Consider the following 65085-nt stretch of genomic DNA (forward strand, 5'->3'; position numbering starts at 1 on the left):
TCTATATTGGTTAGAATTAAGATTGTTTTTATTTTTCCAGTTCATGAGGACTGTTTTCTTGGCTATGCATAGGGCAGTGAAAACCATATGGGCTATATTCTTTTCTGAAGTGACAGTATCTAAGCTGCCCAACAAACACACTAAGGGGGAAGTTGGAATGTTACATTTCAGACACTTTGATAAGTCTTCACATATCTCGCGCCAAAACTTCTGCACTGGTGGACAGAACCAAAGAGCGTGAATGTAATTGTCTGGTGTATTGCCTTGACAGTGTGAGCAGTTGTTGGAAGATGTAAAGCCCATCTTGAACATCCGATGACCTGTATAGTGCACTCTATGTAGTATTTTGTATTGTATTAATTGCAGACTGGGATTTTTAATCAATTTAAAGGTTCTTAAGCATACCTGAGACCAGAAGTTTTGGTCTAAGCTGACTGATAAATCTGCTTCCCACTTTGCAATAGGAAGGGATATTGATTCATCTAATTTAGAAAATGTTCTGTATATTTTAGATAATAATTTGGGGGATTTAAGAGTAAGGAAATGTACCGCACTTGGTGGTGTTTGTAATTCAACTTGACTGAGGTTAAATTTCTTTTTTACTATGGATTTAATTTGTTGATATTCTAAAAATCTTTTCTTGTTGATCCCATATTGTGCAACTAGTCTGTCAAATGGAATAAATTCTGTTCCCTCTAATATATGTTCTAAGTGTTTAATTCCTTTACAACTCCATTCTGGGAAATTAATCATATTATTGTTTTGTAATATGTCAGGGTTATTCCAGATAGGTGTACGTTTGCATGGGATTAATGAAGACTCCATTATTTTTAGAAACTCGCACCATGCTGTCAGAGAAGAGCTGATGTTGATACTTTTAAAGCATTCATGTCTTTTGATGTTTGAGCTGATAAATGGTAGGTCTGAAATTTCTAGATCCTTGCATAGTGCCTGTTCACATCTAGCCAGGGCTCATCTAAGAAGGTATGTTTTGACCATTCTGAGATGAACTGAAGCCTGTTGGCTAAGAAGTATTGGTGAAAATTAGGCAGATCTAATCCTCCTCTATCCTTGGTTCTTTGTAGCGTTTTTAAGCTGATACGCGGGGGTTTATCTTTCCAAAGGAATTTGGAAATATATGAATCCAGAGATCTGAACCAATCTTGTGATGGTTTGTTAGGGATCATCAAAAATAAGTAATTAAGTATAAACGTTATCTAACTGATCCTGAAGAGGAAATTCCTTCAAGAACCAAACGGAGATGGGCACAAAAAGAAAGGTGTGTTGGTAATGTAATATCCCTCACTCTTTAACATTAACGAATGCCATAGGGCCGCACAATCAATTAATCTAGTGGCAATCACTAACGATGCCACAATTATGTAATCGTTCAAAGTGGCAAATAATCGTCCACTGCATGCTTAAGATGTTTGTTTGTTTTTATCAAGAATAAACAAAGCCAATGTGTAATAGACATTTGGGGCTTAATACTCCAGAATAGCATTGAAGGATTTTCAATTAGTGTTTTCAGCTTATGTTCTTGTAAAAATAGGACATGCAGTTGCTTAAAACAATGGTATAAACATCATTCTAAGTAAATTTTATAAAATGTAATTAATAACCACAATGAAAATTGTAAGGAAAAAATGATCTTTATAAATTACCATACCATAAGGTACGATAAATGTACTCTGGCTCCCAAATGAATGATCTGGAGTTGGCTCTTTTAAACAGGGAATGTAGCGAGGCTATGTCTAATCTGCTTATTACTGATCAATAAACATCTTTATAAGTGATCACATCTTTATTGTGTTAATAGCAGTTCACTTAGAGTTCAAATATAGCAATAAGCAATTTCTATTTTCTTTATTGTATATTTTCTTTTTCAGAATTAAGGTTGCAGAAGAAGAACTTCAGAATGTTATCAAGGAATGTCAAAAGGTATGCCTTATGATATAATTGGTGGTTCAATTTGCATTTTTGTAAATTCATAAATGAACAGTTCAACCAAAAATGTAAATTCTCTAATCAATTGCTCACTCTTAAGTTGTTATAAACCTGTATGAATTTCTTTTGAACGAAATAATGTTGATAACCAAACAGTTGCTGGTCCCCATTGACATAGTATGGACATAGTGGGGCGATCGTGGCTCAAGAGTTGGGAGTTTGCCTTGTAATCGGAAGGTTGCCGGTTTGAGCCCGGCTTGGACAGTCTCGGTCGTTGTGTCCTTGGGCAAGACACTTCACCCGTTGCCTACTGGTGGTGGTCAGAGGGCCCGGTGGCGCCAGTGTCCGGCAGCCTCGCCTCTGTCAGTGCGCCCCAGGGTGGCTGTGGCTACAATGTAGCTTGACATCACCAGTGTGTGAATGTGTGTGTGAATGGGTGGATGACTGGATATGTAAAGCGCTTTGGGGTCCTTAGGGACTAGTAAAGTGCTATATAAATACAGGCCATTTACCATAGTATGAAATAACAACACTATGGAAGTCAGTAGGGACAAGAAACTGGTTATCAACATTCTTGAAAATATCTTCTTTTGTGTTTAACAGAACAAAGAAATAGGTTTAGAACAACTTGAGGGTGATGATTACCAAAATAACGTTTTATGGGGACATCTCAGGCCCTCCAAGGTTTGGAGGCCTATCTCCCCCCACCACTACTTCCCCTGCCAGTGGCGGACTCCCTCAGACATCGGTGCGTTGGTGGTTCTTTGTGTCTGGGGATGGGCATCCAGGTACACACCGGCTCACTCCTTAGCGGCCGCTTATCGGGGCCTGGAGCCTGGGGCTCGCTCGGGCCACTTCGGAGGTGGGGTGCCCCCGGCCTCTCGGCCTGGGGCTCGGTCACTCAGGCACAGCTGGCTGCCGGCGGAGCTCATGGGCGCGTCACTGCAACCCCCCATGGCTTCTGCTCCGCGGCTGCTGAGTGAGCCCTCATCTGGGACTCTCCTCAGCTCTTTCTGGGACAGTGGCGCGGCTGCCCCTCTGTTGGTCTTCCTTGGTCTCTTGTGTTCTGGGGGCCTCTGGATGTCTGGAGTTTTGATCTCCTCCATACCTGCTTCATGCCCTGGAGGACGGGGCTGGGGCCCCCCCACACCCTCTAGCAGATCATTACATGGAGGAACCTTTTAAAAAAAAAACAAGCGCGTCCATGCGCACAGGTGTACACACGGGTGATCACACCCACAAACTACACCCTTTTTGGCTCCTACCTCAAAGCACACTGTGTTCTGTTGATCTTATGTGCTGCACAATAATATTTAATATTTAGTATTTACTGTCATATTCCCATATATCATTGTGATGTTGTTTATTCTATTACTCTTGTTCTCTTCTGCTTGTTTTCTTTTTTCTTTCTCAACAGGTGATCCAGGTGATCGATAGATGCATTTTTTTTTCTGCCCATTCTGTTGGTTTTTGTTTTTTGCCCTTCTCCCCCGTCCCTCTTCTCAGCTGTTTCTCTTTCCCTCTTTCTTTCTCCCCTTCTTTCCCCCAGTCAAGTCTGTCCCGTATTCAGCAAGTGAAAATAAAATAAACAATAAAAGGTGAATCAAATGGACCATTATGGCAAGGCTGGGATGGTCAATTTGGTAAAGTAAATCCATTGGGCATCTTTCTTTGCCTTTAGACAATAATTCTGATGGCAAAAGAGCCAAACGGGACAGGCAAAAAAACAACAACAAAAAAAACCCAAAAAAAACAAAATAACGTTTTATTCCTTTTATCTTATCATCCATTTTATCTTATCCCTTAGCATTTAATTACCTCAGTTATACCAAATAATAAATGCTTGATTCATATTAATATTAATAAATGATCTTATTGGTCTCTTTTTAAGGTTAGTGTTGGAATACAAACATTTTGGGTTAACTGTAATGAAAACACTTTTAATGCATAAACCTAAATTGAATTTATTCTTAATATTGGAATATAGATTTGTCGAAATAAGTACACAATAGTTAGTTGAATTTTCAAGTCAAGAAATGAAATCAAAAAGATCATTACATTTCTAGACATTATTTTTTAAAGAATATTCATGAATTAGTACATTGAACAAGAAAAAATAAAACAAGTAATCATTGTTCTAATTATGATTTTTACGGTAATTTCTACTTTCTACTGCAATCATATATTCTTACAGAATTTATCATGAAAGAAAGCACTAAGCATTCATTTTGACAGCCAAAGCACACTTAAATTTTGGCAAGACTGAATGGACATGTCAAATAGTGCACAATTAGTGAATGAGACCAATTTCAAATGTCTGCTGTAATGTTAAAAAAAAGAGATGCATAAATACAGTAGAGAGAAGACGGTTACAGGGCAGATCTCACCGATATAGACATAAATGCATCTATGAGTCCACTAGGTTAATGCTCTTACACTGAAGATTTGTTTACAGGACCCATAATTCTCTCTCTCGCTTCTCTTTTCAAGGAAATCCCAGACACCCTTCCAGAAAACAGAACTCTGCTGATGACTAATGATGAAGAGTGCACTGCAGGTCCTGTTCAGATAGAGGTCCCAGTGGATTCTGGTCAAACTAAAGAGCAAAATCAACTACTACTTCTGGCACTTAAGCTCAAACACAGTTTGACCAATGACTGTCTTGAAGATATCATGAAAATCCTTAATGTTGTTGGTGGCAGTGATTCAGCATGCAGGACAAAATATTCATTTTACAAAGCTTTTGATGATACAAAAGACATGATGAAAATCTGTTATGTGTGTGAACAGTGCAGTAATATAATGTCAGCTGAACTGGACCAAGTTCATTGTGTTCAATGCAACAGCACCTATGACAAAGCAAGTAGGTTTACCAATAACTTTTTCATATACCTCTCCTTGGAAGATCAACTCAAAAATCTCTTGAGAATGCCAGGAATTACAGATGAATTAATAGGAAGGCAAACAGAAACATCTACTTCTCTCAGTGACATTTGTGATGGTTTTTTGTATCAGAAAGCTTTAAGTGGTTCAGAAACGGCCCTTCAAACCCTCAGCTTAACATTTAGCTGTGATGGTGTGCCAGTTTTTAAAAAATCCCCTTGTAGTATTTGGCCCCTTTTTTGCACCATTAATGAATTGCCATTGAAAACAAGACAGGATAATGTGTTCCTTTGTGGACTATGGTTCGGGGACGAGAAGCCTCACATGAGAAGTTTTTTAAAACCTTTCATTGATGAGTGTGTGGACCTGCAGGACAGTGGTTTCACATGGGAAGATGACAAAGGCATTTCTGTCAATACAAAAGTAATCCCTCTAATTCTAATGAGTGACTCAGTTGCCAGACCTCTGATCCAAAATTTTAAACAGTTTAATGGTGAATATGGATGCTCCTACTGCCTTCATGAAGGAAAGGTAGTTGAAAAAGGCAGAGGATTCACTCGTGTATATCCTTTTCAGAAGGACATTCAGCTCCGCAATCAGGAACAAACTAATGAATTTGTAGAAGCTGCGCTACAGTCTGGTAAAGCTGTTATGGGTGTTAAAGGGCCACGTATGTTGTGTAGACTTCCCAGTTTTGATATTATCGAAGGGTCTGTCCCAGACTATATGCATTCAGTACTTCTGGGTGTTGCAAGAACTGTAACAGGGCTGTGGTTAAACAGTGAAAACCATGAAAAGCACTGGTATATAGGTAGGTCTACAAAACTGTTAGATGAAATGCTTTTAAAGATTAAACCGCCATGTACCTCGTGTGCCAAAGTCTGTCACATTGAGGAAATTTTGGAAAGCCCATGAGTGGTATATGTGGCTCTTTTATTATAGCTTACCTGTACTAAAAGGTGTATTGCCAGAACCACTACTGAATCACTGGTCTAAACTAGTCAAGGGAGTATCCCTTCTGTTGGGCGAAAATATAACTAGAGGGCAGATTACTGAGTCTGAGGCACTTCTAACAGATTTTGTGAAAGACATGGAGGTATTCTATGAGGAAGCTAATCTGTCTTATAATGTCCATCGTTGCCTCCATTTACCAAGAAGTGTAGTTAACTGGGGGCCTTTGTGGGCTCATTCCGCCTTTGTGTTTGAGTCTTACAATGCTAAACTACTAGACATGATCAAAAGCACTCAAGGGGTTGCGCTACAGATTGTAAAAATGTTCTGGCTACAGAAGGCCTTACCATTTTATGGCCAGACTTTACTGAAAGATGCCTCAAATGAATGCAAGGAGATATTTGAATCTCTAACAAGACCTAAACAGTTAAAAGATGTAACTCGCACACATGGTATCACTGCACTTAATCATCCTAAAGTGCGATTAATTAGGAGGGATGACTATATGGCACTGAGACGTTATGGGGTACAAAGGAGCAGAGTAAAGTACTTTCAACGAATCATTACAAATGGCGAGGTGTTTCACTCAGAAGATTACAGTCGTGTACTCAAACGTAATTCATTCACTGTTATGTTGAATGATGATGATCAAAATTTCTTTAACATTAAACGATTTGTAATATGTCAAAATGAAAGTGGAGAGACGTGTTATGCCATTGGAAGATTCTATGAACGAGCAAAGCATAGTCTCTGTGCCTCAAATCCAAGTTATTTTGAACCAGTATCAAAACGTCTTGGGCATCTGACAGGTATTCTTGCTGCAGAGATCAAATGCAAATGTCTGATCATTCACACTGAAAAACTAAAAGTCAATTACATTTTTAGAAGCATTAATCAGTGTGAATTCCTTAAATAAGGTTAAACACGAGAAAACATGATTTTCTTCAGTGCCATGTGGTATTTTTCTGAAGTGATTTTAAACCAGTTCATAAAAAAAAAACATACATAATTAAACATTAAATGGCAAAACGTCAGATATACATTACATTAAGTCATTAAGTGCTGTATTATATTGCATCATTACAGAAACACTCCCTCAGAGTTAATACGTTGAGTCTGACCATTTTGGAATCCATACAGTTGATTTGTATGGTGATAACACTTTTACCATAGCTTAGCATACATCATTGAATCCAAAGGGACCGTGAGCATCGCGTTGAAAAATGACCAAAGACTTAATGGTCAAACTCAACTTTTTAACTCTGAGGGAGATGGAGAATGAGCCTATTTCTAAAAAAAAGTGGACTGTTTCTTTAAATACTATATTGTATATGTTTTCAAAAACTAAAGTGTACATAGCAGTTGTTGTATTTTGTGTACTGTATCAATGACAAATAATTTCAAAGTCAAGTGAATGCTAATATTGTGTAATGTGAAATACTGTAAGCAAATGAATAAATAACCTAATTCTTGCTAGACCTTTGACTCTGTTTTGTTTGAATCCAACTGTTTTTGCAGATGTGATTAGATGCAGATGTTGTTACTTTTATTATTATTATTGCACTAAATACATTTTAACCTCCTAAGACCCGAACTCTTCCACGACATGCATTTTTAATTTCTCTTTGATATTTAGGCATATTGGGACCCGATGAATGTAAAAACAAAGAATTACCAGATTTTTTTTTTTACCTTATTTTTGTTTTTAAGAAAAATAAGAGCCACATATGAGGATATTTGTTTAAAATTTTGATAGAACAGTAGCAGTATAATGTCCTCGGAAGTGGATATTAGGCCCTTGTAGAGCAAAATTGAGTATTTTGGTCTAAATAACCCAAAATGTGATGTCCACATATGTGGACACCAGGTCCTAGGAGGTTAAATAAGGGATACTTTGAAATATATTCTACTGAAAGGTTGGAAATGTATTTTCTTGAACGCAAATATCTTTTGAAATGTATTTTTATTTGAAAGAAATATATTTTCAATTTCAAAAATATATTTTTTTGGAGCATCACAAATACAAAATATATTTACCATATATTTGAAATATATTTTGGCCAGGAAAAATGTATTTTTTTACCGTATGGGAGGTCTTGAATAATCAGGCCCCATCTTATCTTAATGACCTTATAGTACCATATCACCCCATTAGAGCACTTCGCTCTCACACTGTAGTTTTACTTTTTGTTACTAGTATTAGTAACAAAAAGAATTTAAAAGTAGAATGTGAGGCAGAGCCTTCAGTTTTCAGGCCCCTCTTCTGTGGAAGCAGCTTCCTGTTTGGATTCAGGAGACAGACACTATCTCTACTTTCAAGATTAGGCTTCAAACTTTCCTTTTTTCTAAAGCATATAGTTAGGGGTGGATTAGGTGACCTGAATCCTTCCTTAGTTATGCTGCAGTAGGTGTAGGCTGCTGGGGGATTCCAATGATGCACTGGGTGTTTCTTCTTCACTCACTATGTGTCAACAGAACTCTCTGCACTGAATCATATTTGTTATTAATCTCAGGTTCACTTCCATAGCTTCCTGTTTGGATTCAGGAGACAGACACTATCTCTACTTTCAAGATTAGGCTTCAAACTTTCCTTTTTTCTAAAGCATATAGTTAGGGGTGGATTAGGTGACCTGAATCCTTCCTTAGTTATGCTGCAGTAGGTGTAGGCTGCTGGGGGATTCCAATGATGCACTGGGTGTTTCTTCTTCACTCACTATGTGTCAACAGAACTCTCTGCACTGAATCATATTTGTTATTAATCTCAGGTTCACTTCCATAGCATGTCTTGCTCCTGTCTTCCTCCCCCTGGCCCTCCCCTGAGACTGGCTCTGCTGTAGGCTTCTTCCTGTTAAAAGGGAGTTTTCCTTCTCGCTGTTGCCAAAGTGCTTGCTCATAGTGGGTCATATGATTGTTGGGTTATCTCTGTATGTATTATTGTACGGTCTACCTCACCACCTTGAGGCGACTGTTGTGATTTGGTGCTGTATGAACAAAATTAAACTGAATAATAATTTTCTAATTTTTGGGAAACAAACCAAAACAGTTGGAGAGTGTCTGACCTCACTGAATGTAAGCTGATATGGGATCTGTGCACTGGAGCAATAGCTGTGAGTGAACCTGGACCAGCACACTCAGAATTAGGCTGGAAGAGAAGAGACCTCTAAAGACCTGCTGAGGACAGACCAGGATGAGAGGAACCTGCATCCCAGTGCTTTAACCTGTGACCATAGCTAAGGGGAACATACACAGTCTTCATGGTTCTGACATGCTATCATGTGATCATACATGTGACCCCAGGTTTAAATGCTGCACAGAAACACAAGTGATGATGGTGGCAGTCATCATACCATCAGTTGTGAGGACAGCTGATGACGTGACAGTTTATCAGACTTGGCTCGCTATGTGCTCAGAGGTTTTCTGCTGCAGCTCACTTCCTATTCTCTGCTTGCACACAGGAAGCTAAAGTCGCCTTAAAAAGCTGTTGCTGTTGTTGTGAGCTGATGATCGTCAGGCAGCTGATGATGACAAGCATGAGACTGTGAAGTTGGGCTGGGATCAGATTATCAGTTATTCGGTTTGGACTGAGGAGCTGTCACATTCTTACCTGTGCAGGTGATCGGTGTGTCAGCGCATTCCGGTGATACTAAACATTATTAAAACAGGAGCGCTGTGTGTGCATGTGTCCCTGTGAGTGTGTGTGTGTTTCTTTTGAACTTTATCTGATAGAAACAAGCTCAGATCGGAAAACGAAGCGCGCGTCTATGCGCGCGCATAGGTGACCCGCAGCGTGAGTGCGGAAGTGAGCGCAGTCAGTACCAGCTGTGCGTCGCGCTGTGTGCGGCGGTTCTGGTGTACTGTCGGTGATTTTCTAGATGGGTTGCTCCCTCTCAGCGGAGGCTCCGGACCGGCGGCCGGAGCAGGAGGAGGAAGAGGATGCGTTGCCGGTGAGTCTGAGCGCGGAGAGCCGGGAGGCGATCAGGAGCAGTTGGAGGGAGATCCAGGAGGACATCAGCAGGGTGGGCGTCATCATGTTCGTCAGGTGAGTTCACGCGCGCTCCGCCGTCCTCTGTACCGTCACGCAGGTAGACGTTATGAAGGAGTGTTACGTCAGAGCAGGTATCCTTAACTACCGGTCATAAAGCCGTGTTGAGTTTGTTTAAGGACGAGGGTCTCTCAGCTCGCAGATCTGATCTCCCACAAGCCCACAGGCACGGCTGTGACGTCAATTCTGCGTAAATCGACGTTCAGTCAGAAAACAGTGGCGATTATCGTTTAGATGATCAGATTATTGTAAAAACTGCGGGTTTTTTAATGCCACAAGGTTTGATTGACAGCTCATCACCAAACAGCGGGCATGCACAGGTCTGAAAGACTTTCTGGTTCTGATGCAGGTGAGTGCCTCAGAGTCAGAGGTCATGTGTCAAAAGTCACGGGAGATCATGTTCTGCTTTCTGGAGTCTGAGAAAACTGTGCATCGGTTAGACGAACCCTGACAGGAAGTGGGCTGGAGCTGGTTTGGTTGCTGTGCCTGAGTTCGCAGTGGGTGGAGGTCCTCCTCTCCTCTGCAAGATGGAGCAGGGCCAGGCAGAGCCACAGTGTTTGGGCTCAGGTGTGCTGTTTACCTGCAGACTGATGTTACTGATGTTCATGCAAAGCAGGTGCAGCGAGCCGCTCTGCAGTCTCAGCCGCTCTCTGTGGTTTGTGCACAGCTGTCTGTTTTCGCCTTGTGTTTGTGTGTGAAAGTTCACCCCAGCCCTCAGCACAGCACAGAGGACTGTGGGTAATGAGGACGTGACCTTTCTGCAGCTGCAGGTTCACTGACTGCCCTTTGTTAGCTTATCAGACATCAGAGCAGCGCTCACACCAACCATTTAACTCCACCCCCACCCTCTTCCAGGCTGTTTGAGACTCACCCGGAGTGCAAAGACGCCTTCTTCACCTTCAGAGACCTGAATGATGTGAACACCCTGAGGGCGAGCAAAGAGCTGAAAGCCCACGGCCTCAGGTTATACACACACACACACACTTTAAGTGAGAGCTGAGCAGTATAACTGTGAGTGGGGGGAAAGTTTGTGACCAATCAGAAACAGGGACAGATGTGCTAACAGCTGATCAGCTGATTTCACAAATGACATAAAACACTAATATTAGTCAAATGAGGCGTCAAACATAAATACCACCTCTGTTGGACTTATAAATAAAGTTATTTTGAAGCCAGGAAGGATGTGAGGGTGGTGCTAATCTAATGTCATACACAATAACAAGAAGCAGATGTTGTTATCAGTCATAATGACTTGCGTCCATTTTTATCTCTGAAACTGAAACACTTTGTTAAACTGTGTGGGAGAGGAAATGTAAAACTGTACTCTCACCTCTTGCTGTAACATTTTGTATGAGGGCTGCAATGAGGGCTCAAGATATATTTATTATTGCCTCTGATCAGAATTATTGCAATCATACCGAAGCATGAAATTAACTTTTCATTTCATTAAAACACAGCCCAGAGGGCCGGTTAGCTGACAGCTAGCAGCAAAAGCTGCCTGTGACTCCTGCAGGGTCTCTGGTTTTAGCAGAGCCTCCTGCTGACTGGTTTTCTCCTCTGCTCTCTCTGCAGGATCATGTACATCATCGAGAAGACGGTCGCCAGGATCGACCAGGACGACCGTCTGGACCAGCTGATCCTGGATCTGGGCAGGAAGCATTACCAGTACAAAGCCCTGCCAAAATACTATGATGTCAGTGTGAAGCTGAACACAGTGGTGGGGATTTGTTTCCACTCAGCTGTGACATTAGTTCAGTCCACACTGGTCACCCTCAGCCGAGCCTGCTCACACACATCTGGCAATTCTTCTCAATTTTCTGAGCTTTAGGCAGATTGAAAGCTATAGGAGGGTTGTAGAAGAGCTGGAGGAGTATTGTAGGACAGCTGTAGGAGGAATGTAGGAGGGTTGTAGAAGAGCTGGAGGAGGATTGTAGGAGGGTTTTAGAAGAGCTGGAGGAGGGTTGTAGGACGGCTGTACTAGGACGGGATGGGTATCGTTTAGGTTTTATCCGATACCGGTGCCAAACCGGTACTTTTGAAATGGTGCCGGTGCTTAAACGGTGCTTGAACCGGTGCTTAAAGAATGGAGAACACAAACTTTGTCCAAAAACCTCTTATGTTTTTATTTTTAGCAGTCTCTTTTTTTTCTGCAAAATGATAACCAAGTTAGCCTTTTCTGTTGATACAACATACCTCCTTTGGTTGGAACCGGTGCTTAAACAATGGAAAACACAAACTTTTTCCTAAAACCTCTCATGTTTAGCTGTTCTTTTTTGTAAAAAGATAACAATGTTAGCCTTTTCTGCAGCTATAGGGCATACAGTGGCTTGCAAAAGTATTCGGCCCCTTTGAACTTTTCCACATTTTGTCACATTACAGCTACAAACATGAATCGATTTTATTGGAATTCCACGTGAAAGACCAATACAAAGTGGTGTACACGTGAGAAGTGGAATGAAAAATCATACATGATTCCAAACATTTTTTACAAATAAATAACTGAAAAGTGGGGTGTGCATAATTATTCAGCCCCCTGAGTCAATAATTTGTAGAACCACCTTTTGCTGCAATTACAGCTGCCAGTCTTTTAGGGTATGTCTCTACCAGCTTTGCACATCTAGAGACTGAAATCCTTGCCCATTCTTCTTTGCAAAACAGCTCCAGCTCAGTCAGATTAGATGGACAGCGTTTGTGAACAGCAGTTTTCAGATCTTGCCACAGATTCTCAATTGGATTTAGATCAGGACTTTGAGTGGGCCATTCTAACACATGGATATGTTTTGTTTTAAACCATTCCATTGTTGCCCTGGCTTTATCTTTAGGGTTGTTGTCCTGCTGGAAGGTGAACCTCCGCCCCAGTCTCAAGTCTTTTGCAGACTCCAAGAGGTTTTCTTCCAAAATTGCCTTGTATTTCGCTCCATCCATCTTCCCATCAACTCTGACCAGCTTCCCTGTCCCTGCTGAAGAGAAGCACCCCCAGAGCACGATGCTGCCACCACCATATTTGACAGTGTGGATGGTGTGTTCAGAGTGATGTGCAGTGTTTTTTTTCCGCCACACATAGCGTTTTGCATTTTGGCCAAAAAGTTCCATTTTGGTCTCATCTGACCAGGGCACCTTCTTCCACATGTTTGCTGTGTCCCCCACATGGCTTGTGGCAAACTGCAAACGGGACTTCTTATGGTTTTCTGTTAACAATGGCTTTCTTCTTGCCACTCTTCCATAAAGGCCAACTTTGTGCAGTGCAATAATAGTTTTCCTATGGACAGATTCCCCCACCTGAGCTGTAGATCTCTGCAGCTCGTCCAGAGTCACCATGGGCCTTGGCTGCATTTCTGATCAGCGCTCTCCTTGTTTGGCCTGTGAGTTTAGGTTGATCTCCTTGTCTTGATAGGCTTACAGTTGTGCCATACTCCTTCCATTTCTGAATGATCGCTTGAACAGTGCTCCATGGGATGTTCAAGGCTTGAGAAATCTTTTTGTAGCATAAGCCTGCTTTAAATTTCTCAATAACTTTATCCTTGACCTGTCTGGTGTGTTCTTTGGACTTCATGGTGTTGTTGCTCCCAGTATTCTCTTAGACAACCTCTGAGGCCGTCACAGAGCAGCTGTATTTGTACTGACATTAGATTACACACAGGTGCACTCTGTTTAGTCATTAGCACTCATCAGGCAATGTCTATGGGCAACTGACTGCACTCAGACCAAAGGGGGCTGAATAATTATGCACACCCCACTTTTCAGTTATTTATTTGTAAAAAAAAATTTGGAATCATGTATGATTTTCGTTCCACTTCTCACGTGTACACCACTTTGTATTAGTCTTTCACGTGGAATTCCAATAAAATTGATTCATGTTTGTGGCTGTAATGTGACAAAATGTGGAAAAGTTCAAAGTTGCCGAATACTTTTGCAAGCCATATGGTATCACTCTATCAAACAAGAAGACAGCCGCATGTAACTACGACGGTGTTTGCTAGTTCACCTTACATGCATTAATTTAATAACGTGGTTAGTCTACTCAACGTAAATTACACGCAAACAACATTAAGCCACTCACCCAGAGAAGAACGGCTGCTGTGCCATCATCATCTGTCATCATTTCTGCTACATTGGCAGAGCTAGGGGCCAGGATTCTCCTCTTGGGGTTCTTGGGGGATGTTGCTAACTCCGGGTCCGATAACAGGCATCAAACCCGCAGTAGATGTGCTCGGTGTGAGGTCTTGCAGCAAGCTATCAAATACGGTGCATTTCTCGGCTTTTAAAAAAATGCTATGCGTCGCCAGGTGTTTCATCAGATTTGAGGCATTACCTCCTTTGCACAGTATCACCTTCAAGCACTTGTTGCAGGCTGCTGAGTTTGCATCTTTTGCTGTGAAGTACAGCAAGACTTTTGACTGCTTCGCCTTGGACATTATTAATCTGTAGCTCTGCTCTAAAAGAACGTACGTACCTGGGCCCGCCTACTATCCTTGGAAAGGTAAAATGATTGGCTAGAATCCAAAGTGTATGACATCTCAAGAAAAAAAAAGCACTGAAATGCGCTGCTTTTCGGTCTGGTTACTACTGTTTATGTCAGAACCGGTGCCATAATGGCACCAGATACCGGTAGCCATCCCTAACTAGGACTGTAGGAGGGTTGTAGAAGAGCTGTATGAGGGTTGTAGGACGGTTGTATTGGAGATTATGTATCGGAATTTCAGGAGCAGGACCACGCCTCCAAACACGCTCCTTCCGTATAGGTTTCCCCAGTTCTGCAAGCTGATCATTCTCGTTTACGTGCAAACAGGGTCCATTCTTGGCAGTTTCCTTTAAACACAGCTTTCTCACAGGAGTAACATAATTTTACTCACCCTTCCATTTGCTACAATTGTCCTCTTGTCTGTCAGCGCATCAGATGAACAACTACTCAACCTCTTCGTCCATCGCTTTTCCTCCGGCAATCCAAGAAACACACCGAACGCCACGGCTCGAGACCGAATGCTGACGATCCTCTAGCAGTTTTCTCGCCACCCGACATATGGTCTGCCACGTCGATCCATCCAGTCTTCATATCTCGGCTAAATTCAGTTAGGAGGTAACGCCAGTTCTATATTCCTCCGTAGCAAATTCAGTACAGAGTTGCCAGGTTCCCAGCCTCTTCCCTCCTTCACAAAATTCTGCACGTAACCTCAGCACCGAGTTGCCAGGTTCCTTTATCCTCATTCGCAAAAGCAGCAGCAAGCAGCAGAGTTGCCAGTACTCCACCCCTCCGTAGTGAATGCAGCATGCTTTGGCACCGAGTTGCCAGGTTCCCAGCCCCTCATCCCTGCTTCGCAAAATTCTGCAGCAAGCCTTGGCACCGGGTTGCTAGGCTCTTAGTCACTCATCCCTCCTTCGCAAATTCTGCTGTTAACCTCAGCACCGAGTTGCCAGGTTTCCAGCCTCTCATCCCTCCTTGGCTAAACTCTGCAGCATACGTTCACTCATCCTTCCTCTGCTAAACTCTGCAGCAAGCGTCGGCACCGAGTTGTCAGGTTTCCAGCCACTCATCTCTCCTTCGCAAAATTCTGTAGCAAACCTTGGCACTGGGTTCCCAGGCTCCTTTATCCCTCATTCGCAAAAGAAACAGCAAGCTTTTCTGCCATCGGGTTGCCAGTTCTCAGCGTAGACAAAATTAATTAATTAATTAATTTAATTAAACGGCCCGGGGTTGCCAGGTTTTCCTTCATCACCATTTGCAATGCAGCATCTAGCTTTCCTACTAATGAACTGCCAGTTTCTCTGCATCCATCATGGCAAAAAGCAGCATTAATCCTTCTAGCCCCGATACCAAGTTCTCAATTCTCATTTGCAAAATGGCCAGTTTCTTTGCATGGGGGAAAAAAAGGCACTGAGTTGCTAGGTTTGTCCTTTAACCCTTATTTACAAAAGCAGCCGCAAGCCTTCTACCAACGCCTTGCTGGTTTCCTTTGCCGGTCCTTCCCTCATATCCAATCGCACCAGCAAACTTTTCTATGAATGAGTCACTAGTTTCCCTTTCCTGTATCCCATATTGGCAAAATGCAGCAGCATGCTTTTGGCAACGGGATGCCAGGTTCTCTTCCTCTATCACTCCTATGCTAATACAGTAGCAAGCTTCGGGACCGGGATGCCTGCTTCTCTTCCTCTATCCCTCCTATGCAAATACAGAAGCAAGCTTTGGCACCGAGATGCCAGCCTCTCTCTCTCTATCCCTCCTATCCTAATACAGTAGCAAGCTTTGGCACCGGGATGACAGCTTCTTATCCTCTATCCCTCCTATGCAAATACAGTAGCAAGATAAAGAAGAACCAGGCACCGAGTTGCCTGGTTCTTCTTTATCCCTCACTCGAATACTCAGGAGCAAGCTTTCTAATACAGAGTTGCCAGTTTCTCTGCATTTATCACAGCAAAAGCAGCAGTGAATCCTTCTACCACTGGGACGCCAGCTTCTCCGCATCTAGCCCTTATATGCTAAGCAGCAGATGTTCCTTTCAGCACCAAAACACCAGGTTCGCTGTCTCTATTCCTCATTTGCAAATGCAGAAAACGTTCTTTGCACCGAGATGCTAGGTTCTGTTCCCTAAGTAGCTTTCCGTTACTGGATTGGCAGCTTCCGCCATCAATCACTCACAAAAAACCCAAAACATTCCTTTCACCAGGATGCCAGTTTCTCCCTTTACATCCAGTCTTCCACAAGACGTAGCAGCAAACTGTTCCGGCACAGAGAACCATCTGTCATTTTTCCTGCCTTTGCAAAGCACTGACGAACCTTCGTGGCACTGGGATGCCAGATTCTTTCCTCTATCGCTCCTTTTATGACATCCAAACTGTGCCATGCGCATAATTCTTCATGACATCCCTTCACTTCTCACGTGCTTTCGCAAGCATTATCTAGCATCCACCCTCGACACAATCATTCGAGACTATGTCTAAACAGCTCATCATCTCCCATGAAGTTCAGTGGACTCGCCCTCTGCTCTCTGACGATTTTGGGGGTTATTATTATAGAAGACGACTTTCCTCTAATCTGTCATTCAATTCATCAACCCTTCCCAAGCTGCCGCTTTCACTTCTGTTCATTTCTGAAATAAGCACAGTAGTTATCACTACCTTATCTGAAGTAATTAACCAGCTAAGCACCCCCTCTCCATCTTCTGCTTGTCCGAGCTGATCCACTCCACTCCATGGAATCTTTGACTACCTTATCGAGAGCTGTTCAGCTTTGCTAGCCTGCTACCAGTTATTTTCCTCTTCTTTGGGTGGCGAGGCCACTCGGCGTTCGCTCTCCCTACACTTGCCTCTGTCCTGTTCTCCTTCTCTCACCCCAACCGGTCACGGCAGTTGGCTGCCCCTCCCTGAGCCTGGTTCTGCCAGAGGTTTCTTCCTGTTAAAAGGAAGCTTTTCCTTCCCACCATCGCCAAAGCGCTTGCTCATAGGGGGTCATACAATTGTTGGGTTTTTCCTTCAGACATCATTGTAGGGTCTCGAGGCATCTGTCACCATGGTTCGGTGGCATATAAATAAGTTGAATTGAAAATCTAATTATTCTCGCTGAGGTCGTCGACCCTCGTAACGCACAGTTGTTACCATTTTCAGGGGATGCCTTCTTTGGGGATCTGCCAGGCCCAGGAGCCATCGCCAGTTCCCTTCGAGACCTTCCACAAACCGCAGCTCAATTCATGTCAAAGCATTCACTTTTACCTACTAAAACGCTGTCAAACCTAAAATGAGGACGTAGACCCAACTAGTGAATTGGAGATTATGTATCGGAATTTCAGGAGCAGGACCACGCCTCCAAACATGCTCCTTCCGGCTGTCATCTATATAGGTTCCCCCAGTTCTGCAAGCTGATCATTCTCGTTTACGTGCCCCACCCTCCCTCCCTCCTTGTTCTCCATTCTTTAACTTCTTCACTTCTATTTAGTACATGGGGATCTGCCAGGCCCGGGAACCATCGCCAGTCCCCTTTGAGGCCTTCCCCAAACTGCAGCTCAATTCATGTCAAAGCATTCACTTTTACCTACTAAAATGCTGTCAAACCTAAAATGAGGACATGGGCTGAGCTAGTGAATGATGGTAGTAGAATAGCTGTATTACAGCTGTAGGAGGGTTGTAGGACGGCTGTAGGAGGGTTACAAGATGGCTGTATAACAGCTATAGGACGGTTGTAGAATGGGTGTAGGATGGGTGTATAGCAGCTGTAGGACTGGTGTAGGAGGACTGTACGAGGGTTGTAGGAGGACTCTAGGACAGCTGTTGGATGGCTGTAGGATAACTGTAGTAGGGTTGTAGGACGTCTTGATGCATGCTCAATCATCCAGGTAAGTAAATCTCCAAAAGCAGATTCTGTTCATCTGGACGTAGCGTTTTGTGGGAGAAACGTTTCGTCACTCATCCAACTGACTTCTTCAGTCTCAGCTGACTCCAGGTTTCCCCAATCTTATAAACAGTACATTGCATGATGATTGAAACCAGCCCACTGAAGGAACAATGGGCTGGGAGGTCAGTTCCTTAATCTTAATTATGCAAATTCTCATGAGAATTGATCAACAACCACTGACCAAAACCCACTGATCAAAGCCCACTGATCAATGGCCATGAGTACCATTCACAGAGAGTTGGGGAATGGCTGCAATCACTGCATTGTAAGATGGTGAAAGATGTACCCTTAGGCCCCCTCCTCGATTCAGAGATGGTTTTTCCCTTTTCACATAAATGGCCTCCTTGACACCGCACTCAACCAGCGTTCCTCCTTGTCCAAGATGTGTACCTCCTCATCATTGAAATAGTGTCCACTGGCCTGTAGGTGTAAATAGACTGCAGAGTCCTGGCCTGACGAGGTAGCTCTTCTGTGTTGTGCCATCCGCTTCACCAGAGGTTGTTTGGTTTTCCCGATGTATAAATCCTGGCAATCCTCCTGGCACTTAACAGCGTACACCATGTTACTCTGTTTGTGTTGGGGGACCCAATCCTTGGGGTGGACCAATTTTTGGCACAGTGTGTTTTGGGTTTTAAAAGCCACAGAGACCCGGTGTTTAGAAAAAATGCATCTCAACTGCTCCGATACTCCTGACACATACGGGATTACTGCGGGTTTTCGCTTAGGCAGCGGTTGTCCTTCTCTCCTGGATCGGCTGGAGCTTTCTTTTGGCGCCTTCCCAGCTTTGACAAAAGTCCACATTTACTCAGGGCCTTCTTGATGTGCTTTTCTTCAGCTTCCCTGGCTGCTGTGTCTGTGGTGATGGTGTTCGCTCTGTGTTGTTCGCTCAGTGTTGTAAAGATTAAGGAACTGACCTCCCAGGCCATTGTTCCTTCAGTGGGCTGGTTTCATTTATTATGCAATGTACTGTTTATAAGATTGGGGAAACCTGCAATCAGTTGAGACACTTGGATGAGTGACGAAATGTTTCTTCCACAAAACGCTACATCCAGATGAATAGAATCAACTTTTGGAGGGTTGTAGGACAGTTGTAGGAGGACTGTAGGACTTCTCTAAGATGGCTCTAGGAGAGTTGTAAGAAGGTTGTAGGAGGGCTCGGGTGGAGAAAGGCCTTTTTTTTCTGGTTTATCTTGTCACGCTCTGTGGAAGCACCAAACTGCTCTACTCTTAACTCCACCCACCCAGAGCTGCATGTGTGTGCTCATCAAAAAAAGCCTTTCTCTGTCTGTCCAGCTCATGGGGGAAGAGTTCATCCACGCAATCCATCCGGTCCTGCAGGAGCGCTGGACTTCAGACCTGGAGCAGGCCTGGAAGGTAAACAGAGGTGACGTTTACGGATTCTTCAGAGCAAGCAGAGAAAAGTTAACCTCATCATACAGATGATGATTAAACATGCGATTTATTGCTTCAAGAACCTGAACATATAAACAACCAGAGGAGAAACAGATGTGATCTCTGCTGAAGCCTGAAGCTGACGGTGGCCTAAAAAAAAAAAACTGCAAATCAGAATGAAGAGCCTGTTTTCTTTTCATTGGCCAACTTCTGAAAGCCTGTAGAGGGGCTGTGTGTATCTGTCATGAAAGAAGAGAAAGACATTTTAAATAGGGCAGGCTTTACATTCAGTCCACAGTGTTCTCAGTCAGGCTCTGGACTTGTTCTGTCCTGTTCCTTTTCAGTCGATTCACTTGGTACAACACATAAGTATGGGATATCATGCCCTCGCGTGTCCTGGCTGAAGAAACCTTTATTCACGCCTTTAAGGCAGATGACGTGTGATGACACGTGCACGGCCCCGGCTGCACATGTAGCCGCTGTCATCACAGTCATCCCTCAGTTCTTACGACTTTCACCTCTGAGAACACCTCTGCTGAGTTGGGCTAGCTAGCTGCTGCTAGTTAGCTCCGTTGTCTGCCGACTTGAACTTAGCTTAACTGCCCCTGTTGGTGTTAGCCTCCACCGTGCAGTTGGTGTGTAGGCTGCCCGCGGAGCGCTAATTTCAAGTTTTTCCTATGCAGCGTTTCGCTTTGCGTTTTGGAATGGACTCCAAACCGAAGCGAGCAGAGCAGAAATCTTCTGTTCGCCCCTGTCCTCAGGGATGTGGTTTCTCTTTGCACGACAGCGACCAGCACGATGCCTGCCCTGTCTGCCTGGGGATCGTCCATGCTAGGAGAGCATTGACGGAGCCCGAAGCCTGTGCGTTTTGCCGCCAGCTCCGGCGCTCAACCCTGGAAAGACGGGTGACGTTTGTGGAAAAAGTGCTGGGACGCTCGGCTGTCACACGGCATGACCATCTCCTTTCCGAGTCTGGAGCCCCGGCTTCGTCCGAGTCCGAAGACGAGGATTTTCCGGTCGATGTCCCCGCAATTAGCTGGGCTGACCACGTGGAATATGTTGACGGGTTAGCCGATGACGAGCCGGAACCATGCAGGAGCGCTGACGGGCTTCAGCCTGGGTTTAAGCCCGCCAGCGCTCCCCAGGAAGACGATGACGTGCTGGACATCGGCCTGGACATCCATGGATTGTCGGAGGATGAGCAGGAGAGCTTATTGTCGGCCCAATGTGCCGCCGCTGCTGCGCCGGTCGGCCACAATGACACCTCTCTTTTCTCCCTGTTTCGCCGTGCTGCTGAGAAGCTGCAGGTGGACTGGCCCTCTCCTCCGCCAGCTCAGAAGCCGTCACGGTTCGCGGGGTTTTTCCTCCCAACGGAGCCCACAACGGCCAAAAACTGCCTTCCCATGTTCCCAGACTTTCTCTGCGAGCTAACAGCATCATGGGACAAACCTCTGTCTACCCGCGTCACTGTGCCCGGCTATGGACAGTACATGGAATTGGACGGCGCCGAGGGGGCTGGCTTAGCTAACCCACCCCCTATGGAGCCGTCTCTGGCTGCTTATCTGGCCCCATCCCATAACGATGGTGTCAGCGGCCCTGCAACTCTGCCGTACAAGCACTGCAGATTCTCTGCTTCGCAGCTGGAGAAGATTTATCGGGCTCAGGCTGGCACTGCTCGCGCCATGAGCTCCGTCACCATGCTCCAGACGTATCAGGCAATGTGCCTGGCAGAGCTCGGATCGCTGGTTCCTGATGACAGCCCGCTGGCACCTCTTCTTAACGAGGTCAGAGTCGCCACAGATTACATCCTCCGTGCGTCTTGCTGTGCAGCGCTCTCCCTGGGCAGAGGGATGGCTTCGACAGTAGTGGCGCAGAGGCACCTGTGGCTGACCCTCTCTGACGTTCCGGATAGGGACAGAGCTGTATATCTGGACGCACCAGTGTCTGCGGCTGGGTTATTTGGACATTCACTTGAAGCCATTCAGGCTAGATTCGATCTGAGGAAGAAGCAGACGGAAGCTCTGCGGGACATCATCCCCAGACGTCAGCCCAAGCCCAAGCCCGCAGCTAGCTCTCACAGGCCCGCTGCTCCTCTGCTGACTGGCAAGAGTCCGGCGCCCACTGCTGAAGTGGGTGTGCTGCCAGCGAGAGCACATCCTCCAGCCCGAGCTCCACGCCAGTCGGCCTGGAGCAAAGGCCCACCCTCGGGCCCCCGATGGGACCCGAAGCCCAGGAGGAAGAAGCCTCAGCCCTCCTAGCTGTGGTTTCGAGTGGAGAAGGGGTCCAGCAGCAGGGAGACGCTGCTTTTACCCCTCTGTTGCCGCCCAAGAGGTGCCGCTTAAGTTTTGTTCAGGTTGTTGGCCAGAGGGGCCGATGGCGCGATATGGCAGCATCGCTTCTGTCAGTCTGCCCCAGGGCAGCTGTGGCTACAACCATAGCTTGCCTCCACCAGTGTGTGAATGTGAGAGTGAATGAATAGTGGCATTGTAAAGCGCTTTGGGTGCCTTGAAAAGCGCTATATAAATCCAATCCATTATTATTATTATTATTATTATTGTCAGCCCCAGAAGGCGCTGCACTTTCCTAACACTGTCTCCCAAGCACAAAACCCCTGCACACAAAATGCCTCAGGTAACTCCCTGTTCAGGTGTGTTAAATGTTCAGGTGACCACATCGAGTGTTCCCGCTGTTTTTCATTGTTGTGCCCCAGAAAAGGTGCCTCCAACAAAATGTATGAATGTACATGTTTCCATGTTACAATCAATAAAGAGTGTTGTTTATTCTCAAACAATCACAAATGCTCAGCCTGCAGGCAGAATGAGCCAGGTCATGCAGGTGATGCAGTCCCCTGCAGACACACTGGGGGGCGACAACGCCCCGCCGACGGTGCTGCAGGTCAGCCGGCTGGCTGCTCACTTCCCTCAGTGGCGCGCTTGCGCCCCCTCTCCGTGGGTTCTGCGAACCGTTGCCAGAGGTTACCGGTTGCAGTTCCGGGTCAAGCCACCTCGTTTCCAAAGAGTCGTAAACACGACTGTCAACACCGAGGCGGCCATGATACTCAGAGAGGAAATAAAGGCGCTATTGCAGAAAAGAGCGATACGAGTCTACGATACGCGTCTTTCATACTAGCTCTCCGTCCTTGGAGGGAGCCCAGGCTGCTGCATCAGGGCTCTCGGATTGGGAGGGTGTTGTTTCGCAAGGTGGTGTCCACAGATGCTTCCCTAAGAGAGTGGGGAGCGCTGTGCAAGTGTGCATCAGTGAGAGGGATCTGGTCCGCAGCCCAGCGCCAGCTGCACATCAACCACTTAGAGCTGTTAGCAGTGTTCTTAGCTCTAAAGTATTTCCGTCTGAACCTGGGGCCGGACCTTCTCTCCAGGGGGGGTCCTCTGGTGAGAGAATGGAGGTTACACCCTTTAATAGTGGCTCAGATTTGGGATCTATTTGGCAAGGCGCAAATAGATCTTTTTGCTTCCAGGGTAAATACTCACTGCCCCCTGTTCCTCTCCATAATCGACCACGATGCACCTTTGGGCTTGGATGCGCTAGCGCACCAATGGCCAGACGTGCTCCTGTATGCATTTCCACCCAGTGGAAATGATATCTCCAGTTCTAGAGAAAGTGTGTCGCATTCCCTCTCTCTGATTCTAGTGGCCCCTTGGTGGCCCACAAGGTCGTGGTATGCAGAGATAATAAGCCTGCTAGCAGCGAGTCCTTGGCAGCTCCCTCTCTGCAGGGATCTCCTCTCTCAGGCGTGAGAAGTGTTTCATCTGCGCCCAGATCTGTGGCGCCTTCATGCTTACCTGCTGAGAGGTTAAACTTGATTGCTAAGGGTTTGCCACCTAGTGTGATAGCGACAATTCAGAGCGCTAGGGCCTCATCTACTAGAGGCTTGTACGCTTACAAATGGCGAGCCTTCGAGCAATGGAGCCAGGACCACCACACTCTCCCATTTCAGTGCTCTATTGTGGATGTTTTGACATTTTTGCAGGAGCTGCTGGATAAGGGCCTTTCATTTTCGACAATTAAGGTTTATTTAGCAGCTATATCTGCTTGTCATATTGGCTTTGATGGGGTGACACCAGGTGCACATCCCCTCGCCATACGTTTTCTGAAAGGAGTTTGCCGGCTGAGGCCCGTGCTTAAGTCCAGTGTCCCTGCTTGGGACTTGTCTTTGGTGCTGGAGGCCTTTTGTAGCCCCGTTTGAACCCATTGAGTCTGTGGATATGAAATTTCTTTCATATAAGACTGCATTACTTCTCGCTTTGGCTTCGGCAAAGTGGGTGACTTTCATGCGCTGTCTGTGCATCCCTCCTGCACACAGTTCTCTCCTGATGGCCAGAAGGTCGTATTGCGTCCAAATGCTGCCTATTTTCCCAAGATCATGCCTGCATCTTACAGCTCAATGGAGTTTGTGTTGCTGAGCTTTTGCTCCCCTCCTTTTGCATCTGACGAGCAGAGGAGGATGCATTCTCTTTGTCCAGTGCGTGTGCTACGCACCTACATTGAGCGCACTCAGAATGTGCATTTATGTGACCAGCTGTTTGTCTGCTTCGCTAATCCAAATAGAGGTAGAGCTTTGTCCAAACAGAGGCTGTCCCACTGGATTATAGAAGCTATCTCACTGGCATACGGCACCAGAGGTCTTGCTTTGCCCCACGGGGTGAGAGCTTATTCCACCAGGGGATGGCAACCTCATGGGCTCTTTTTAAAGGGGTGCCTGTAGCTGATATTTGTGCGGCAGCTATTTGGGCATCACCGCACACTTTTGTGCGGTTTTATCGGTTGGACGTTACAGCCCCTTCGGTGGCTCATGCTGTCCTTTCTGCTGGGTTTACCACTCACTAAGGATGTGGTGGTCTGATTCCGGTTCGGTGGCTGCTCTGTGGGGCGTGTATATATGTCCCATACTTATGTGTTGTACCGAGTGAATCGACTGAAAGGGAACGAATAGTTATGTCTATAACTTCTGTTCCCTGAAGGAGCGGAACGAGGTACAACACATCTGCCTTAAAGGCGTGAATAAAGGTTTCTTCAGCCAGGACACGCGAGGGCGTGATATTCCATACTTATGTGTTGTACCTCGTTCCTCTCCTTCAGGGAACAGAAGTTATAGACATAACTATTCGTTTCAGTTGTGCATGCATCTTTGTCCTGCTGAGGACCCAGTTTGGTCCAAACTGGAGCTGTGGGACAGACGGCTGCATGCTGACTCCACAATACATGAGACAGAGAAACTCATGTCATCATCATCATGGCTCCTCCAGCGTGCTCACAACTGTTAGGAGGGAATGTCTGCTTCTTACCCTCTGAACTCGTACATGGCAGTAGCAGTGGACTTTGACAGGGCTGCGCATTTATCTGGTTATTAGAAATGTCGGTCACTTTTCTAATACAAAAACTGTAGCTTCTCCCACTGAAGGACTTCAAATCGGCTCCAGCTGTTCTCTCAGCCCGCGGTACTTCTCTCTGTCTGACATCACCATTAGGTGGAATTGCCACACTCATCACAGTGGTGATAAATGTGGCAATTCCAGGAAACAGTTGCACTCTTATGTGTCTCTCTGCAACGTCCTCCCCCCACTCCTCCCCCTGTCTGCTCTCAGACCACCGAAAAACAAAGAAACAGCAAGAAATGAATTAAGCAGAAAAAATTAATAAAGAAAAGTTTAACAAAGAAAAGTTTAATATTTAATCTGTTGTTACCTGTTGTCCACCTGGCCCTTAATTACTAGCATTTAAACGTTATGAAAAAGGGAAATACATTTCATCATTTACTCTGGAGAAATAGTTTACTGCTTTATAAGAAAGCTCTCCGTGAAGCTAGAACATCTTGCTATTCATCACTGATTGAAGAAAATAAGAACAACCCTAGGTTTTTCTTAGGCACTGTAGCCAGGCTGACAAACAGTCAGAGCACTGTTGAGCCAACCATTCCTTCTCACAAGCCAACCAGTCGCTGGAGATGGTCGCCCCACCCCGAACCTGGTTCTGCTGTTGGTTTGTTCCTGTTAAAAGGAGGTTTTTCCTTTCCACTGTCACCAAAATGCTTGCTCATAGGGGGTCATATGACTGTAAGGTCTAACTTAAAATATAAAGCACCTTGAGGTGACTGCTGTTGCGATTTGGCGTTGTATAATTAAAATTAAATTTGTCTTTTCTTTGCCACAGGACCTTAGCCCTGATGTTCTATGTTTTAGCTCTACTTTTTGGCTTGTTGTGCTGAACTGTCTCCGGGTCACCTTTGTGCTGCCTGCAAAGATGGATAGAGCAGTGATAACATCACCATGCTGGCAACAAAGACAGCCTGGCTGTGACGAGCTTCCTCTGATCTGACCTCTGCTTTCTGAGAAAATGAAAGAAACTCGTGGAAATAAAGAAACAGAAAATTAACTGTTCATATTTCAGAGAGTTTTGCATAAATGAAGATGTCAGTTTGTTGGAATGACCTCAGCTGATGATTGGACTGTAAATATCAGCAGCAGGTTTAACGCTGTCCTCTCAAACCTGCTGTAACAGGACCAGGCTCATGTTTGAATGTTTATCTGCAGTCCTGTTTACCTCATTTACCTGCACAGTTCAGCTTGCTTGGGCCTGCAGACTCATGCTGCCCCCTGCTGGTCATCGACCAAACCCTGCCATCTGTGTTGACCCTTTTACGACTCTTCTCTTTCCTGCAGACTCTGTTCCTGTACATCACTCGCACCATGAAGAAAGGCTACCAGCAGGCCCAGAGGAGCCACAGCAGCAGCTGAGAGCAGCTCGTCCCATCACGTGGCTTCAGCAGCTCAGCACGGAGTCTTTAAATGACAAGTTGTGTAGTGAAAATGTTGTTTTCAGCTCTCATGTGTAACTGTATGAATGTTTAACAGCTCTGAGCTGTGGGCTTTTATTTTGAAAGTGAATAAACATCATGTGACTTTTTACACGACGAGGAGATCTTTTATGCGCCTGTTTGTACACGATCTGAGTATGAGCGGAGTCACATGTTGGGATGAAGCTCCTCCTGCGATGTCACGTCCTCTGGGCATGATCACCTTTGACCTCAGCCACACATCGAGCACAGGCCGTCTAAGGTTCTGGTTTTTATTTTCATTTAAATTTTCACAGCATCGAAAAACCACAGAGAAACATCTGCATGAGATCAGTTTATTACAAATGACATGGTGATAAAAGAAATCCCGTCATGATGAAGGCGTGACGCTTCGGATATGTGGACAGAAAGGCCGTGGGCGGCCGCAGGACCGTCAGACATGTGAAACGGTCGATGAGACGTGAGCACACGTTTCTACAGCCTGGCTGCTTCTCAGCCGCATGCACTGTAACAAAAGTAAAACACAAAGGCAGGTAGCCCAAATGACCTGTAGCAGCAGCAGTTACATCATCACAGCAATGGCCAATCAGGTGTCTGCTGTGGGCGGCGATGAATCGGTACATTCTGGAAGGCTGCGCCAAAACACCACGAGCAAACAAAGCTCAGCTCCAGCTGCCCTCACAGGCGTTCGGCAATGAAAAAGTGCACATTTGGTGGACTCAGCCTCAAACTCTCACCTGCCGCAAGCTACAGGAAACATGCACCTTACAAAATAAAAGTCCAGCTTCTTCAGACATGCACATTCCAGCAGATTCAGTGAAGTCCTCTTTTTCTCGGCTCTCCCAGTTCACAAGCTGATGTGAGCCTAGCTTAAACTGTTCACCCTCTCTACAGACCACACCCACTAACGGTGTGTTGAGGCAAATTCCTCCTGAAGAGGTGCAGGACAGCTCTGCGGCTGGATAAATCCTGGACCCACACAGACCCATCTAATACATCACCTGCCTGCCACTCGCCTGCACTGGTCCTGAGAGTCGCAGCTGGCCGATGATTGGCTGGGTCTGCTGTCCTCTCAACGCAAACGAGCTCCTGGCATGCCGTGTGTGCCCCACCCACTGATGATGTCTTCACACAGCAAACTTCCTCCTGTGGAGCTACGCTAACACTTTCCCTCTGCTTCCAGGGTTTGTGCTAAGCTAGGCTAATCGCTCAAGAGGGTTTCACTGAGCACGCTCAACAACCTGCTTCTACCCACACAGATGCCTAAACAAAAACACACACACACACACACACACACACACACACACACACGCGCGCGCGCGCCATCCTCCGCCTCTCTGAGAGCAGGCAGTGCTCTCACAGGTAAAACTCTAAATACTTTCTTCATATAAACTTTTCTAACGCAACCGAACAAGAAATTTACAAGAAATTCAAAGATCAGAAACACTCCAGATGAATGGAGTTACACAGTCAAGTCCACAACACACAGATGTATCACAGGTGAGCCTGATCCAGCAGCTCATGCTGCTCACAGACGAGCAGAACTCAGCAAGCAGAGTCAGCTGAAACGAGGATATAAAGGACACGAGCTGTTCATCAATCGGAGAGTGTCAGTCCTGAACTCTGGAACCAAGTCTGCAGCTTCTCTGACAGAGCAGCTTCGAAAAGAAAAAAATTCATTGTCGAGTTTTTTCTCAGCTGATGAGTCCACACTTCATCATCAGGAATACAGCCTGTGCTCATGACATAACGCTGTCAAACTGGACTCTCTGAGCCCTCACAGATCAGGACGGGGCAAATGGACGGTGGCTTGTTCTGATCAGAGCTGCAGCTTTGTTTCCACAGACGTCTGCGGTCTGCGATTACAGCTCGGCTTGTCAGCCTTACAGCTCATTTCATTACCGGGAACACATGAGGTGTCATAATTAAGTGAGGCAGAACTTGTGGAGAACACCTCAGCGTTCCTTTGTTTCACATGACCCTGAACTATGTTAAGGGGCGAGCCTTTCTATCAGAAACCAGCGTGCCAAACAGAGCCGAGTCTGGTCATCGCATTTCTTTCAATTTAGGTAGAAAGGCGATGCGTTCAGGGACCAGCACAAGTCTGATCATTCAGCATAACCTGACACAGCTTCAAAGCTAATGCACAATTACGGCAAGATGGCAAAAGAAAATGAGGCTGAGCGTCATTGCAGCGGAGCACCCAAACATTCAGGAAACACAACATTACATAGTTTTTTCTTCTACAGCTGAGCTCAGTGTTCCGTTTCCTGTCTGCACAGCCCACAGGAAGCTACGGCTTTCTCTTCATAAATACAGACATAAAAACAGCAACACAATCTATCTGTTCAAATGCAACGCAACAACAGATTATCAAAGCACAAAGTTTATCGGTATATGTTTGTACATCATCCACGTACTACGGTGGCGCGAGCGGCTGCTTCATTTTGGAGCTTTGACTACGTTTGCTGAGCTTGTGCAAAGTGGAAGCAGTTCTACAGACATACACTGACCACGAATGAGAGTTAGTTCTGGACAGTTTCAGTGCATCCACACGCCGCAACTCTTCCACCCTAACAAACACACACCGGAGACAGGTCGTCACGGTAACAGCCGGAAGGAGCATGACTGAGCTGCTCCCTGTAGACAGGGAAGGAGCGTGTTTGAGGTCTGTTCACAGCTGCAGTATTTACAGGCAAGGATTCATGTGAGAGGAGTCTGCTAGAAACGATGCATGTGGTTCTGGTCCACAGCAGCATTTCACTTAAAATTTGCATCCTTGAAAGTTCACAACTATGACCTGTGGGACACAGAGATCATCACCTCATCACATCGCTCTGACGTTGGAAACCAACGTCAACCAAACTCTGGGTTGGAAACCAATAAATTCAGACCAAAAATTCCACTGATGCACGGCATTTGTCAGAAGTTTTGTAAATATCCATTCTTGCTGCGAATGGATGATAAGTTAGAGGCAGACCTCAAACAGGCCCACCACAAACCCACACCAGCCTCCAACCACACATTTACAGCTGAAGTCAGCACTGAGTTGTGGATCTGGGTGTTACAGTCAGAGGCAGGGACTGGTGGATGCACAGTTACTTTCCAGAGGTGCTACAGTGGCCTGCTCAGGCCATGTTGTGGGCCCCATCGGGTCCATGAGGCGGTCGTTTGGTGCTTTCGTTGGTGTTGGGGGCTCCGCGAGGTTTGGTGCTGGGTTTCTTCTCCCTTGTGGATGGTCGAGTCTGACTGAGGGATGCTGCGCCGGCTGCTGCCTGAAGACCGCCACCAGGCTCCACGATTGTGTTTATAACTATAACAAGAACATTACAAGAATATTAAATAACACACCAGGGCCAATTAGTCTACTTCAGATAGAGTCTGAGATGATTTATAAGATGTACAGTGCTCAGCATAAATGAGTACACCCCCTTTAAAAAGTACAAATTTAATCAGTAGCTCAATGAACCTAAGAACAATTTCCCAAATTTTCACAAGGCTGAGTTTTATTGAACACTTGTTTAACTCCATAACATGGAAATAAGGTTAATAATATAACTTCGATCACAAAATCTTCAGTTTTACTCAAATTGGTTAAAGCAAAAATGAATAGACCCCACAACAAAAACTACTACATCTAGTATTTTGTATGACCGCCGTGATTTTCAAGGACAGCACCAAGTCTTCTAGACATGGTATGAACCAGTTGGCGACATATTGCAACATCTATCTTTTTCCAGTCTTCAAGAATAACCTCTTTTAGAGCCTGAATGCTGGACGGAGAGTGATGCTCAACTTGCCGCTTCAGAATACCCCACAAGTGTTGGACTGGGTTCAGATCAGGAGACATACTTGGCCATTCTATCACCTTCACCCTGTTCTTCTTCAGAAATGCAACAGTAGCTTTAGATGTGTGTTTTGGATCATTGTTGTGTTGGAAAAGTGTACGACGACCAAGTGCATGCAGTGATGGCAGCATCTTCACCTTCAGTATAGAGCAGTACATTGTTGAGTTCATGATACCATCAATGAAATGCAGCTCCCCAACACCAGCAGCACTCATGCAGCCCCACATAAGGACACTGCCACCACCATGTTTCACTGTAGGCACCATGCATTTCTCTTTGAAATCCTCACTTTTACAATGCCTTGTCTCATCACTCCAGATTATAGAGTCCCCGTAGTCTTCATCTTTTTCAGCATGGGCCCTAGAAAATTCTAGGCGTGCTTTTTTTGTGCATGGGCTTTAAGAGAGGCTTCCTTTGTGGACGATACCCACGCATGCCATTCCTCTGCAGCGTGCGCTGTATGGTGTCACGTGAAACGGTCACTCCAGTTTGGCTTTCTACTGCTTTAGCTAACTGAAGTGAACTTGCATGGCGATATTCTTCAACCCTTCTCATCAGAAGACGCTCCTGTCGAGATGTTAACTTCCATGGATGGCCTGGACATCTCTGTACAATGGTTGCACTTCAATCTTTCTTAAATTTTTGAATCACTTTTGCTACAGTATTTTGGCTGAAATGTAAAGCTTTTCTGATCTTCTTGTAGCCCTCACCTTTTTTTTTTTGTAAAGAAATGATTTCCTTTCTCAGATTTTGTGACATTTCTCTTCCATGTGGAGCCATTGCTGACATCATGAAATGGAAAGGGATTTTCTTTGATAAAGAATTCCTTTTATAGTCACCTGTCTGCTGGACACCTCTTAAATGAATCATTAGACTCACCTGTGCTTGAATGCCTGTTAATTCGAATTTTGTAGTCTTTAGTGTGGCTTTTCTCCTAAGACTATAATTGGGGTGTCCTCATTTTTGCGACATGGGCTTGAATTAACTTTTTTAGGAAAATAACTTTTTTGTGTGTGTAAATAAACAAAACTGGTTTGCAATCAATGGCCCACATTTGTGGGAGTATTTTGTAGTATAGTATCTCATAGAAAATGTTGAAAGGAAACTAAAGGTTTTCTGACAAATGTAGTGGGGTGTACTCATTTATGCTGAGCACTGTACTCTCAGGAAAGTGCTGGACACAAAGAGAACATTAAAAAGAACCACAGTTAAAAGTTCAATTCAACTGAAAACCACAATGACGAGAGCCGTTTAATAGTTATGAGGTAGATAAACTGAATTCACACACACAGGAATGATTCCAGCACAACATTCAACAACTAAAACTGATTTTCTGTAAATAAATTCTACAATTTGGTATCCTAATTTAAAAAAGAAAAAACAATAATTTTGCTTTACTATATGTTCTGCTGAGTCAGGCACAGTAATGATATTTTAGCACTGAAATCACTTGAGTTAAATGAGCATAGTAGTGGATTAACCATTAGAAAAACAAAAAACATGATAAATAATACTGTTAATTAGGGCAGCTGTGCCATAAATCTTACACTGTGTGGTGTAATAAATTTGTTGAGCACTGTTCATCAGCTCAATTATTAGGCAGTTCTGGAACTTCTTTGTCTTTTTCTTGTGGTTTCACTAGAAGTTTAAAAAACCCTGTCCCTGAATTTTTTTTTGGATTTGACAGACTCAAACTGGACAAAACACACAAATCCAAACCTGAACGTACCTTCAAGCTGCCTCTGAACTCTCCTCAGCTCTTTCAAAATGGAGGTAATTTCCTGCAACAGGAAACGGAAAACTGAGGTTTCCAGATGTTCTATGAAGTTGCTTTTGTGCTGTTTAAATCAGCCAATAAATATGGAGATGAACCTTGTTGGAGGTCTTCAGGATGGGGACTTCATTTTCAGTATTGATCTTTGCCTCAATCTCCTCCCAGACCTCAGCCTTGTTCTGGAACAAAACTCTGAGAGGAAGACACTGTCGAGTCAGCGCCAGCATTCAGAAACCACAGCGTACAGCTCCCAAAAGTGTCCCCTTACTATACCGAACCGGACCTGACACCTGAACACCCAATAAGCCTGATAGCAAGTGAAGGGAACCAAAGAAATCATCCTCGTTTTACATCTGTGGTCTGAAGTTTAAATCTTTGTCTCACTGTGAGGGGAAACTAGCTGTTCCCCCAGAGAGAGGCTACACTTGGACTGAATGGTTTGGGTAAACGTGTTGAATGGGAGGAGGTGGTCATTTCTGTACAAACTAAAAAGATACTGATGAAAAGGGATCCTTTTAAGCATCCCCAACATTTCTCAGGTTTGAGCTGCTACAGCCTCGGGGTGTCAGTGCTTCCTTACTTCATTTTCTCGGCCAGCTGCTCTGTGTTCTCCCGGATGGCCTGAGACAGCTGAGACACTGGATTCAGCATCAGGTTGTCCAGAATCACCTGAAAGAGTTCAGAGGGACATGCACAGGGCAGGAGATGAAGCCAGCGTTGCACCGTCACGTGGCTCCAGCAGGTTACATCCTGATTTCCCAGCACACCAAAACTAACTGCAGCAGTTGTAGTCATGGTAACGATCACACTGGCTATGTTCACACGGCAGCTATGTAGGGTTTCATTACTTTTGCATGATGTTCTAGTCTTGAAACAATGGATAACAGTGCCTTTGTCTAGAGCCCCGCTTCAGTCTGACCTTTGCATGGTGCGAGCTGTAATGATCCCTGCAGCCTCTAGGTGATACTATCTGAGCATATAGCACAGCTAGAGTCCTCAGCCTGACGCACCTGCCAGGGCTGAGAAATGAAGCTGGAGTTCCTCTGATGTCCAGCATAGGCAGCACTGAGTCAGTCTTTATGGACTCTGTGTTAAAACAAACACATTAATGCTGATAATTTCTTCTAAATAACACCTGATAGCAGATCACTTGGAGCACCTCCGTCCCATCCAAATATGGTCACTACAGGAAGTGTCACAGCACGCACATCCATGTTTCAGGCTGCGGTGTACCACAGTCCCAATTCCTCCGGAAGTAAGCAGACAACAATATTAAAACTAGTGCTCTCAGCCTTAATCTTGTTAAAATGAAGTTAAGGCCATAACCACATTAACGCGGCAAATTTCCGTTAGCGAGTTAACGCAGATAGACCTGTGTATGGGTCTGGACGGCGCTAACACATTAACGAGCTAACCGCGCTAACATGCTAGCTCGTCATTTTAACAAGATTAACACTGACAGCACTAATCAAAACCTAAATATTACAGTCATTTTAGTGGTTATTAGTCCCAGCTAAAACAAAGCTAAATCTGGGTGTGACGATGGTCAGTGCGATGGGTTACACACACAAGCCTTGGCGTTAACTGCTCTGTTAATTACACATGAACATGACCGTGGCGCTACAAGCTGCAGTGTGAACGTAGCCTCAGAGGGATTAGACAGTGACCTCTTCGCGGTTCCACGGACGCCGTTGCTTAGAACCGGTCTCTGGCTCATTCATATTTGCGTCCAGGTCCGAGACAGCAGCAGAACCTGGAGGAACCTTCTGGTAGTTTAAACTGGCCTCAGGGATACGCTGGACCAGCTGGAAAGAGAATAAAAGGAGTCTGACTCCGGTGATGAAACCAGCTAGACGGTGATGGCGGTGCTCTGTGAACGCATGCACCAAGTCAACATGCAGCTGCAATGGTGGAGGCAACAGCGTGTGCAGTGAATTTCAGTGCTGCTGGGAGACGGAGCGTAACGACCACGGGGAGGCGAAGGAGGGCGGGAGAACCCTGCTGGGCACCAGCCACGGCTTCACGAACTGTTCCAAAACCAGTAACACCAGTTCATTCACAGTGGAGGCCGATGGACCCGATTATCACCAAAACCACTGAGTGAGCACCAAACAACACCGAGCAGGAACCGACACCATTGGGGCAGGTTCAGGTTCTTACATCTGATTCAGTCACCTGAGAGAGGGGACGGACTCTGTTTGAGACAGGTAGGAACTTCAGAGTGTAGGGGTTTTATTCGTCTGTTTATGAGGGTGTGTCAGACGGAGCACCCAATGATACGCTGTGGAAATTTGTTCTCTGATTTCACAGTCTGTGGTTTGTCATTAGCTCCTTTCCGCAGAGGACCACAGGTGGAGTATCTGGCAAATCTGTGAAACAGCCGATAGAAAACACAATAAAGCCTTAAATGTGGTGGCTGGCTGTGAAAAGTGAGAGAACAGGCTTCCACTACAGGGGTCATGACTTCTGATCTTGTTTTTATTGGCACCTGGAGGGTGTAATGAGTTACAACTGCCAAAAGGTGGCAGTTAGGGCCCTACAGGCTGTTTGGTTGCCACTGTTAAACCATAGAATCCAAAGAAGCGTGCCGAGCTGTGAAACGTTTTTATTCTCATGTAGGGAGTGTGAAGTAGCACAGGTGAAGCCACCTGTCACCTGGCCTCAGGTCATATTCTTTATAGAGCTCTTTGCTCTCAGCAGACCCTCGGAGGGGGGGGGGCTTCGAGTCCTTGCTCTGACACACCTCCGCACTTGTTCCAGCTCGGGTTTGTTCAGCACCGCCTCAGCAGTTTATTATCAATAATCTTTCAAAACATAAATAAAACAACACCAATGAGAAGGGAGTGTTAGGATTAGTGATGGCAGGGGAACCAATCACAGGGCACGAGGAGAGATGAGTCAGACACCTGAGATGGTCGGACCCCCCATAAGTATGGACAGGATGGCGTCTGCGAGCAGAACAGAGAAATGAACAATGAGTCGAAGCATGACAAAGGCTTTTCCTCCCAGTCAGACCAGCATCTGAAGTGGGAACACTGGAGCTTGCACTGACCTCTGCTGAGCTAATAAACAAAACCTGAAGACACTGCAACACAACACCTGCTGCTAACCCTGCCTGCTAGTCATTCTATGGCCTGTGTTTAGTGAGAGTGTTATGAGGGATTTTTGTGGCCCACCTCCTCCCTGGCGGAGATGGTGGAGGCTGGCGTGTTGGGCAGCGAGCTGGGAGACGTGGTGGTGCCCATGCCGGAGCTCGGCGAGTCCCCATCCCCAGCGACATCGTGGATTTCCTTCGCCAGGATGGCCAAGTCTTTAGCCAGGTCCTGACTGAGCCTGCAGGGGAAACGCAAACACATGATCACCATAGAGACGTGAGTGACATCACCTTACCGTGGCACACGTGTCAACATGTGACAGTGCTTTTACTTTGCAATCTCAGCGCTGTGCGTGGACCAGTTCTGGTACGGGTCAACGTCGTTCTGATCCTCATCCTCCTCCGTTTCCAGGGAGACAGACTTGGTCCTGGTGGCGGGCGTCCGGTGGCTGTGTGGCGTCTGGTCAGAGGTGGAAGGATGGGAGGAGCGTTTGGCTCTGGAGATACCGCCACTCGTCTCGTATTCTTCATCAGAGGAAGAAGAGAAGTCTGAGCCCTTCTGTCTGCGACGGGAACCTGAGAACAGCCGGTCGTGAGAAACCGCAAACCTCAACTACGAGATTCTGTTTAACACGAGGTTCAGATAAGAGCCAACCATGACTTCCAGAGAGCACCGCTATGCCATCATTCAGTCAGAAACCTCAGACTCTCAGGTGAAGTTTGACATCTCAGGTGAAGTTTGACATCTGATCCTTGTGAGCCTTCATCAGTGATCACCCTGACCCTCGCATCTCAGCTCTTTGTGATCAAGGGCCAAAAAATGAAATTATTCAATTCACTTCAATACTATTTTATATTGTGCCAAATCACCACAGCAGCTGCACAAAGGCGCTGTTCATCATCCATCCAGAGCTTCTGTCTAACTCTACACAGCGTTAGGTTTTGCCTCAGAGCGTTAGTAAGCATGTTTGGATGGCTGTGGCTGTGACAGGACATCAGATTAAAGTGTCTGCAGGGCGAAGCTCTGGGCTGCAGCTAGTATCTGGGTTTGTGTCCTAATTCCTGTTCATAACAAGGGAGCTGATGCTGTTTCCACGGTAATACAAACAGACTCAGCAGCATCAGAAATCTGACGAGATTTCCAATGACAGCAAAGGTCAGCAGATCCCACCAGAGAGTCTGTCCTCATGGAGGGTTTTGAGTTTAAGTGCTTTTTACCATGATTCAATTGAATTCAATTTTATTTCCATGGCCTCGAAGCACTTTATGTTGTAAAGGTAAAGATGCGACAATGATACGACTCAAACAATTCAGCTCATTGTGAAGCTCAAAAGGTGAGACCGTGATGAGGATGTTTCCCCGATTTCCTCACAATTGTCCTGATTCCTCTGAATCGTCTGTTTGCTGTTTCACACCAGTCAGCTGAGGCTGCTCGCACTAACTTTTGACAAACTCAGGTTTGCACAGACTTTTTTTTTTTTATCTAACACTTACACCTGGGACACATTGGACTTGCGGTTAGTACCTTGATAAGCTGGCATGAGCAATTGCTTCTCGGAGCTCTGAGACTTACACACGCTGGTTGTTGAATTTATACATGAGGAATTTAATTGCACCAGTGAAATGAAATTATTTTCTCAGAATAATTTTTTGGCTCATGCATTTATCATGACATGATTATCATTCCATAATAAAAGGCCAAAAAATTCAAACTGACCAGTCCTCACCTGTTGGAGACGACGGAGCAACTGAAACACCTATGATTAATGCGATTAGACTGAGTGACGGCAGACTCGACCTCTGTCTCTCATCCTAGAACAACTCAGGAGGAACAACTCTGACTGAAACATCAGGAACCCCTCACATTCAGGGTCATTAAGGAATAACTCACCGCTGCCGGCGTACTTGGCTCCGCTCGAACGGGTACGTGTCAGAGGTTGCTTCGCTGGAGCTCCGCCTCCTCTGCTAGCTGCCTGCCGGTTGTCACCCACCGATGTTTTCCTGGTGCTGACAACAGCCTCTGTGTTCCGGTTGGAGAAAGTGGGCCGTCCTGTGGAGGATGCCTCGGTATCGCTGGGGTTGGTGAAGGAGCCGGTCCTCTTCCTGGGCATCGCTAAGATGTCCAGCCTGGACAGCTTCTTCCCCTCGGTGGACACTTTGGGCGCTGCAGCAATATGGTCAGAATTCTGAGAGCCTCGGTCAGTCTCAGCACCTTCGTTATCTGAAGCTTCACCCAGACGTGCCCGCCGCAGCATTGAGGCTCGGGTCGGCCGTGGCGCTGACAGGCTGTTGGAACGTGTCAGAACCTGCTGGGTCGCCGTCCTGGGCATCTTCCCATTGTCTTCTTTCTGAAGAGGGGCAATGAGTTTTTTGCTGCGGCTGGATGGACGGGACGTTTCGTGATCAGATGATGGGGTTTCGGTCCACTGCGGACCAGACCCCTGCTGGCCTTCAGACAGATCCAGAGAGCCACGATTCCCGGCACTGCGGCGCATCTGGAAGCGCTTCGCTGCCTCTGCCTTATTTGCTGCACTGGCAGTGACCTGGTTTCGGCGTTTCTCAGAAAGTCGCTCACGGGCACTGAGCTGCTGTCCCTTCTCTTGGATGGATGGACTAGAAGAGGACCTCTCCTTTTGAAGGCTGCTGATGGGAGGGTGCTTTTTAGAAGTTGAGCTGACTGGAGTGTTTTTGCTACTCACTTGACTCACCGTGCTAGCCGTGTCAACATCTGACTCACCAGACAGGGAGTCGTCCATGTGGCTGGACGAACCCTCCTTCTTTGAGCTGCGACCTGAACCAGAGGAGGGGAACTTGGCATCCAGAGAGGATAGAGTTCCTTCCTGAAGGAAGGACTGTGTGTCCTGGATGTTCTCCCGCCTCTGCTCCATGTCTCTGATGGATGGGTGGCTGGAGATGTGGGGAAGCTTCTTCATCTGGACAGTGTCACTGGGCTGGTCTTTGGTGAAACTCTCCTGACGGATGAAGGATGATGTGCAACTGTCTTTGGTTGGAACTGAATCTTTGTCCTGTGTTTGGAGGTTTGGAGCAGAGCTGTTGGGTTTGACTCCCGTCCTCTTGGGTTCGTATCCACTCAGATGTCGGATCAGGACAGTGGTAGGGGGAGTTTTTGCTGGGGGGTCTCTTGTCTTCTCAGACTGTACTGGGCTCTGGGCTTGCTCAGGTTTGCTGGGATGGTCTTCTGAACCAATGTAGAAGCAGGTGGATTTGGAGGATGGAGACACTTTCTCCTGACCTCTAAGCTGAGGACCAGTGATCCCTGGAGATACAAATGCAGTCTTGACCTGATTTGTCCTCATCTTCTCTTGAACAGCTCCATCATCTGAGCGACTGGCATCACTCAGGCTGTCTGGGTCCACATCATCCTGAACGGACAGGCGCTGGGTGGAGTCAACTGAGTGGGAGGGACCAAAGGCTCTGTCCAGAGGTTCCTGGCTTTGGTAAGATTCATGACGAATCATGATGCTTGGGGTGACACCGTCTAGCTTTTCTGGAGGCACTTGGGGCAGCAGCCTTCTTGTCCTGGAGCTGTGGCTGGACTCTGACTCAGAGTTGTCGTAGCTGTAGTTTCCCATCGAAGGGCTCATGAGACGTGAATCTGCAACACAAGTTTAGTCACGTCAGCGTTTTATATGAGTTGCTTTAATGTTGCGTAACTACTTTAGTTTTAAAACAATAAGCGGAGTAAAAATAAGACCATGGGTCCATTGCTCTGAACTGTGTATAGATACATTTATTGTTCACGTACAAAACTGCAAATTACTGATAAATTCAAGACTCCAAGTAGACAAACTGAATCACATTTGGAGGTCCATAAACATAAAGCTGAGATAACAGCGGCTCTGTGCTCTTTAAACATGTTTAAGGTATTTTTAACAAACCTCACCTTCTAGACATTCTACTTGAGGTGGAGTGGAACCAGGTTCGGCGTAGCTGTCTGCTAGACTGGCCCAACGTGAAACCCACTTAGGGCCTTCCAGACATGCAGCATGAGCAGCTGGAACCTGCAGAACAAAATATGATGACCAACACCATTTTCAGGAAGATCAGTGGAAACAAACGTCAACATTTACATTCATATCACAAGGAGAAATAGGGAATGACAACATGGTTGTGCAGGCACTGGGATAACAGTGTGCTACAAAGGTGTTTCTCCAGGTTGTACTTCAAAATTTTCACTTTTTTTTTTTTTCACCTGTATGGGGCCTGTTGAAGGGCTGCTGATAGAAGATGGGATAAAGCCATGCAGTGAGTCCACAGTGCTACCATCACTAGGCAGGTTAGCGTGCTCATCCTTTCCATCATTTATCACAGGTCTATACACACCAGTGTTCACACCACTGTACTCTGGAGAATCGAGGACACCAAACACCTGTCAGAGCACAGGACATGCATGAGGACGGGCAGAAAAAACAAACAGGAAGAAATAGGAAGGATACAAGGGTCAGTGCATCACTAAGAGATACTGTTTAGATAGGCAACATCAGAATACTTCCAGATACCCTAGGATCATTTCTAATTTCATAAACATTTTTCTATCTGGAAGATTCAGTGAAGACGAGACAACAAAACTGAGATAATCAGCAATGACACAAGGGTTTGAATACAACATTACATAAGATGTGTTATTTTATCAAAGTCGACATCCCTGCTGAAGAATCATACGGCACAGCACGTGTGCTGTGCTGCAGTTTTCCTGCACTCACCACCACTTAAAGACACCCTTTCACGAGCAGCAGGAACAATGAATGCTGCCTCACCCCACCACTATCACAAAGATCTTATTCTTACTGTGTTTTCACTGGGACTTCACCTGATCGATCATGTTACGAGCCTCTTCCACCTCTTTGTCCTGCGACTCCGTCTCAATGGTGTAGGTCCCAGCATCGCTCAAGCTGTCGTCTTCCTCGTTCCTGGCCATCCTCTGGGTACCTTTGACATCTCCTCCACGGACGGCCATGGGCAGCATGGTGGAGAAGGGAGGTCCAGACGGATGTACCGGAGCGGCAGCTGGGCCTGGAATGTTGACTGGGACTGGGGTCTTTGAGATTGCTGGAGGCTGTAATGGGGAGGCAGGGTAGGAGACAGAAGATGGAGCTGGAGGTTCTTGTGTGGAGGGGATCCTTGTATGATGAGGCGATACCATCACAGGAGGTGCAGACATTGGTGGAGGAGTTGTCTTATCCCTGGTTGGGGAGGAGTCATTACGACCCGAATCCTTCAGGAATTCAGCAGCAAACTCCTGGGCAAGCTTTGACTTCTTCCCAACGCTGCCGAAAGGTCGGATGATGATGCCCGATGAGGAGCGAGACGAGGAAGCCGACGAAGCCGCCTCCCCCTCAGTCTTTTCTCTCTTCAGAGAGCTTGACCTCTGAGGGCCGCCATGGCTCTGACTCTTCAGAGGAACCGTCACCTGCTGTGTGGGAGGGATGTGGCCGTGCACAGATGCCGGCCTCTCGCCGCCTTTCCGCCGCTCCAACTTGGCTCTGAGTGTGGAGTATGAGTCAGCATGGGCGGGGTTGTGGGTGAAGGACTGAGAGCGCTTCTTGCGTGGGTTGTCATCAAAGAACTCAATGATGAAAGCTTGCTGAGTGAGGTGCTCGGGGGGCGCCTGTTTGGGAAATTCGGTGGGTGACAGAGCTTTAGGAGGACTCTGGGACAGGGGCCTCTCAGGGGCCACGGGTGAGGCAGAGGCCGGTCTGGGTGGAGCATACTGCAGTGGTTGGTGTAGCTGACTATGGATGGACTGGCCTGATTGGATGACCTGCTGCGACGCCTGGGACAGCTCTGATTGCATAGAGTGCTCAGTGCGGACCGAGTGGTGGGATTTACTCCTTCCTTTGAGAACTGGGTCCTCTGAGTCACTCTGGGTCCCATCCTCATGGTGGTGACCTAAAGACAGGAATAAAGATGTCAGTGAGTACTAGCTTTTGAACTTTGAAGCTCAATGTTCACAAGTGTATGACTGAAGCTTTGATAGCCTCAAACAAAGACAGAAGTTTAGTGGGGTCAGTAAAATCAGAGAAATATCAGAAGATTCAGGGACCGTGTGTCAATAAATTGTTAACAATGAAGTGCTGGACAGGTTTTATCACCAGCAGGAAGCATAATCCCCGATTACCTGTGAATGACAAACAGGTAACACAGGTATGGTCCGGAACACAGGTGCAACTCTGACCTTTCAGGGTCTTGATGTTCATGGCGAGGTCACTCTTGGTGCTGTAAACGTCTTCAGACGGTGGGCGTCTCTTCATCATGCTTACATCACTGTGGACCAGCCAGTCAGCCACCTTGCTCTCTGCTGACATCACCTCTGCAGGTGTGGCCATGATGGCTGTCTTGGTGGGTGTAGCCTGCAGCTTCCTCTGGCGAGTGGAGAACTTGGTGATGTGGTCTTTAATCTTGATCTTCCCAGGCATGCAATCATCAAACTCAATGGTAAAGGAGGCATGGCTCTGAACGACAGGCGGAGTCGGAGTGGGAAGTGAGGGTGGGGCCGGGGGCATGTCAGTGTCCTTGGTGGGGATCTCATGGAGCTCTGCGCCTGAGGACTTAGGGTGCTGGAAGTCCTTGGTGGGGATCTCAAAGTAGCTCGGCTCACGGTGGTACGAAGGGAAGGCGGACTTTGGCTGACAGTCTGACAGCGATGCAGAAAATTCTGGATCTGCAGAGGGAGCGTCTTTCTGAACATCTGACAGAGGCAAAGAGATGACATCTCACCAACATCATCAATAACGCACCATCAGCTCAATTTAGCTTTATTTATACAGCACCAGTTTACTGCACTCCTCCACTTTATTAAGATGTGCGTACCTGAATGTGGCTCATCGCTGGTTTGGACTTTACTCCCATAATCCTCCTCTCCCCACCAGGAAGGCTGGCCATACAAAGGAGTGGGCCGACACACCGGCGCCTCTGTCACAGAAACGTGTGATAGGTGAAATTGACGACCAATCAAAGTGTCCCGAGGAGCGTGAACAAACGACTTTCTGGTTTGTTACTAAAACATTTTCCTGAACGAGCAGATTTATAGTAAAAAATACATCAGAACAAACAGCAACACATCATCTGCGTACAGGAACACACAGCGGCCAGACACCTGATCCAGTACTTTTTAACCCTGCACCAGGCTTTCTGGTGCAGGGTTTTGTATTACATTATGTTTTGTACAGTGCAGTATATTTTTGACCCTGTGTGATGTCAAAATTTTGTGTTATTGCTTGTATTACGCCCAGTATTGTTAGGAGTACATTTGATACACAGTATATTTACTGCCAGTACTGTTGCTGTATTATTGTTACCCTGTGCGAGGCTCTTGGTACTCTGCGCTTTCTCGCCTCTCGCCCGCTCATCCACGTCACTCTTCTTCCCCTCTGAAGGCTTTAGGCTCATCTGCAGCTGACTGCTGTACTTCTCATGCTGAAACAGAAGAACGAGGCAAACATACTCAAGGTACTGCAAATTGCATGTACTCACGGTACTGCATGTGCTCACGGTACTGTACATGCTGTGTGTAGTCATGAGAAATTCATGACGCTCTGAGTAGTTTTGGAAATGCAAACTAAATGCAGTTAAACAAGGAAATTAAATAACACCCTCTATGCAGTAATTTGTACAATAGAAAACACACACCCACAAACACCAACCTTTAGGGCCTCCTCTGGGACTTTGTGTTGACTTTTCTCCAGAACGTAGACGTGCGAATGTGAACAACAGCTCAGAAAAATATTAAAATTATCACACACACACACACACACACACACACACACACACACACACGCGCACACAAACAGTGCGTGTGTGCGTCTGAAGGATATCGTATCCGAAGCGGATGATGTCGGACAGTTTGAGGGTGATGTAGGTCTGATCAGGAATCCGAAGGTCGTTTACAAATGTCTGCAGGAAACAAACAAACAAACGTCCAGGTGAAAGTTTCTGATTATGATGCTGAAGTCCACTCTGAAGGTTTTCACTCTTTTGTGATTTTACAGTTCTTGCCTGTTTAAATTAAAGTGGAATTAAATTTTTTTAAGTTAATAAATAAAATAAAAAATCTTTGTACTGTAACCTGTGACTTTAGGCATCACCACCCCCCACCTGTGTTTGCTGCTGATTGGTGGATACCTATGATAATGTACTGATATGTTGTGTATGGCTCACCCCATTGAGGCTGCCCAGGTCCTTCACCAGGTGTTCATCAGTGGTCGGGTTGTAGTTGATGACAGCGTGCTGTTTGTCCACACTGCGAGACTGAGACACACACACACATACAACTCTTTTTGCTTACTTTCACTGCGACTCAAACAAGACACCATTACAACTTCCTTTTTCAGACCAACCTAGAGGGAGGCAATTTCTACTAACCCGAACACCTGCACAGGTCAGCCTCACCTGAAGCATCAGCTCGCAGTCCTCTCGGCCCACAAAAATCATCTCTCGGGGGAGGCGGTGTCGAGTCCCCGAACTGCTTACCAGGAACCATGATGTCACACTCATCTTCACAGGCCTGCTGAGAAACCCCAGAGCATCCTGGGAAATGAAGACAGAGGCAGGTGATACAGGTGGGTTTGTGCGGGCCTGTTGTGCCACCGTGACAGATTTTAAATATTTAATCAGACAAAATGAGTAATTTCAGACGATCCTGCTCTTACTGATTTGTGTGTGTTTGAATCCTGACAGCTGAGGCACCTGCAGGTGTGTAGTCAGGTCCAAAAGGACCTGCAGGTTGTCCACACCAGCCTGAGTCTGAGGTTCAAACACCTTCAACTTTCAATTAAGCACTGAATGAACTCCTACAGACATTTTTATTCACAGTGCTCTGATTACAGAGGTTCGGCACAGAAACGGGGTCATGCAGTCAAATATGTGATATTTATTAAAAACACAGAGCATGAGCAAATCAACTGTTCATTTCATCTTTAGAGTTAAAAGTTGAACTAAAGCACTGACCAGCAGAAAATAAAACACGAGCGCTTTATAAAACTTCTAATTTGAAATAACGGCTCAGAGATGATTCAGTTTCCTGGGAACGGGTTAAAGATATTTCCTATTTCTAACAGGAAATATCCAACTGTCAAATGACCACATGATCTCACACACACACTCGCACAGGTGAGAGTCACTGACATTAAAACTTCAGTTTTAGTGTTTTTCTGCACATATACTGCAGTATCATCAGTACTGTCAATACTTTTGTGTGAACCACACGAACAGATGAAGTGAGAGTTTGGAGTTTGAGCACTGGGTTTTGTATGCAGGAGCTCTTGCAGACACAGCTGAAGGATAGATGAAGCTCCTCTGCAGCACAGACAGCAGTGCCACAGACACTCTGTCCAATCAGAGGCTGACACACGGGCACACATGGAGTAGATCAGCTCCTCCATCAGTCACTGAGACTTCACATCCACTCTGGAGCTCACTCTGTGAAGCTCTGCCCTTCTCAGGAGGTCAGAGGTGATTGGACAGCTCACTCCAAAGGGTTCCATAGGTAAAAAGTCTGGGGAAGGGAGGGGGGGGATCTTCCTGTTTTTCATCACGGCATAGAACCAGTGAAGAAAACTGCTCATGATGTGGACAAGTGTGCACAACACACACTCAGATGCACATACACACAGACAACCACAGACACTGAGCTGATGCTGGAGGAGAGGAGCGGCTCTTCAGCAGCATCTCTCCAGGCCTCAGCGCCTCTCGGCGGCTGCTGCCCAGAGCTGCTCCTCCTGTCCGGTTCCGACAGACCGACGGACGTGTGTGTGTGAAGGGTGGGGGAGTTACAGACAGATGACAGACAGGCTCTCCTCCACCACGCCCTGCCCTCCCCCTCTCTTACCTCCGGGCTCTTCCCCGCTGCTCTTCGCTTCTTGGATCTGGGGCTGGCGTGCTGCGGGGCGGGCAGAGCATGAGCGGGTCCCGTTATCCGGACTCACACGGACTGGGGCGGCTCGGCTCCGATGATGCTCTACAACATCTCCTCCTGACGCACCCGCTGCGTCAACACGCACCGCGACAGCGACCACCGCACCGGAAGAGCTGCCGAGACCTTCACAATTAAAGCCCGCACCTGATAACATGCCCAGTGAGGTTCGAACAGGTTTTATTAGAAAAAAATAGAATATTACAGTCCACTGCAGCACCGACAGAGTCTGAGGCAGGCACACCGGGGCTGGCTGTCAAATTACCTGGTACTGCCACAGCAGAGGGCGCTGTGGAGCTCTGTTATCATACATTTGGCTTGGCAGTGGTCAGTAGTTAGACTCAGAGGCACTATGTTGTAATTTCGGTGAGTCAGACTGAATTTTCATGTTGTTTTTGTTCACACAAAACTAGCCATTGATTAAAATGAAACAGTGGTTCACCTGCTGGCTAAAGTCACGTGGTAGGCAGGATTCTGCAGATTGTACCGATAGGGATGGTGTGTGCTGAGCCAATCCAGCGGTGCACACCTCACACGACTGAGTCGAATGGCTGTGTAAGTGGCAAGTCAGACCTGCATGATCCAGCAAGACTTAAACCGGAGAGCAGCTCAGAGTCCCTTTTACATACTGTAAGACTTGAGCACGGAAAAGCACGGCCCCCTCAGCGTTGGTCTGCTGAGGAGCGATGATGGAGGATAATTCATGTATGAGTAAAAAATGTGACCACGCGAGTAACTTCGTCACAGCACACCTGACTGCAGGTGTGACCGTGACGGAACGGCTGCCCTCGGCCTACTCTTATTGTGAAGGCGGGTCGGTTTCCGGTCGCGCGCTCGGCAGTGTGAGGGTTTTCGGAAGACCCGCTCATCGGTAATCAGCACAGATTCTTCTGATCGATCAGCTCAGCGTGCGCCGGGCAGAGGTCACATGATTTGGAGCGCCGTCGCTTCAGTACGGGAAGCGCCGGTTTTGCGTGACGTCACCGCAATGCTGACACGGGGATGAGGATAATGACGTCATCTATTGTAAAAAAAAAAAAAAAAAAAGAAAAAAAGTAAACGCGTGAATAAGCACGTGCACGTCTCCGGTTCATGGCTCTGCGTGTGACCGTCTGTGAGCTGCAGATGAAGAGTCTACCTCACGTGTGACTCAGCTGCTTACCTGCGCTGTGTGCGTGCGTGTGTGTATGTTGGGGGGGGGGGGGGGGTGTACACTAATTCAGTTTTATTTATACAAGCTCAAGGCGCTTTATATTGTAAGGTAGACCTTACAATAACCCAACAGTCATATGACCTCCTATGAGCAAGCACTTTAGCGACAGTGGGAGGGAAAAACTCCCTTTTAACAGGAAGAAACCTCCAGCAGAACCAGGCTCAGTGAGAGGGCGGCCATCTGCCGCGACTGGTTAGGGTGAGAGAAGGAAGACAGTACAAAAGACATGCTGTGAAAGAGAGCCAGAGATTGATAACAAGTATGATTCAGTGCAGGGAGGTCTTTTAGCACATAGTGATTGAAAAAGAAACATCCATCATGGGTGGATGCATCTGGGAGTTATTTTTTCTAAACAGGCTCAGATTTGACCAATCAGATTACTGCATATGGCAATGAGTACTTTGTGGCTCAAAACCTGGAACTGAAAGTCCAACAACATGTTGGTTCTCGGAGAGCTGCTGCTCCGTCAATCACAGCAGCTCCTTGGTGCAGGTGACCGTCAGGTGAGCACAGGAGCTGCTCGCTTAGAAGAGCACGCAGCAACACGACATATGAGCAAGCGGAGTGAGGTATGGGGTCTTCACAACCCCTGTTCTCTGTACACCATCAGGACGCTTGGCCTCCCTGTGGCTGCGGGCTGCTTGCCTCCACCCCAGGGAAAAGGGTAACATCTCCTGGGTCTGGGGGTTGTACACATGGGTGCTCACAGACACAAACTATATCTTCCTTGGCTGCTACCTTAAAGCATATCGTGCGCTGTTGATCTTGCGTGCTGCTCAACATTCAATATTTAGTATTTACTGTTACTTACACGTAGATAGGTTGTTGCTTTGACCTCTGTTTTGTGTTGTTCTCTTGTTGTTCGTTTTCTTTTTTCTTCTGTTAACAGGTGACCCAATGGATTTTCTCAGTGTCTTCTCTTACTGTCCCCCGATCCCCTCTGTTTTTCTTTCCCCCTTTTTCTGTCTAATTGTCTGTCCAATTTTTAATAACTTAAAATAAATAAATAATAATAATAATAATGATAAAGATCAATCAAGTGGACCAATATCACATTGACACGTTTTCTCCACTTGAAGAAATAAACCCGTTGGGCATCTTTCCTGGCCCTCAGACAATTCTGATTGTTTTTCTGTCCCGTTCGGTACTTTAGCAAACAAACAAACAAAAAACAGGACTCATCAAAGAGCTAGAACAACATTTATTCTAACAGTAAAAGTCTCAGCGAACTTTAATCAACAATAAGAACAGAAAAGTCTAAAACCTGAACACCTGCACGGGAGCAATGCGAGGCTTTTAATCTAAAAGGTCTTTTGCAAGAAACCAGGTGAGCAGGCAGGTGGCATTAACCTGGAAAGAGTTTATTTGCTGTGCTTTCTGAGCCCCACCCACATCAGACCACCTGAGCTCAGAGACAGTGCAGCGCCTCGACCTGACAGGAAGTGCACACAGAAACCTTGCTGACATCACAAACGGACACAGTCACTTCGGCGCCACTGAGAGGTGAGCGAGGGTTAGATCAGTCAGTCACAGGAAGCTCCGCCCAGAATCCTTGCTGCTTCCTCGTTCTTTATGATTGTGTTTCCCTTTTAAACACTTTGTTCTCCTGCAGGTCCAGTCCTGTCGCCACAGAAACAAGTCCTGACCCATGTACCTGGAACCATAGAAGAAGAATAAAATAATAAATGATATTTAAAAAAAGACCTTAAATCCCACAACATAAAAACATTTCGACCAATGAAATGCTTTAGAGTGAAGGACAGCAGTGAATCGCCGCTGACGTGGATTTATGCACAGCTGCAGGTGAGCTCACCTCACTGAAGGATGCATTTTTTCTTTTTCTTCAAACGCTTTCTTCCTGTGTGACCACTGCCTTCTGGAGATCAAAGAGAGGATATGATTGGTCGGTTTCTAGATATAAAGCTTATTTCATCATCAACACTAAAGGATGTTCTATCATCGTCTTGATGAGACCTTACAGCCTGAGCCTCAGCTCACCATGTCACAGGAAACACTAATGTTCAGGAACAGGAAGTGACCTCATAGACTCAGAGCTACATCACAACAGCCAGACTGACCCGGCTACATCACCATGGTATGGCAATCTCGACTCCACTCAACTGCAATCTGCGGCCGAGTCTCCGTCACTCTGCTGCAAACACTGAACACAACTTGATCTGTGTGGGTGGGCTGTGGGACAGGAAGCATTAAAATTTCCATGTTTCAGAAACAAACAGCAGCACTGAGCGTGCTCAAAGCCTGAAGCAGAGAGCACAGCGCCTCACTCTACCTGCTGGGCTGGTGTCTAAGGTGTTTGATGCGTTCTGGGGAGCAGAATCTTCCGGGTTAGGATCTTTGCTCCTGTTGACCTGGGTCACATCCTGCTGACTAGCTGTGTGCTGGACTTCCTGCTGCGCCGGTCTGGTGTCCACTTCAGACTCCGGACCCTGGACCTCAGCTGCCGGTTCACCGAGGGCCTGGAGCTCTGAGGCAGCTCTGTCTGGCTCTGCTGGCTCCGGTTCTGGTCTGGTTCCAGCAGGTGGATGTGTGGGAGTCCGGACCTCCTCCCGAGGCTTCTCGGGAAAATCTGGCTTGTCTTGGGCCGGTGACATCTGCGTGACCCCGGGGTGACCTGAAAAGGAGAACTTGATCAAACAAGCAGTAGTGACAAGAAAGTCTGCAGAAGTCCTGCCGGGATCTCACCTTCGACCCCACCGTCCGGCTCTGCCCGTGGCCTTGTCTTCCTCAGCCTGCAGCCCTTCCCGATCTCGGCCAGCAGGTTGTCGACGATGCATCCTTCGTCCCAATTGGCCATGTCTGTCCTAACTGCAGCACAGACACACGTTCCCCTGTGAGCTTAGCGCACGTGTCACAAACAACAGGTGAAAGCTGTCACTGCATCACCTGACAGCCTCACAGGTACAGCAGCATTTAATCTTTACAAACTTTCTTCTCGTCCTGATGCTGTCACATCATTTCCTTTAAATATTCAGCTGCTGATAAACTGTTGCAGAAAAATGTTGCTGATGTCAGCTATTGATTCTCGACCTGTCCGTCACCGGCCCTTCACATGTCTCACCTGTTCTCCACTTGCCCTCCACTTGTACTTGACCTGTCCTTCACCTGCCACACCTGAAGAGACAGGTGAGGGACACCTGTCTCTCCATTTAAGGAGGGAGGATTTAAGGTGAAATAATGGTGTCTGACTTACTGATCTTTCTGGTGGGGGCTTCTTCTCTCAGTTTCCTCCCTTCCTCCAACCTCTTCCTCCTCTTCTCCTGCTCCCTGTGACCTTCGTTCTCCTGATCGAAGAATAAAAGGAACACACAGTTCAAACTTCAGCAGGCTAACCGGCCCCCCAGAGAGGGCGGAGCTTAACATTTACAGGGAAACAGGACTAATGTGTGGCAGCTACCACACTTTGTCACGGTTAAAGTCAGAGCCGATTGGCTGGCTGAGACATAGTTTAAATGACACATGCAAACGTGCGGCAGGGTATGAGTCCTGCAGACTGAGCCGCACTGCGATTGGCGCTGACCTTGAGGGTTCGAAGGAAGAGGTCTCTGAATGCCTTGATGGTGCTGAAGAGCTCTTCGAGGGAGAAGCTGCTGCTGTCCTCACAGAGGTAGGCGGACAGGTGCTTCCTCTGCTCCTCCACAGATGACAGCAGGAGTTGCAGCTGCTCAACAGCCTGCAGGCTCTCCTGGTAACACCACATAAGAACAACAGGTAAGTTCACCTGGAACAGCAGGTCCGCTTGGCATCTTTCTTGGCCTTAAGACAACAATTCTGATGGCCAAAGATCCAAACGGGACACAAAAAAAAAAAAAAAAAAAAAAAGGAACAGCAGGTCTGTCCCACTAAAATGGTGTCAGTGAGTGTACAGACTGGATTTATCTGCCCGTAAAGGTGACAGCCTCATCCTGAATGACTCACCTGTATGGTGGACAGGTACTGCTCCTTCATGTCGTCAGATGAGGAGGAAACGCTCCTCTCTGAGTTTTTCAGCCGTTTGTTTAGAGTGTTTGTTTCAGACTGAATAGAGTCCAAGCTGAGCCTGCAGGTGGAGTCAGAGGGCAACATTTAACACCGCTGCAGGCGAAACACCTGAGCTACCACGTCACAGACTCCACCCAGCAGTCTGTACGTGACTGAACTCCTATATGTGTTTACCCAGTAGCCTTTGCACAGATCTCCAGGTCATCGGGCAGGTTGAGCAGGTCGGGGTGATTCTCTTCAGCCTCCTAAGGGTCACAAACAGCAGCAACTGAATTATTATGAGAATACTGCAGTATTCCCCAGTATTCGTAGTATTCCCAGCATTACCTGCAGGATGTGGTGCAGCAGCGTGACTCTCGACTTGTTGGCTTTGGTTTCGGTCAGTTTGAGCAGAGTGCTGATCTTAAAGCCTTCAGCATTCCCCGTGTGAGTTCCCTGATGGACCATACATCACATGACTAAATCAGACTACCAGCCTTTACATTTTATTTCAGCTAAATAACAGACTGATTTATGATTTGGCAACTAAATGAACTGTCTTGGTAGACAGTCTGTTGGTAGATTTGTGCTGAGCTAATAGTTGGTGCTGAGTCACACCTGCCTGAATGTGCAAACAAATAAAAACAAAAAAAACAAACAAAACACTCCTCGGATGAACTGTTAGTGCAATCAACCTCACAGCTGTGATATTACTGCTTAGATAACTTCATAAAAACTTCATCAGAGGCTCCAGTTAGCTGAGGTGAAGTCCAGCAGTTGCTAGAGGCCCACTCCACAGCAGAGACACGGACATGACTTATTTTTCTTGCACGAAAGGACAAGCATCATGGTGCAGTGGAACCAGCATCCAGGACATAAACAGCTGCATTATACTGCTAACATCTGCACAGACAGCATGTTGATGCTAAACTAGCCAAGAACTTAAGGCCCTTTCGCATAGGATGCGGCACACTGACCGCTAGCTTGTTCTCCACCTGTCTCGCTTAGCGTAAAGGACCCAAACTCTGTGTTGTGCTGGCCGATGCGCTCTGCTTGGAAGTCTTTGACTTTGTGTCCTTCACAAGAGTTTGTGTTGAATTATGTTCAAATTTTTAATAAAAAAAAAATATCGCTCATTCATATAGATGGAAGAGTTTGTTTGTGTGGTTTGAGTCTTCGGGAAGAGAACTGCTTTAGGACAGTCACTGAGCATGCCACACAAAGTAATCAGATTACAAGGAGTAAAAAAAAGATTCTCACATAGTTGAGAAAGTTTCCGACACTCAGGATTAGTTTACAGAAGACTGGCAGCCGAGCGCTCTCCTTCACACCTGCACACAAAACAACACACACAAACAGAAACAAGAACACCACCACAGCAGCCAAACGTGCGTGTGCAGCCAGTGTGTTTGTTGTGTAGCTGCTGTGTGTTTGTCATGTATATACACACTCTGGCAGGCGCGGTCCAGCAGCTCAGCTCTGAGCCTCATAGTCTCCAACACACAGCTGCTCTCCTCACACAGCAACATACACTCAATCCTCAGAGAGTAACTGCAACACACACACACACACACACACTGCGAGTGAGTGGACCTGTGGTGAGCTGTGCTTATTTATCTGTGCTTGATGTGTGCTGCAGCTGGCGCTGTCCTCACACCTGGGCAGATCAATGAGCTGCAGGTAAAACTGATCTGCTGATGCCAACTTGTCCTGCTCTGCCAGATGAGACTTCAGGTTCCCTACCTGAGGAGGGAAAGATGAGATACAGGTCAAGTACAGGTGAAGGACAACTGAAGCACAGGTGAGGGGCAGGTGAGAGACAGGTGGAGAACAGGTGAAGCGCAGGTGACCTCTGCTCTGACCTCATGTTTCTCTGGGAGGAGTTTGATGAACTGTTTCAGGGCCTCAACATCAAACTTTGATCGGTCTCCTCTTCGGATGAGATCCACAAAGTCCTCGTGGGAACTGCAGGTGAGACAGGTCAGGTGATACAGGGATGGTGATGTCACAGCACAGGTGTTTTTATTGGCTGCAAGACTCAGAAAAAGAACAGTCACCATTTGAAGTGCTTGAGGAAGATGTTGAGGTTAAGGCTCTTCTTGGCGTCGATGAAGGACACCTGTGGACAGAATTGAACATGTGGATGTGAAAAAGGTAAAACGTGTAACGCCACACCTGTAAGGTGAAGACAGAGAAAGCTGCGGCACCTCTTTGGGCTCCGTCTTTGACTTGGTTCTGGTCTCAGTCGGAGGGAGACTGAAGAGGTGCTCGATGCTGCAGTAATCTGGCTCCATGGAGTCCAAAGATGTTGACGTCCACAGAGACTCGTGGCCTGTGGACACAGAGTGACGTCAGCTTGGATGAATCCTGCACCTGACCTGGGCCAACACCAGGCCTCACCTGACACCAGTCTGGATGGAAGTTTCTGCCAGTTCAGCTTCTTCATCCGCAGTGTTGGGCAGGGGGTGTGGCTTGAATTAGGAGCGGAGCTGCTATATAACCTGCCCAGACTTTGAACTGTCTCAGCTCTGATGTCACCTGGAGGAGAGGGGGGGAGTGGAGGTCCAGCACCAGGTAAGGGTGGGGGTGGAGGGGGAGGAGCCATAGCACCAGGTAAGGGTGGGGGTGGAGGGGGTGGAGGGGGAGGAGCCATAGCACCAGGCAAGGGTGTGGGCGGCAGTGGAGGGGGTGGAAGGGGAAGAGTCATAGCACCGGGTAAGGGAGGAGGAAGAGGGGGGGCATAGGAAGTGGGAAGAGCCGGAGGCAGTGCTGCTGCAGTGGGGGCTGTCAGAGCATCTTTGGTGAGTGCCTCTGATTGGCTGGGAGGACTGTCTGGTAGTCTAGTCTGGACCGCCCTGTCGATGGTAAGATTGGCTGAGTAAGTCTTTCGGGGGAGGAGCTTCTCCAGCAGGTGATCTGCAGAGTCTACCTCAGCTGCGATCAAGAAAAACAGAGCCGATGAATTCACCTTCGCCTGATCCTGTGAAATGCCCTCAGCTTTGATCATACTCTGCCTGCTGTCATTTATACAAACTGACATAAAACAGGGCCTGCATCTGAACCTTAAGGGACTCTTTACAGGGGTCATCGTTTATATAGAGAGGACACTTCTACAAAGAGGCGGAATCAGAGCTGGACCCAGTGATCTGCTGTTGGATGCGCCCTCATACTTACCATCCTGAGCCAGCAGGGTGGCTCGATCCATCAGCAGCTCCAGAGCACACCAGACCTCAGCTCTGTCCGGACCCACCAGCAACAAGGCCTGAAGGATGGACAGCAGCTGCACGGAGGATGGATGGCTGGACACCTGAACGCAGAGAGGGTCAGGACAGGTTATTTTGGCTACGTTCACACTGCAGGTGTTAATGCTCAATTCCAATTTTTTGATCAAATCCGATTTTTTTGTCTGCTTGTTCACACTACAAATAAAATGCGACAGCAAACACGCTCTAGTGTGAACCCTCGAAGCGGCCCGCATGCGCAAAAGAAGACGTCACCCACAACGCGCTCTGTTTAGACCCAGAGCAAATAATATTGTTTGACTGATGGCCCTTAATATAAAGACTTCGGACTTTACGTTTCCCAATTTTTGCTTTAAGTTATTTTGTTATTTACATAATAATGTAGATAACCTAATAATTATCCTTATTGCTGTTTTAGAGAGGAGCGTTGCTTCAAAGAATAGTTGCAGATTTCTGTCAAAATCTGCAGATTCTACAGTACAAATAAAATGTTCACGTTGTCTTCCCAACAGTTTCACTAACATCTACACTGGATGGCCGGAAGCGTTCGCGATGTCTTCTCGGGTGCTTCTGCGGCGCTGATAATTGGCGTCTGTCTTGTGTCAGTGACGTACAAGACGGATTTAATGCGACGTGACCATTCAAACAGCAGTCGCATTCTAAAACATCGGATATGTATTGGATTCAGTACCACATACGAAAGTGACCCAGATCAGATTTGAAAATATCGGATTTGTTCCGTTCACACTGTCATACCATGGTCGGATATGGGTCGCATAGGGTCAAAAAAAAAAAAATCGGATTTGATGCGCTTTCGACTGCAGTGTGAACGTAGCGTCTGTCTCCTTACATTTCTATCATTGAAAAGAGAACTACCAGCAGTGTCACTTTCACAGATGCTGCGCCAATCGCTCTGAAGGTGGCAGTGTTGGGTTCTGTAGTTTAAACCAGTGTTTCCCAATCTTTTGGAGCCACGGTACATATTTCACGTTAGAAAAATAACACAACATACTACCAAACAAAAATGTCACAAAAAGCATATTGATAATTTTTCCCCGCGCACCATGTATAGCACAATTGGTTCAGTTTGTTTAGATGTATCTGTCCCACTGCGCAAGTGTCCAGTGAAGGGGGGGTATGGCTACGCGCAGGCGGGAAGGGGAAGTAGGAGTTTTTTGGAGTGTCAGTTTTTTCTTGTGTGGAGGAACGAAAGAAGGCAACCATTCAAGTTGGAGTTAACATACCAGTTGTGTGATTATTGGACTAACAAGTTTGTCCCCAATCTACCCTTTTTTTGCTTTCTTCTGACCACTACTAATGCTAGGGCCTTCGTCTGGGTCGGAATTTTCTCAAGGACCCAGGTCAGACTCACTATTTTTCTTTTCAAATATTTATTTATTGCTATTACGTGCTGCGTCGTCTCACTCACAGCATGACTATTATATAATTTCTTCTTCATGTTCTTCTGTTTTACTGGCAGTCGGCAACCAATTTAATTAGAGCAGGTAGTTGTACTCCCCTCTAGTGGAAGATAATGTAATTGTTCTGCCCATTACTCAAGCCGATTGCTTAGACCAGCGGCCTCCAACCTTTTTTGCGCCACGGACCGGTTTATGCCCGACAATATTTTCACGGACCAGCCTTTAAGGTGTCGCGGATAAATACAACAAAATAAAACTAGTACCGGTACCGAAAAAAAGAAGATTTATTCATAACACACGTGAAAAGACCCAGGAAAACCGAGTTAACGATAAAAACGATAACAAAATAACGCTGAAAACCGATAAAAACCCTGAAAACCATACATTTCACACCTGAGCCTCTACTCTCGCGGCCCGGTACCAAACGACTCACGGACCGGTACCGGTCCGAGGCCCGGGGGTTGGGGACCGCTGGCTTAGAGTACCAATTGGGTGGAATAAGATAATCTTCCACGGCACACCTTTGTGCCGCGGCACAGTGGTTGGGAAACATTGGTTTAAACGTTCCAGCTTGAGTCGCATCACTCTTTAAACTGTGGTTACCATGGTGTAGAGCATTGTGAAGACCTGCTGGTGGCTGCTCATATCAATCCCTCCGTACAGCCTCTCCATCTCCTCCATGTCCTCCGACAGAGAGTCTTCAAACACGTCACACTGGATGTTCAGGTCCTTGTCCTGCGTCTCCCTGCACACACAGGCAGGAAACTGATTGGAAACACGATTGATTATTGATTAATAACTGATGTAAGCAAAGTGAGAATGAAGCCAGTACCTGAGCCTGGGGAGCAGGTCCAGCAGCTGCAGACCTAAAAATCACAGACATATATATCACTTCTTATTTGGTCAAGCAGCAGGACACACTCACACCATGACGACCTCTGAGGGTCTGACACTCGAGCCCTCAGCGAGACCTGACTCCAGGAAAGCCTCCGTACAGGGATGTGATGTCACACTGTGACAGATATCAAGCTCCTCCTACACATAACTCTGATAACAGTTTAATTCAACCTTATTTATACATCGCCATATCACAACAACAGTCACATCAAGGTCTGTCTGTTGTGAGGTAAAGACCCTACAACATGATGAAAGCAGTGATGTCAGCAATGACATCATGATGATGATGTCAGGGGTGATGTCAGATTGGTGATAAACAGTTCGTTTTAAACCGATGAACTCCTGCCGCACCCGGTGCCTTCTCCTCAGCTCCTCCTCCTGCAGCACGAGGACGTTGACCACACTTAGCAGCGTCACCATGTAGGGGATGTTGTCGGTGGCGTGAAGCTCATTCATGATCACGCTGAAGCGATACTGCTGCTTCTTCAGGCTCTGAATACAGACGCAGGAAGTGACAGGTCAGAGGACGGACACGGTTCGTTTACACCTTCATTAAACACAACTTCCTGCTTCAGTCTGACTGAAGTGTGATGATTAAACACTCCTAATAACTGTGTGTGTGCGTGTGTGTGTACATGTTATGTTTAGACATCTTTGTGAGGACAGAAAATTGGCATGCCACTATACTTGTGGGGACCAACAGCCCTTATGGGGACAAAGTGCCCATCCCCACAAGTTTGAAGACGTGTCTGAGGCTCAAAATGTGGTTTTAGTGTCAGGGTTACAGTTAGGTTATGGTTAGGGTTAGGCATTCATTTTTGATGGTTAGGGTAAGCAGCTAGGGAAAGGGTTATGTCAATGAGATGTCCTCACTAAGATAATAAAACGAGTGTGTGTGTGCACACGTGTGGTATCCCATGATTCCATGCTGTAAGTTCAGAGCCTGTGAGAACAGGCTGGGCGGGGACGATAAGATCTGCAGCGTCTGAGGTTCAGCTGTTTGTTATGGTGTATCTGCAGTTACGCCCTGATGGTACACAGACCACGTCGTCGTTGCTCTCACCTGGCAGCGAGGAGCTGTGGTGGAGCTTTGTGAGCTCTCTGCTGACTTAGGTAATCAGCCAGTGGCTTTCAGTTTGAGCTGTTCTGCTTGTCATGTTAGCCTTGAAACTAAGTGAAACTGACTCGCACTTCCTTTTGCTAACGTCCTGCCGATAAAGCTTTTCAAACCGACCCAAATGGCCTGCTCATGTCTCCCCATCCAGCTCATGCAACATCTGTTGGTTCGTCCATCAAGCAGGTAAACATGCCCCTCTAAACAAATGAAATCAGCCAAGAGAGCCTCTGAAAGTGACCTGGACCTACAGCAACATTTAACTGTTTATATGACTGAGCGCCAACTGTCCTGACTGCCATCGTGAGGCAGAGTTCAGATTACTTAAACTGATCTCATGAAATCACAAATCACCTCAGAGGAGACCGAGAAGGAAGGGAAAAAAGGAAAAAAGGAAGGACAGGAAGGAAATAAGGAGAGAGGAGGAAGTGGACGAGGACATGAGCATACCTTGTAGTTGTCGAGTGCATCGAAGGCGAGGTGGTGTCCCCGAGGGTCGAAGACGGCAAGAGCAGCCAGCAGCTGGAACAGCTGCATCTTCACCATGACATTGGACGTGTCGAGAGCTGAGGGCATATAGGAGGAGGTGGAGTTACCGCTTTCATAAGTAATGACTCTGAGTCGTCATCTTCACCTCACAGGTACACCGGCTACCTGCTTAGCTTAGGCTGGAACAGCCACCTGAGTCTACCTGTTGCTCAGGGTAGCGTGTAAATATGATTTTAAGGTGGTTTTAAGGCAGATCTGCTTCATTCTAACTTTCTGGTCCTCCACCCACCTTGAGCCAGCATCCTGATGTAGCCCTCGTTGTCCAGGATGAAATGCAGCCCTGCGGACGAGTTCATGATGGCCCGGACACAGCTGACGCAGGTGAGCTGCAGCAGAGCATCGGCGATGCGGGCGCAGCCGCGGCCCGACAGACGCTCCAGCGCCTCCAGCAGGAGGTCCAAACCCTGTAGTTCAAGGAACTGCACCATCCATGACCGATTACTCACCTCCAGCCGCCGCTGCAGACCCGAGTAGTTCACCACTGTGGGAACCTGGAGGGGCAGAGTGACCATCGGTCAGAGCTGTGAGACGCCCTCTCCTTCCCCTGCAGGACTCCTGAGGTTCTGCTTCTTTCCTACCTGCAGCAGTCGGATGCAGAGCTCGGGGTCAGCGTTCTCCAGATTGGCCTCCACCTTGCCGTCAGTGACTGTGGCGGGGCCTCTGGTCAACTGGTCCTTTACTGCCCCCCATTTGGTACTGGTTGCCATGATGACAGGCTAAAGGTTTTACCGATGTTTGAGCTGACGAGGGTTAAAACAGATACAGGTAATCAATCACAAACAATCAATGACATCATCATCTTTTTAACGTCCATGACAAGCAGACCTGACACAAGCGATGACATCACGCCCGTGTCAGCCTGCCTCGGGCTCACAGTTTCACATTCATTAACACATCTCTGAGTCACAAACTGAGCTCCTCCAGTGGACGCCTTTATCTGCTCAGGAGGTCAGAGTCCTTTACTGTGATTGGACTCCATTTGGCTTTAGTTGTGTCATAAAATTATTATTTGAATTATGTTCCTGACTGACAGCTCGAGTACACTTCTGATGTGGACCAGTTTTAACTTGGTTTTATTCAGCTCCGAATCAAAGCTCCAAATCACAACAACAGTCACCTTGAGATGCTGTACTGTCTTTGTACTCTCAACAACCATATGAGTAAGAAGTTTTTGTGACAGTGGCAAGGAAAACCTCAATTTTAACAGGAAGAAACCTCCAGCAGAGCCAGGCTCAGACCAGTTTGGGGTGAGGGAAGGAAGACAGGAGAAAGGCACTCTGTGGAATGCATGAATAACAAGAAACAGAGAAAAAGAAGAAGAATGCAGTGAATCAGGCTGAAGGATCAGCTGAATTAACAGACTGATAATAAAGCACATGATTGGCTCCAGTAACAGAAAAATAAACACGAAGCGCTCACAGCTATCGTGGCTGTGATTTGGAAAGTGAATGAATCAGACTGAAGGCTACGTGAATCCTGCACTCAGTGTGTTGCAGAGTCTTCATCAGTGAAGAAGAGTGACTGCACGTCACAGCGTGGTGGGTGAAATATGTCAGCTATGTGGTATTTCTGGTATTCAGTGTGTGTGCATGTCCTGACAGCTGAGCACGCTCGCCACATTAACGCGCTGCTGTGAGAAAACCTGAACTTTAAACTTGAAAGGTGGAGTAGGTCAGTCACATGGTCAAAGGGTGTTTCCAGAGGCCTGGATTCAAATCTCCCCCGGGGCATTTGAATCCCCCCCCCCCCATCCAGCCAGCCTTCCTGCGTCAGTAAAGCTTCAGAATATTAAACACAACCATGAAACTTTCAGACTCACTGCAACATGGTCCTAATAAAGTGAGCACTGACTGTGTAAACCAGCAGAACACAGGCAGGAAATTCACCTGTAAAGGTGTGTGTGGGTGTGTTTGTGAGTGAAGACAGGCCGACTGGGTGGAGAAATTCCTTCTCAGCAGATGAGCTCAGGATAAAGACTCTCCCTCTTTTTGGACAGATGCTTCATCGCTTGGTTAAACTGTGGCCTCCTCCTCACGCCCGGCAGCAGAACTTTAAACCACAGAAACAAATGCTCCTCATCAGCAGCAGCAGGTTTCAGTCTTCAGAGAAGGACCAGCAAACAAACTCAGCACTAGTTGTTCCAGTATCGGGAAAAACTGAGGGATGATCCTTTAAACCTGAAGCTCAGGTGTTTGTCATCATTTAACAACTTAAACAGACCTTTCACTGTACACATGCGCATATCTGTCAGTGGTACACCCTCACAGAAGAACAAATGCATTGATCTCAGTGCTGATGGATCAATACAGTGATTGGATAAGAGCAGACCCGCATGCTCCGATTCAAAGGTTCAAAAGTTTAAAACACAGTTGTGGCTAAAAACCGCTGACAGGTCGAGCTGTGCCTGCCAAACCGGACTCCCTTCAAAATTAATCGAATTTAGTGTCTGAGCTTCAGTTCACTCGGTGCTGTGGTGGGTTCGGCTCAGCAACACCGGCCGGAGGACGGAGCAGCTTCAGCCGCTCCGCTGCTCCCACAGGTACAGGTGTATTTCACCGGGAACAGAAGAAGCTCATCACACAAACTTACCTGGAATCTGTCAGCAGGTCACTGAAAAGTTTTGGCTCACGAGCTGCTTCGTGTTTCCGTTAAAGAGACAGAGAGGCGGTAAGCTCGTGTCCTTATTGCAAACCCCGAGGGGGCAGCAGGCTCCCGCGGTCCCCGCTGAAGCTTCCAGAAACTCGGACAAAGTCTGAAGGACGGCTCGGTGTCTGCGAGAGTCTCCGCGCGAGCCTGTGGGCGGGGTCAGAGGGGTCACAGTGCCAGCCGCCGATAGCGGGCGCATGCGCATAACTTCAGTTCTGTTGCAGACAGTGGCGGTCCTAGCCTGTTTGGCGCCCTGGGCGAACACCCCCCCCCCCCACACACACACACACACACACACACCCACACACACAAAACATATTAAGGATTGTACATTAACATAAAACTCTTGTCGGAACCGTACTGAATTTCACCAGAGAAACACACACACACACACACACGAAGAGAGAGAGAGTATGCATACAGGGAGTGCAGAATTATTAGGCAAGTTGTATTTTTGAGGAATAATTTTATTATTGAACAACAACCATGTTCTCAATAAACCCAAAAACTCATTAATATCAAAAGCTGAATGTTTTTGGAAGTAGTTTTTAGTTTGTTTTTAGTTTTAGCTATTTTAGGGGGATATCTGTGTTGTGCAGGTGACTATTACTGTGCATAATTATTAGGCAACTTACAAAAAAACAAATATATACCCATTTCAATTATTTATTTTTACCAGTGACAACCAATATAACATCTCCACATTCACAAATATACATTTCTGACATTCAAAAACAAAACAAAAAACCAATCAGCGACCAATATAGCCACCTTTCTTTGCAAGGACACTCAAAAGCCTGCCATCCATGGATGCTGTCCGTGGTTTTGATCTGTTCACCATCAACATTGCGTGCAGCAAGCAACCACAGCCTCCCAGACACTGTTCAGAGAGGTGATACTGTTTTCCCTCCTTGTAAATCTCAACATTTGATGATGGACCACAGGGTTCTCAATCAGAATCAGGTGAACAAGGTGGCCATGTCATTAGTTTTTCTCATTTTATACCCCTTTCTTGCCAGCCACCTGTGGAGTACTTGGACGTCGTGTGATGGAGCATTGTCCTGCATGAAAAGCATGTTTTTCCTTGAAGGGATTGCAGACCTTCTTCCTGTACCACTTGCTGAAGAAGGTGTCCTTCCAGAAACATGGCAGTAGGACTGGGAGTGAGCTTGACTCCATCACTCAACCCGAAAAGGCCCCACAGCTCATCTTTGATGATACCAGGCCACAACCAGTACTCCACCTCCCTTGCGGCGTCTGAGTCGGACTGGGAGCTCTCTGCCCTTTACCAATCCAGCCACGGGCCCATCCATCTGGCCCATCAAGACGCACTCTCATTTCATCAGTCCATAAAACCTTAGAAAAACCAGTCTTGAGATATTTCTTGGCCCAGTCTTGACGTTTCAGCTTGTGTGTCTTGTTCAGTGGTGGGTCGTCTTTCACAGCCTTTCTTACCTTGGCCATGTCTCTGAGTATTGCACACCTTGTGCTTTTGGGCACTCCAGTGATGTTGCAGCTCTGAAATATGGCCAAACTGGTGGCAAGTGGCATCTTGGCAGCTGCACGCTTGACTTTTCTCAGTTCATGGGCAGTTATTTTGCACCCTGGTTTTTCCACACGCTTCTTGCGACCCTGTTGACTATTTTGAATGAAACGCTTGATTGTTCGATGATCACGCTTCAGAAGCTTTGCAATTTTGAGACTGCTGCATCCCTCTGCAAGATATCTCACTATTTTGACTTTTCTGAGCCTGTCAAGTCCTTCTTTTGACCCATTTTGCCAAAGGAAAGGACGTTGCCTAATAATTATGCACACCTGATATAAGGTGTTGATGTCATTAGACCACACCCCTTCTCATTACAGAGATGCACATCACCTAATATGCTTAATTGGTAGTAGGCTTTCGAGCCTATACAGCTTGGAGTAAGACAACATGCATGAAGAGGATGATGTGGACAAAATACTCATTTTCCTAATAATTCTGCACTCCCTGTAGTATGCAAAAGCTACCAAACGGCCATCATAATTCGTCATACAATGAGAACAGGACAAATCAACAATTGACAAAAACTAATTAATAACCCTTTAAAGCCGGTCGGAGCGGGCACGCTCCTTTTTTACAATCCCGGTAGCACTGCAACCACTTAAGCTAGCGCAATAATTTTTTTTATATGAAACCGGAGGAGTTGTACTTACATTGTACGCATTCCGGAATTCCGAACATTCCGGAACCTTGGCGCATTCCGGAATTCCAAAATTTCCGGAACCGTGGCGCATTCCGGAATTCCGAACATTCCGGAACCGTGGCGCATTCCGGAATTCCGAACATTCCGGAACCGTGGCGCATTCCGGAATTCCGAAAATTCCGGAACCTTGGAGCATTCCGGAATTCCGAACATTCCGGAACTATGGCGCATTCTGGAATTCTTATGTCTGTGTCTAGTCTCCTCTAACTCTAACCCTCAAAGAATCTCAGTCTTGTTCTGTAAAACCGGAAAAAATTATGGACTTGATCAACTGGCTCCGTAACGAAATTGAAACCCTCCTGGGCCTGGGAGAGTCCGATTGCCCTGCTGAGACATTTACTGTCGGATACTCGATGGTTGGTTGCGTCCTGTGTCTGCCGACAATCTCAATTGAGGACATTGAATGACATCTACCAATTCAGAAACACGATAACAGAGTTCTGGATGATTGGAGCTGGCTTGGACCTGGCTTATCAAAGAACAAGAACCGGCTACAGCTGTTCAAAATCCCACAAGGATGGCCGACATGATAGACCAAGATAGGGTCCCTAACCCTAACCCTGGTACTCCAGGCCTCGAGGGCCGGTGTCCTGCAGGTTTTAGATGTGTGCTTGATGCAACACAGCTGATTTAAGTGTCAAATGACCTCTTCAATATGTCTTGAAGTTCTCCAGAGGCTTGGTAATATGTAAACCCTGCAGGACACCGGCCCTTGAGGCCTGGAGTTCGACACCCCTGTGATAGACAATGGGCAGGACTTTGAATACTCAGACTGTGTTTATGTGCAATATGGATAACATCTTGGAGAAGCTCATAGCTTTGAAATGGGTAAGATCTTGGAGAAGAAGAATGGGAATTGAGAGAATTGGTGACCAGTGACGGACATTTGACCAACTTTAAAAGTTGGATGCAGCTGTTCACACTAAACATAAACATTCACTCATGCAGCTATCGCACTGGCGCCAGCTGAAGGCCTGCCAAGGTCAAAGCTGACTGGAACAACAAAAATTCTTCCATGATAAACAGGACTGTTGTCAGCACTCTTTGTCCCTCCTTTAAGGCCACATGGGTCCACTGGAGACTGTTGTCCTTCGCTTAACTGGGCGTGGTGACACTTTCTCTCAGCTGAACACGGGATACACACACGCACACACACATGTACACTGATACTGATACACTCTCACCGTCACCCTCCCTTCCCCAAATCCAATGCCTTCCCATGCTTACCTCCCATCCCATGTGGACAGCGGATCAGCTGGAGGTGCGATCAAAGATTGCAGCGGTCCCAGATTCAGCTGTGCACACTGGAATGTTGTTTGTTTGTGTTTTATGTGTTATGGTGTGATGATATCTGTGCATATCCCTTTGTGTTACACATTTCACTGTTTTTTCCTTTGCTACCTAACCTGGCCTGTCTCCCCAATGTGATGTTTGTGTATTTTATGTATGGTCAGCAAGGTCTGTCGTCTCAGTTGTGGGCAATTCATCTCATCTCATCATTATCTGTCCTCCAGGGAGTTAATTATGGTTAATTAGGTTAATTATGATCAGTGTTGGGACTAACGCGTTATTAAGTAACGCGTTACAGTAACTATGTTATTATTGTGGTAACGAGCACGGTAACTAGTTATTATGCCATAATCAGGAACGTGTTAGTCGTTACTGGGATTTAGATAGGGTTGTTACTCGTTACTTCGTGGTGGTGGCTATCGCGGAGCTTCCACAGATTCAGTAACATTAGCAAGTGGTGGAGGCCAGCAGGTGGAGGAGGGAGAGGGGACGCAGAAGGAAAAGAGACCCGAGGCGGCTGCTGGTCCAAGTGTGAACTGAACTTCAGGTAAGAAGTTATGACCTGCAGTCTATCTGGGTCAGATATAAACCAAGTTTAGGTGGAGTTTATTTTCGTTATTCTGACTTTTTCCATACTGTGTACTAGCTAGCATGACGGAGTTTCTATACAGCTGGGTGGGTGCTATGAAGTTAATGATGTTGAACTTTATTTTGTTCATAAGTTATTAGAGTTGCCAACCATCCCATCTGGTATTCAGAGAAAACATTACGCGTTTTGTATTGAGGTGAAAAGGAACAGTTTGTCCCGTAATTCAGCTACAATGAAAAAGGCACAAAGCTGGAGTTATTCGTGTCTTTGCTGCACAGTTGCCTCTTCTCTTTCATTCTCCCCCGTCCTTCTCCTGTTTCTACTTCAATCATGAAAACTGATCAATGATCAGCTGATCGGCTCTCTTGTTTGTTTATCGCCCACTTTGCGCCAGAAAGAGGAAACCAACCGATGTCGCGTTAAACAACAGCAGCACGTTTAAGCTTGATCAGCTGTTGTTAGAATTTTTTAATATTAATTTCTAGTATCAGCTGATGTTTGCTGGAGCCACAGCTGTAAAGCTGCTTCATGATGTCGGTTTGGTTATGTGGTGAGAGGGAAACATGACGATGAAACGTCCTTACTGAATCATCAGAGCTGAACAGGTGATGGAGAAACAGGTTTACCTTTTAGGTGACATGAATGAGTTGAAGGGAAGTTATGAACTGTTTCTGAGAGACAAATAACACCAGGATCCTTTTTTAGGTAGCTGACAGCTGGTAACTGTGCAGGTGTGGATCTAGCAAAGTTTTGCCAGGGGGGCCAGGTAGGGCATTAAAACAGGGAGGTGGGCACAAGGAAATACTTTTTCTTGCTATATTCTCCATTAAAGGTCTAGCTTTTT

The 65085-nt window shown here is 46.6% G+C and overlaps 3 protein-coding genes and 1 long non-coding RNA gene across 19 annotated transcripts; 2 read left to right on the forward strand and 2 right to left on the reverse strand.

The window, feature by feature from the left end:
- The first annotated feature begins 9150 nt into the window (after positions 1-9150).
- On the forward strand, positions 9151-26526 carry LOC120743081 (neuroglobin-like). Of its 4 annotated transcripts, none has more exons than XM_040046603.1 (5): positions 9151-9820; positions 10679-10786; positions 11396-11540; positions 19500-19590; positions 26276-26526. In XM_040046603.1, the coding sequence occupies exons 1-5, from the start codon at positions 9654-9656 to the stop codon at positions 26446-26448; spliced, it is 684 nt and encodes a 227-aa protein (XP_039902537.1). In that variant the 5' UTR covers positions 9151-9653; the 3' UTR covers positions 26449-26526. The 4 variants fall into 4 exon arrangements, with proteins under 4 accessions (XP_039902537.1, XP_039902539.1, XP_039902540.1 ...); XM_040046605.1 differs by having other exon boundaries at positions 9163-9820; positions 11396-11516; XM_040046606.1 differs by having other exon boundaries at positions 9171-9820; positions 19500-19580; positions 26276-26459.
- A 141-nt stretch (positions 26527-26667) lies between these two features.
- On the reverse strand, positions 26668-46088 carry si:ch73-212j7.1 (centrosomal protein of 170 kDa protein B). Of its 4 annotated transcripts, none has more exons than XM_040046594.1 (21): positions 45499-46088; positions 44973-45172; positions 43535-43672; positions 43304-43393; positions 42961-43039; positions 42790-42848; positions 42445-42562; positions 41957-42058; positions 41322-41834; positions 39957-41035; positions 39339-39515; positions 39030-39147; positions 37017-38741; positions 35458-35701; positions 35208-35364; positions 34938-34979; positions 33699-33836; positions 32612-32700; positions 32130-32223; positions 31987-32038; positions 26668-29722 (listed from the first exon to the last, which is right to left on the reverse strand). In XM_040046594.1, exons 3-21 carry the CDS (start codon positions 43637-43639, stop codon positions 29538-29540), a joined length of 5166 nt encoding a protein of 1721 aa, XP_039902528.1. In that variant the 5' UTR covers positions 43640-43672; positions 44973-45172; positions 45499-46088; the 3' UTR covers positions 26668-29537. The 4 variants fall into 4 exon arrangements, with proteins under 4 accessions (XP_039902528.1, XP_039902529.1, XP_039902530.1 ...); XM_040046595.1 differs by having other exon boundaries at positions 44973-45182; XM_040046596.1 differs by lacking the exon at positions 33699-33836.
- Positions 46089-47453: 1365 nt separating this feature from the next.
- LOC120743079 (inverted formin-2-like) lies at positions 47454-60275 on the reverse strand. 10 transcript variants are annotated; one of them, XR_005698047.1, is made up of 25 exons: positions 60060-60275; positions 58049-58210; positions 57700-57961; positions 57372-57487; positions 56140-56299; positions 55743-55776; positions 55514-55655; positions 53422-53554; positions 52648-53181; positions 52455-52579; positions 52305-52366; positions 52110-52212; positions 51905-51990; positions 51698-51798; positions 51508-51578; positions 50596-50703; positions 50443-50513; positions 50206-50326; positions 49808-49972; positions 49481-49571; positions 48973-49095; positions 48560-48901; positions 48391-48430; positions 48083-48145; positions 47454-47923 (listed from the first exon to the last, which is right to left on the reverse strand). XR_005698047.1 is itself a non-coding variant. In XM_040046598.1 (25 exons), the coding sequence occupies exons 2-24, from the start codon at positions 58175-58177 to the stop codon at positions 48084-48086; spliced, it is 3210 nt and encodes a 1069-aa protein (XP_039902532.1). In that variant the 5' UTR covers positions 58178-58210; positions 60060-60275; the 3' UTR covers positions 47454-47923; position 48083. The 10 variants fall into 10 exon arrangements, 5 of the variants coding, with proteins under 5 accessions (XP_039902532.1, XP_039902535.1, XP_039902533.1 ...); XR_005698045.1 differs by having other exon boundaries at positions 48268-48430; XR_005698044.1 differs by having other exon boundaries at positions 48348-48459.
- LOC120743082 lies at positions 49904-51498 on the forward strand. The gene is made up of 2 exons (XR_005698048.1): positions 49904-50020; positions 50120-51498. It is a non-coding gene; the product is annotated as an uncharacterized LOC120743082 (long non-coding RNA).
- Positions 60276-65085: the final 4810 nt, after the last annotated feature.

The sequence above is a fragment of the Simochromis diagramma genome, unplaced genomic scaffold, assembly GCF_900408965.1.
Source record: "Simochromis diagramma unplaced genomic scaffold, fSimDia1.1 OVJJ01000406.1, whole genome shotgun sequence".
In the NCBI taxonomy this organism is placed as follows: Eukaryota; Metazoa; Chordata; class Actinopteri; order Cichliformes; family Cichlidae; genus Simochromis; species Simochromis diagramma.

Excerpts from the sequence above, each read along its gene's own strand:
- LOC120743081 (XM_040046603.1), top strand. The coding sequence starts at position 9,654 with ATGGGTTGCTCCCTCTCAGCGGAGGCTCCGGACCGGCGGCCGGAGCAG. Across the intron at positions 9,821-10,678 it reads GGCGTCATCATGTTCGTCAG|GCTGTTTGAGACTCACCCGG; the intron begins GTGAGTTCACGC and ends ACCCTCTTCCAG. Across the intron at positions 10,787-11,395 it reads CTGAAAGCCCACGGCCTCAG|GATCATGTACATCATCGAGA; the intron begins GTTATACACACA and ends CTCTCTCTGCAG.
- LOC120743079 (XM_040046598.1), bottom strand. The coding sequence starts at position 58,177 with ATGGCAACCAGTACCAAATGGGGGGCAGTAAAGGACCAGTTGACCAGA. Across the intron at positions 51,579-51,697 it reads GCTGGACCGCGCCTGCCAGA|GTGTGAAGGAGAGCGCTCGG; the intron begins GTGTGTATATAC and ends TTTTGTGTGCAG. Across the intron at positions 49,572-49,807 it reads TCTTCCTTCGAACCCTCAAG|GAGAACGAAGGTCACAGGGA; the intron begins GTCAGCGCCAAT and ends TTCTTCGATCAG.
- si:ch73-212j7.1 (XM_040046594.1), bottom strand. The coding sequence starts at position 43,639 with ATGAGTGTGACATCATGGTTCCTGGTAAGCAGTTCGGGGACTCGACAC. Across the intron at positions 42,563-42,789 it reads TCCCAGAGGAGGCCCTAAAG|CATGAGAAGTACAGCAGTCA; the intron begins GTTGGTGTTTGT and ends CTTCTGTTTCAG. Across the intron at positions 34,980-35,207 it reads CCATCTCCGCCAGGGAGGAG|ACGCCATCCTGTCCATACTT; the intron begins GTGGGCCACAAA and ends TTCTGCTCGCAG.